Below are 72,089 nucleotides of genomic sequence, written 5' to 3'. Positions count from 1 at the left end.
TCACTAAAAACAATACAGAACAGCGCACCTTATTTGCTTTCAAACATTTACAAAATCACAACGTTTTTTCGTTATTGTAAATGCGCTTAAATAAAAGTTGAGTCTTATAAAGGCATGTAGTCTTATATAGTTTTATTATATAGTTTTTATATAGCACATTAATCAGAGTCCTCATCTGTTACATTTTTGAGGACAATATTTTTTTTTTAGCCTGTCATGGCGTGCGCCCAAATCAATATCGCTCCTCGCTCACTAGTTAGGCGGCCTCCCCTTCAGATATGCGAAGCAGCGGGGCTGCGGAATTAGGCACGAATGGTGAAGAAGAGCTCTCCTTGCTAATGATCCCGGGTTCATCCGCGCTATAAAATACTCGGGGTTTGTTGGTTTACAGTGGATTTTACTACGCGGTGTGAGTGAGATGCGCGCACACAACGCGGAAGTGCGGCATGCAAGCGAGGCAAATGGAACGCGCCCCAGGGACTTCAAAGAAGAGCCAGCGCGAGCGGACGGAGGAAGGAGCTGCTGTCCGCGGCTGGCCGTCGTACTCGTATTTTATAGCGCAGGGTGCAAACCCGGGATCATTGGCATGGGTAGCTCACCAGCATGTCATGTGGGCATTATAAGATTTGTATTGAAAACTTCTAACTAAAAGGTGGCAGCTGGCACGCCTAAAAATAGACGCAGGTTAATTTTTTTATAGTCTAAATTAAAATCCTCTTTTAGTGTCACTGCGTGTGCTTACAATGCCAGACAACATTCAAATGCAAACTATTCACTCTCCCCAAGTGTGAATCAGCTGTTCTCACCTATACATATTAACCTATACGTTCTCACCTAAAGTGTTTAGGTAAAATTCCACCTATACAAGTGTAACAAATATGCAAAGAAAAAAAATAGGAAGGGGCAAATACTTTTTCATGGCACTTCACATGTAGTTAGATTGTTCCACTGGGCTGAAACTGTGGCAGGTGGAGTTATAGCACATTTCAAATCACACTAACTATACACTGATATGAATAACTTTGAATAATGAATGCTACGTTAATATGATCTCGGGCTTGCTCCACATTATATAAGCAAGGGGCGGAGTTAAGTCCGAGATCAGGGAAGTACGTGATGCGGTGGAGAATAAGCAGTGGCGGTTCTACACTGAATTGCTCCCCGGGCGAGACTCCCTCCCGCTCCCCCCCGCCTCCCCCCGTCAGCGACACTTCTAACCAACCAAACCCCCTGTCTGACGTCTGCTTGGTCTTGTTAATTTGTTTTAAAACCCCCAATTCTGCGAATTCCCCCAGCAGCGAAACCGGTTTGATGACTTCACACCTGTTGTAAAGGTGAGATGGGGGATTACAGTAACTGTGGGTGCGCTTCACCTCGGAGCGCGCTGTCGCGTTGTATTCAAAGAATAGACTAAAACTAAATCATGTTTGCTTCAGCATTGGAAACAATATTGTTTTAGGCTAACTTTATTAAAGATTATACACTTTTGTATTCTTTGTCCACACATGTGGGCATCTTAAACATTTTTGATATTGATCCTTTCTCGATGCAGTGAATTTTCTGAGCAAATTAATAATAATTTCCATGAATGAAAAGCAGGAAGAAGGTTACGCGAAAATAAGAAAAAGCTTTAGAGGTAAATGCTGTGAAATGCTTCAAATGAACAGATTCTGCCTATAACAGGTCAGGGACAGTGAGGCTGGATCCAGCAGCCCACCACATCCGACATCATAATACATGCTGATGATGACCAACACGTCTCCCCTGATCTACCAGAGCCAAGTAAAAAGAATGGCAATTAAACAGAATAAAATTAGTAGCAGCATTAACTTGTGCTAGTGATTTTTATGGTGGTCAATATTAATTGAAATAATGTTTCTCAGCATTATTTCGTATTAATATTGACTACCATAATAATTAAAATAAGTAACTAGTTTACTAGCGTGAGCTACTGCTGCTACTGATTTAATTTCAGCTCACCTGTTCAGTTTTATTGCCATTCCTTTTAAAATATTGTCTTTATAGATTTCTATGTTGTTTGTCTTGATGTTCTTTTTTTCGTTTCTTTGTTTTACTAATATGACCCAATATATGTTGAGTGATACTTCAAATAACATGTTTAAATAGCATTGATTTCTGGATTGTGTTATATTTTTATACTAGAAACTGGTGTTAAAAATGTATTTCCACATTAATGAGCCAATGTATTATGGTGTGGGCTGCTGTGGGCCAGGAAGTCCAGGGACACTTTTTGGTCCCAGTCCGCCCCTGTAATAACGAATGGAGAAAGTGCAGTCAAAGCCCGGGGATTCTGCGTTCCGCGGGGGCCAGTCGTGAATAGCTGATACTCAGTGACAGCCAATAAAATTGAAGCATTTTTGCCGCTTTCCACGTGGTGTGGCGTTGCTTAAATAATAGTATAAACACGTCTAGACCCTGGTTGGAATCCCGCTATGGGTGAAAATGTAATAAATGTGAATCCTTTGTTTTACAGTTTTTGCTTATCTTTTGATTATCATTAAATTATAGAAACTGTAAGGTGAGTGCTAATGTGTTTCATAGCTTAAGAAAAAAGTATGAAGCATAACTTGATAATGAAATGGCTATATTGTGGCATTTTAGCGCATAACACAGGCATTTTGAGCACTGGCTGGGAATCGAACCTGGCCACCAGTACCCTTATATATTCGGAGCGCATGTTATAGGCTAACATACGTAAGCGCGGGTGCGTTACAATAATAATAATAAATTCGAAGAACTAATAATAATAATAATAATAATAATTCTGAATAAAAATGAAGAATAAATACATATTAGTTTGAGCTTGACACGTTTATGAGGTCTGTCGCTTGCTGTCAATGGGCGCCTAAGAGACATAACATTTTTCGGCTTCAGTAGACACACAATACTTTAGACTGAAACACGACTGCCCCCTACAGGTATTGAAGGGCATTTTCACAGCTTGCCGCGGCAAGTCGTGGGATCTTCCGAAAACGTGCGTTTTTAAAGGCCAGATCTGTATATATATATATATATATATACACACACATACATACACACACATATATACATACATATATACACATGCACATATACATAGATACACATGTACATATATGTGGCCCCGCGTTGGTATGGTTAAGATAAAGCGGCGATCACACAAGCAATTATTTTTATGTGGGGATATTTTATTCTTGACTGTATCTTGTAAAGAAAATACAGCATTAAATATATTAGCCTCACTGGCTCTTAGCAATGAACACATAAACAAACAAAATAAACAAACAGCAACAATCAATAAAATAAATCAAACACCCATTGGGTGCATACAGCTTAATTTTAAAACCTCCAGGCTTACAGCTAAATTTTTCCAAAAGAATTTAACCCTCTAAAGACAACGGTAGCAGCCTCCTAAATACAGAAAACAACAATTAGGAACTGCTTACACACACACACACACACACACACACACACACACACACACGTCAATTTGCACATCACACCGATTATGTACACATGCAACATATAACTTGAACTCAGTAGATAAAACATTTACATTAACTATGGCATTAAGTACAAATAAAACAAACTTAGAATTATTCTTGTACCGCAGAATTACATCAAACTCTTCCAGAACCTTCTCCCCTCTGCATACAATATCACTTGACATTAGTCTTGGTCATGCTATCTAAATCACATTGCGCATTTTATCGCAATATATTAAATAGACTTACGCGCTCTCCCCTGGATACACAAAGCACTTGCCTATGGAGTTAATTATGTGCCAAAATTTAACAAACAAACACAATCTGCTTTGCAAAGAAAAAAACGACTTTCTCACAAATGCAGCGTTTTGCAAACAAACACAATCCGATTTGCAAAGAAAAAAATTCAACTTTCTCACAAATGCACCCTCCGTATTTTCTGACAAATGCACCCTCCGTATTTTCTGACAAATGGACCCTCCCTATTTTCTCACACATGGACCCTCCCTATTTTCTCACACATGCGCCCAACCTATTTTCTCACAAATGCAATGGAGCAACTTCCTCTTCCAAAACAGCAGATGGCACTCTCGGTCAATTTACTCTATTCTCCCAAGACCTCAAACAACGTGTTTATATGGTTTACCCTTATGTCCCAGAGGAATATCAGTGGGGAACAGTTTTGAGGTGTCCATTATATATCCAGACAGCCAGACGTATTAACAATCCACTATTTTTAGGATAGAGCTCTGTAGGGGAATAATACAGTTATATCAGTATAATAATACTGTAATTGTCTTAAAGGGGCAGCGTCCTATTTTCCATGGATTTCTTAATGCATAAAAAAGGCATTCAATTCACTAACGCAAGCATATATCACAGGGGTTTCCCTTTAGTCTTTTACTTTACTGTCCAAACCACCTGGTTACATATATATATATATATATATATATATATATATATATATATATATATATATATATATACACACACATACACACACATATACACACACGCACATACACTCGTATACATACATACATATTCAATTCAATTCAATTCAATTTTATTTATATAGCGCTTTTAACAATGGTCATTGTCCCAAAGCAGCTTCACAAGAAAAAAAATGAAAGATTTTTTTTTTTTTTTTTTTTTTTTTTTAAGAAAGAAAAGGAAAGAAAATATTTGGAAGTGTGTATGTGTGAGAAAAATGTGTCTAGATAATAATTAAATGAATGAATGATGAATGAAATGTCTCTGATGAGCAAGCCAAGTGTGACGGCGACAGTGGCAAGGAAAAACTCCCTGAGATGGCAATAGGAAGAAACCTTGAGAGGAACCAGACTCAACAGGGAACCCATCCTCATCTGGGTGATAACAGATAGAAATAACATCAAGTGTGTTGTGCAGGTGAAAGTTCAATATATCAGAAGTTGTGTAGATTCAGTTCAGCAGTAGGTGCAGAGGGCAGATGGGGTCAGATCACTGGAAGCACAGGAGCAGGATGTGTAGCTCCAGCCATCATAAAGCAGAATCTAGCTGGAGCAGGTCCTTCTCAAGATGCTTTAGAAACCTCGCAGGGTTGGCCTTTGTCTACTGAAGCTGGCACAATCTCCAGATGTCTCAGGATGGGTAGAAAAATACAGAAAAGATGGAGAGAATTAGCGTAGTTGCCATTCAGGATAAGTGTAATGGAGTATGAGGTTATGGGTTGAGTTACGCGTATGCCAGATTAAAGAGATACGTCTTGAGCCTACTTTTGAATTGGGAAACCGTGTCTGCTCCCCGAACAGTGTCTGGAAGGCTATTCCAAAGCTTTGGAGCCAAATATGAAAATGCCCTGCCCCCTTTGGTAGATTTTAAAATTCTGGGAATTACCAGAAGTCCGGAGTTTTGTGATCTTAAGGGACGTGGTGGATTATAGCGTATCAAAAGACTGGTTAGGTATGAGGGAGCTAAACCATTTAAAGCCTTGTATGTAAGTAGTACTATTTTGTAATTAATTCTAAATTGAACAGGTAGCCAGTGCAGGGATGATAATATAGGTGTTATATGATCATATTTTCTGGATCTAGTGAGAACCCTGGCGGCTGCATTTTGGACTAACTGTAGCTTGTTTATTGAGGATGCAGGAAAACCACCTAGTAGTGCATTACAATAGTCCAGTCTGGAGGTCATGAATGCATGAACTAGCTTTTCTGCATCAGATACGGATAGGATGCTCCTAAGTTTGGCAATATTTCTAAGATGGAAAAAGGCTGTTTTTGTGATATTGGAAATATGATTTTCAGAAGAACCGTCTGGTATAATGCCAGTGAAATATGGGGTCCCACAAGGGTCAGTTTTAGGACGTCTGCTGTTCTCAATATACATGCTTCCCTTGGGTAACATCATTAGAAGACATGGGATTAGTTTCCATTGTTATGCTGATGATACCCAATTATATATCTAAACAAAACCAGACGAAATACCTAACTTGTCTAGATTAACCGAGTGTGTCTGGGACATAAAAGATTGGAAGACCAATAACTTTCTTTTACTAAATTCAGATAAGACAGAGATATTGCTCATCGGCCCAAAAACCAACACACAACAGCTTTCACAATTCAGCCTGCGTTTAGAAGGATGTACTGTTACTACTAGCTCAACAGTAAAAGACCTGGGCGTAATATTAGACAGTAACTTGTCTTTTGAAAATATACATATACGAACAATGTGAACAGTGGAGCAGCAATGAATAAGAACAGCTAGTCTAAGCAGCTACACACGTCTTTAAAGTGAGCTGAGATCCGAGATTAAAAAGCAGACTTAGGAATGAGATTGTCCAGTTTTAACGTTTTTTGCAGGTCATTCCAGTCTCTAGCAGCAGCGTTCTAAAAAGACGACAGGCCAAGTACAGAAGAAGCCTTAGGAACTGTCAACAGAATCAGGTTAGCAGATCAAGTGTTATACCCAGAAGAAAAAGAGTGTAACAATTCTTGTAAGTAAGGAGGGCACAAACCGAGGAGAGTTTTGTAAATGACCAATGGATTTTGCGGCGTGTATACAATGAAGACCAGTTGAAAGAAGAATACAGGGTACAGTGATGAGTTTTGAAAGGAGCGTTTGTTATAAACCGGATGGCAGAGTGGTGTCCCCTCGTGTATTTGTTGTTTTTGGTATTGTTTTGTTTTCTCCCTATCTGTTTCTTTGTCTCCTCTCTCTAAAGTAAACTGCAGGTTCATCACATTGGTTGTCTGGGGTTCGCCAATCCTCCAATGAAACCAGAGCTGTCGTTATAAAAGAGGCGGGGCTCCCTTGACTTGCCGTCATTCGTCCTGCTTTCCGGCCAGCGGGCGGCTGTCCATTTTGTGTTGACTGTGTTTTGGTTTTGTGTTGAATCTAAGCCTTGCCGTGTTTAGTCTGTATTCTGTCTTCGGTGGCTATCAGTTAGCCTGATTTTGCTTTAGCTCGTTTATACCTTCGAACACTCAAGACATATGAAACACCTGCTACTGAATGACGTTTGTAACGAACCTTAAGCACTGCTTTGCCTTGATTAATCCAGCTTCATTGTTATTTAAGTCTGGATAAAATACCCAGGAGAAAGGAGACAGGTAAACTGATAACTTAAAACTTAGTTTTTTGTTAATAGTAGGTAGGGAGTGACCACCACCTTTGTATTTTTGTTTTATTAGTTAGAGTAGTTTAGTTTGGGCGCCGCATGCGCCGAAGCTTTCGGTTTCTTTTCTACATTTTTTTGTTTGGTAGTTAGAGTATTTGGGTTGGGGTTTACTTATCAGAATTTCTTTTGCTTTTGATAATTTCTTTGTTTTGGTGTCACTCAGTTTTCTCCTTTCCCTTTAATTTCTCTTGTTTCACATTTTGAAATTGGTTAAAATAAAACTGCTGTTATCTTTATTCACTTGCCTCGTGAATTTTCTTCATGGTTTACCCCTGTGGCAAAAACATCTCACTTAAATGTTACAGATCATCCCCATCAACATGTAACAGTGGTAAAGAACATCAAGCTTTTGAAGCAGGCCTTTGGATGCTGATCTATAAATAACATCACCATAATCAAACATGGGCAGAATGGTCATTTGCACCAGAGTTTTCCTAGCAGATAATGTAAATGCAGAACGCGTTCTATAAGGAACCCAAGTTTTGATTTGATCTTAGACTTCAAATTATCAATGTGTTTTGAAAAAGACAGAGCGTTATCTAGCCAAATACCCAGATATTTATATTCAGTAGTCTAATCCAATGAGGGCCCATCAAGGGAGCAGATACTTGGGAAGCTTGATGGAACATGACCTTTTTTTCCGAACCACATGACTTTAGTTTTGGAAGTATTTAGCTGAAGATGCAAATTGAAAAAGGTCTGTTGCAATCGATTAAAACTGAGTTGAAGTTGCTGCAAAACTGCAGCAGGAGAAGGACCTGTAGAGTAAAGATTAGTATCATCACAGGGGCGTAGATTTAGGGTGGACGGAGGGGATGTGTCCCCACTAATATCCTCCGACCATTAAAATGTCCCCACCAATAATTTAATCCATTTAAAAAAATCGTGCTGTCAACATTAACCTAGACACGCAGAAAGGAATATATCATGTTCTCTCCTTGAGTCCTCCCGCCCCCAAAACACATATTAACATTTTAATTGGCTGTGCCTTTCCCTGCTATCATGTGAGAGCCTATGGCTGCGTTTAGATACAACCAGCGCCAAATGAAGTGGATTTTTTTTCCCGTGCAAGAGGGTGTGTTGGGTGACATACATGTGAGGATGGCGGCAGCAAAAAAAAAAGAAAAAGAAAAAAAAGCTGGACATAAGGAGCTTTTTTTAAAAGAAAAGTGTAAGTCACTTTAAGTTCGCTAGTGAATTCATCAAAGTCCATCAAAGTAACAACAACAGTTAACGTTAATGCTAGGTTTTTTTGTTTTTTTTTACCGCTTTGACGCACATTCATTATAACAGGACAGGCTCTGTGAATACGGACTTAAAAATAACAGCAGATTAAACAGCTAAATGTAAAAGTATAAATATGATCCCTGTCAGTTCTCCTAATCTAATGACGACTAGTCTTGTGAAAGAAATTGATATGCTACATACTAATCTTCCATGTTAGAATTTTGGAGTCATATGTTCCCACCAATGTCCAGAGCAAATATACGCCCTTGTATCATCGGCGTGAAGATGGATAAATGAGTCTGTAACAAAATTAGCTACAGTAGGTCCATGTAGGTCCAAGTATTGATCCCTGTGGGACGCCATTATTTATTTAAGAAAAATACAGCTAAGATAAAAAGGCAATGTGTGACAAAGTTAGGACACCCTGTGAGTCAATTGCCTGTAGATCCACTTTTAGCAGCAATAACTTGAAGCACTCATTTTCTTTGTGACTTTATCAGTCTCCCACATTGCTCTGGATGAATTTTGGACCACTCTTCTTTTTTACAGGTTGGTCCAGTTTATTCAGGTTTGTGGGCATTTGTTTATGCTCACTGTGTTAAACTGTTAGCCCCTAAAATAAAGTGTAATACATTGGAGGAAATTCAGCCATCAACCTTCCTTTTTTGTTTCTAAGAGCTTCCATTTAAAATTAATTAGAAAGAATACTAGTATGTGTAGGCAAAGGCCCGGGAAACGTTTTAGAAATATGTTTTTCATAGGCATTTTAAGGGTAATAATGTCACATATCTATAAAACGCTGCAGTAAAATAGTTTGAGATAATGTGTGCATATAGTGTGGGAGTCTCGAATAAGAACTGGTGGTTGTTTTTTTCTACTTATTAGAAATGTTTTTTTTTTTTTACCCCTTTAAAATGTAGTCATGTCAAATATCTCATAAATGCTGCAGTAAAATAGTTTCATATGAGGTGTGTATATAGTATGGGACGCCCCCTATGAGAATTGGCCATTATTGTTTTTTTACTTACAGTATTAGAAATTATGTCTGTATAGGCCTATGAAGTGTAATAATGTCATTATTCTTGATATCATCTTTATGATAATTATTGATTTCTGATTCAGACTTTAAAACCTATTGTAAACTTATTTTGCTATTTACTTTCATTGCAGACATTATACCTAATGAATGCACTCAAAATAACAGAAATGATAGAACAGTGACAAATGAATACACAACTGAAGGATTTAAAATGAGTATATAATTTATTTTGTCTTCCATTTGCATATAATTTATCTGTAAACACAACTACATTTACAATGACTGTAGAAGAAGAAATATACAGAAACATTATTCAAAGAAAGACAAGTGTCAAAGACATCGCACCTACAGTAGTTGATCAATTGGAATGGTTATTACCGTCGCGCTCACCGCCGCGTAAAAACGTCAGCGGCCAAAATAAATCAGTTGCATTTCAAAGTCATTCGTAAAATGGCCGCCAGGTGGCGCAAAGTGACATTTTCGCTCGTTGCCGTAAATACAACAGTGACCGTTATACAGCGTATCTCTGTATCGGTTTATTGTTATTTAAGTTCTGGATTATTTCAGGTACTTTAAACACATTGTTGGGTTGCTCATGTTGGCTCATATGAGATGTAGTTTACAAATGAACACCTGGTTGGGTTATTTTGACCCAACAACTGGTTTATTCATTATTCTTTCCTTTCTCCAAATATCAGCCTGCAGAATGTTTGAAATATTACTGTTATTGTGTCACAGGTGTAGTTTTAAGAGTTGTTTAGGCAGGAATGCGTGTGTATACAGCTCAAAACCTCCATCAGTTATAAAAGATAGCGGCTATTTAGAAAACATGCCCAGTGATTTCTGAGCTTCAGGAAATCTCCCGGCGCTCTGCGCATAACACCGGGCCAACTCATGTCGGAAAGAATTTATAAACGGTTTCTAAACGTGGGCTATTGTTTTTTTACTTATAATATTTGTTAATTAATTTAAATGAGGTTTGGGCTCAGGACTTCGACTCGGCATCGTGATTCTCCTCTTTAATTTACTCCATAGTTTTAATCAGCGCTCAGCCGCATGCATGGAGTTTTCCAGAGCGCACCGGCAGAAGTAGACTAATGATTATGAACACGTCGGGAAAACAGCAAGCAGACTGACTCTGACCATTTAAAAAAACGTTTGCGTTCATTTTCTGACGCGCTCAAGTTCACCAAAAACAATACAGAGCAGCGCAGCTTACAACACTTACAAAATCACAACGTTTTTTCGTTATTGTGAGTGCGCTTAAATAAAAGTTGAGTCTTATAAAGGCATGTAGTCTTATATAGTTTTATTATATAGTTTTTGCACATTAATCTGACAGAGTTTTTAGAGCCTGTCACGGCGTGCGCCTAAATCAATATCGCTCCTCGCTCACTAGTTAGGCGGCCTCCCCTTCAGACATGCGAAGCAGCGGGACCGCAGAATTACACATGACTGGTGAGCTATCGTTGCTATCGTTGCCCGGGCTTGCACCCCACGCTATAAAATACTCGGGGTTTGTTGGGCTACAGTGGATTTTACTACGTGCTGTGTATGCAGCGCGCGTGCAACAACGCGGAAGTGCGGCATGCAAGCAGGGCAAATGGAACGCGCCCCGGGGACTTCAAAGGAGCGAGAGGTGGAAGGGGGGCGGTACTGCCATCCGCGGAGAGCAGAGTCAGCGCGAGCAGACGGATGGCCATTGCACTCACACCGCGTAGTAAAATCCACTGTAACCCAACAAACCCCAATCATCACCAGCCGTGCCTTATTCCGTCATGTCATGTGGGCATTATAAGCTTTGTATTGCTTTACAATGCCAGACAACATTCAAATACAAATTATTCACCCTCCCCAGGTGTGAATCGGCTGTTCTCACCTATACATTCAGAGGAACTGAAATGCACTTCTCCCCACTTTAAAAACCTCTTGAATCTGAGGCTGACTTTAAGTTATTTAAATTTGTGTAATTTTAATCTTCTGGATTCTAGATTCTAAAGTTAACAGTGTTGCCTTTTTAATCCTTGGAATTGAAGAACTTGAGATTTTCCTTATAATAGCGTAAATTGTTTTGTTTTTATCAGTCTATACACAATAATATTCTTTGGTATTTATTTATTTATTTATTTTTTAAACGGGTATGGGGGCTATCTTGGTTCATTAATCTCCGTGCCTGGTTTAGGTTTAGTATTCAGTGCGCATCTGTTATATTACAACTATCATAACACTCAAATACCTTTTATTGGGGGTTAAGTGACTGATGTGCCTAACATTTTTCAGCTGAGCCTTTGTTTCACTGAAAACGACCGCGACACCCCCCTCTCTCTCTCTCACACACACACACACACAGAGCCGACCAAATCATTAGCACATCCCTCCCCCAAACAGCACAGACATTTACTTTCTATCCATTTACTTACACCTGAACTGAGTTGTTTGAGTAACATGGGTCGAACCTGTTACAAATCATAACAGTCTACTGCATTTCATTCTTATAATAACGCAAAAACACAAGCGGGGATGAAAGACCGACATCTGCTGACGCAGTAGAACGTCCTAACACTGTTTTAATTTTATGGTAATTGATTTCAGTTAATAAATCTACTATAAATTTAAAGAACACAAGAAATAAGATGACACAAATCCATACACGCTTTTTTTCTAATTACAAGTGATAAAATTAAAAGGCTCACTGTGTTAACATTTATTGTGCTAAAATTTGATCCTAATAAGATTTGATTTAATTTGAATTCTAGAACAGTGGCAGCTGGAACACCTAAAACAAATGCAGGATTATTTTTTTATAATCTAAATAAAAATGCTTTTTTAAACGTGGGCTATTGTTATTTACATGCAATATTTGTTAATTTAATTTAAATGGGGTTTTGTCTCCGGAATGTTGAGCATCAGGATCCTCTTCTTTAGTTTCCTACGTAGAATCAGCGCTTAATCGCACGCATTAAATTTTGTAAATTCGTTTAATGTTTAATAGTAAATAATGACCCCCGTTGCGCTGTACCACCGCTCGGAAAACCTTATGAAATACAAGTTTAGGACAATTATGATGATCTGCCAAGGCGTGCGCGTGTGATGGGTGTACGCCCAAATCTACTATAACTACTCCCTCACTCCGTAGGCTCCCTGAATAGGCGGCAAAGGGACGGGAGCCGCCTATTTGTGCCGGCTGGCGATAATTAACGTTAATATGATCTCGGGCTTGCTCCGCATTATAAAAGCAAGGCGCGGAGATTTGTCTGAGGTCTGGGAAGTACGTGATGTAATGGAGAATATAAATTTAAAAAAAAGCATGTCAGTGGGGAAATGTGACGCGGCCCAGGGACTTTAAACAAGGACACTAGAATTCCGCCCTTTGATCTCCGCGCTGAGGACAGCGCGAGAAAGAGCTGCGCGAGCTCCCGCGGCATCTACACTCCCGCACCGTGCCCGCCCTCGCAGCCCCGCTGCCGAAGAGGAAAAGTGTGGTTAGGTTTTTGCGTCAGCGAGAACTTGCGCCGGCCATTGACAGCGGGAGAAGCGCCGTCACGAGGGAGCGTGCAGGAGCGCCGCCTCCGCGCGCTCAGTTCTGCCACTCGCACCAACCCTCAGCATCAGCTGTGTACCCGCATGCCAGTGTGGCACAGCCCCCGGAACTACACATGCACAAGCTTTATCCCTTTCTTTCCTTTCTCCCTCCCTCCCTCTAAATAAATTACCCTTTTCCCGTAAGACCTCGCCTCTTGTCCGTGCTTTATGGTGCCGCCCGTGCAACATGGGTCGAACCCGTTTACAGATCATAACAGTCTACTGCATTTCATTCTTATAATAACGCACAAACACAAGCGGGGCTGAATGACCAACATCAGCTGACGCAGTAGAACGTCCTGACAATGTTATAATTTTTATGGTCATTTATTTTAGTTAATAAATCTACTATAAATTTAAAGAACACAAGATATAGGACGACACAAAACCCTACACGCGTCTTTTCTAATTACACGTGATAAAATTTAAAGGCTCACTGTGTTAACATTTATTTTGTTTAAATTTGATCCTAATAAGATTTAATTTAATTTAAATTCTACATTTGTATCGTCATTTTAGTTCTGTGATTATAAATTTGTTTAACTACAATGTTTTACTTGATTTTATCCGCTACTACGTGCAGTTCTAAAACTCTGTGTCTCATTAATCCAGCAGAGAATGAACTAAGGCATGAGGCGTCAGCCTGTAGTTATATACTGTAGCGCCACTCAGCGGTAAAAGCCAGCAAACGCACAAAGCCAAACGGTACCGCCGAGCGCGGCGAAGGTAGGACCTACATTCTGATTGATTAACCACTGTATAAACAATAAGGAAAACAAAAAATGCAAAACACTTTCGAAACATAACACCTTTTCATATCACATCACAATCGCGCTGGGCTTTTCAAGAAAATCCCTCTGAAAGCGCATTCTCTCTGTGGTGTTCCTGGAACTACCGTAATCACTGTAATATGCGGGCACACTAAAATCAATCACGGCTGGCTTGCCCGTGTTTTTCTGAACCGGGGCTGGCTTTACCGCAGTCGTTTATTATCAGAGTCACACAGTCTTCTTCTGAGGTAAAGGTAAACTCCGCCCACTGTCCTTAACATTCTGTAGCGCGCGCCATCTTCCAAACGTGCAGAAAAACTCACTGAATCTGTGTGTAAACTCTGTGTTTTCAAGCCTGTCTGTGTGTGTGTGCTTTCATGCCGTTGCCCGGGGGGCGTGGCCTTGTATGTAAAGTACCCGGACTGTGTTCCGTGTGATTGACGTGTGGGCGTGTCCTGCCTCGGGTCATTAGCAGATAATGAAGTGCGACAGAAAGTCTGTGTCTCTCCTTGGTTTCACATGGATTACATAAACTGAGGATATTTATTATTATTTAAACTGCTTTATTTAAAAGTAGACACTTTAAGCTTCCTTTAGATACATTTCTCATGTGTGTCTGTGCAGTATTCGTGGAGTTTCAGTTCATTTTAGTGACGTGTTTCAAAAACATTTTCCCGGAGACTGAGACGGCTGAAAGCGCACCCTGTTTATTTTCTTTATTTTACAAAAGCACAATGTTTTGTGGATATTGTGAGTATACATAAATAAAACCAGACCCTTTACAGATTCAAATGATGTACTACACTAATGTGTATGATCAAACATGACGGAGCATTTTAATCTCTTTAAATGGTTACCAGAAAAAGAAAAAAAAAAATTTTTTCTGCCGGTGGGTCCGCAGACTCTTAAAGGTAACAGTCCTACTCACCATGTGCTTTAGCCGCGAGCCTTTTATAGTGAGCCGTCGACTGTGGGAGAGGAGATAATAATGAATGACCAGCCGTTGTGACTCTTGTCGCCCCGCCCCTGAGTAGCTGTCCATGGTGCTGTCTCCCTTTGTAGCGAAAAACGATAGCGTCGTATAGAGTGCTGGCTTTAAGCCCACCGTCACAACACACAGGATTCACACACACATACACACACACGCACACATATATACACACTGGAATGGAAAACTCAATCTATCGACAGACTGTTGGAAGAAGGTCAAAGTGATTGACGCCTGAAGGTTTGATGCTGCACCAAGACACATTAACTGCAGCACAAGTGAACTATAAGCTTTTAATAAATAAAAATCTGATTTTACACACATTAAACTAAATAATGGAATACACACTTACCCTGCAAGAAAAAGCATCCAATATGCCGAAGATTACAATGTTGTAGTTTTATAAACACACACAAAGAGAAAACACGTTACTGACAGAACTTTACATAGACTGCAAAACACATTTAACATACATGAAAAAGAACATTTTAAAACATAAAACTGAAGTGAAGCAGAAGAACTATCTGGATTAGTTTATGATTGGTGTCTATGTGTAATAATGACCGCGGGCCAGGTACTGAATAGGTACATCGAACATCAAACCCTAACTGGTTCTTTTGATCAATAATACCTCACATTGCAGGGTTTTAATCTCCAGATCACTTTTTTCTTTTTCTAACTGAAATAGCCTCTGTAGCTCAGTAAGGGGAATCTAAGATGACTGGAGGAACAGAAACATTGTAAGATATTATTACCATACTTAACATACTGTAACTATATTTTTAAATGTAGATATTGTAACAATATATAACAGTATATAACAGTATGATATATGGAGACTGGTTTACTGGGAGCAGCTCTGATTGTACGATGTAAGATGAAATAAAGTAAAAAAATTTAAACAAATAGCTAAAATTATATCAAATCTTGTATTTCACAAATTCATATTTGTTCCAATTCAATATAGATTATATGCTTTCATCCTTCAGTTTGTGAATATGACTCACACTCATAGTGTGTGTGTATGTGTGTGTGCCCTGTGATGGATTGGTGCCCTGTCCAGGGTGTATCCTACCTCGTACCTTAAGTCTCCTGGGATAGGCTCCAGGTCCCTGCGACCCTGAATTCAGGATAAAGCAGTGTAGAAGATGAGTTAGCGAGAGTGAGTGATTGAGTGAGTGAGAGTGAGTCCTTCCAAGCTAGGCCTGAAGCTGAAACAGCTTGGCATCAGCACTCCACTGGACCTTACGAACAGACCACAGTCTAAATAACCTCACCTCCTCCAGTCTCACCCTCCACACTCAGGGATGTGTATTGTCCCCTCCCCTACACTCCCTTTTTACCTATGACTGCCTCTGCCTCCAACAGCATTATCAAGTTCACAGATGACTCCACAGTGGGGGGCCTGATCAGAGGTAATGACGAGACGGCTTACATGGAGAAGATCAGGCATCTGGTATCATGGTGTGAAGACAACAATCTGGAACTAAACACTAAGAAGACGAAAGAGATCTTTGTGGATTTCCGACGAGCTGGCAATCACACTTCTGCTCCCACTGACATCAAGGAGCTGCTGTCGAGTGTGTAACCAGATTCAAGTTCCTTGGAGTCTATATCTCTAAACACCTGGCCTGGTCTCTGAACTCTACTTTCCTGATCAGCAAGACACAACAGCATCTTCAAAGTCCCATCTGTGATCCTGAACACTGAAGAACTTTTACCGCTGTGCCACTGAGAGCATTCTTACAAACTGCATCTCAGTGTGGTACAGCAGTTGCACTGCTCAGGACCGTAAAGCTCTTCAGAGGGGCGAAAACCGTCCAACAAATCATTGGCACCCAGCTACCCAAACTGGAAAACATTTACGCTGTCTCAAAAGGGCGAGAGGCATTATCAAAGATTCCTCTCACCCAAATCATGGACTGTTCACTCTGCTACCAACAGGCGGCGCTACAGGTGCATCAGAGTCCGCAATAACAGACTGAAAAATAGCTTTTCTCCTGTTTACTGCACAATGTCCCACACTTGTACATTACTACGTACTGTATATCACTATATATATACCATAACTCTATTACCAAATTCATCTTCTGTTTGTATAACACATTGTATTTATTTATTGTAAATAGGCCACTTAAGCACTTCTGGTTAGATACTAACTGCATGTCATTGGCTCTGTACATGTACTCTGTACACTGACAATAAAGTCGAATCTAATCTAATCTTAGTAGCTCGGGGAGGTTATCTACCTTCATAATAAATATATACAGTGGTGGCAAAAAGTATCTGAAACAAGAGTGAAATGTGTTTTCCTGACATCCCAGATAGCACAGGTACGTCGCGGAGACGTCTCCTAAAGAGCGTATCATCTGGTAAACATTGCATTCGTTTTTTTATAGTCGTATTTTAATCGTCTGTAGATCGCCTGTTTCAGCTGTTAAATGACACATCGTCTTTACATCTATATGACGTCTATGTAACGTACCTTTATCATCCGAAATTTGCTGGTATGTGGACGAAAAATATATATATATAAATAATCTGGAAATAGAGTGGAGAAACACCAAAGGAGAATCAACCAGAAGGTGGCAATAGTGCAACACTTACGGCCGCCGTTAAACTCCAAAGAAGAAGAAGAAGAGAACAGTTTGTTGCGGAGACAAATGTTTGGCGCGCGTGTGGAAAAGGTAAGCAGGAATTAATTCCCATCTTTCTAAATAGAAACGAAATACTGAACATAAATGTCACCTTCTGTTTAGCGATGTTTAGTCACGTTATTTTGGTTTAAGCTATTTCTTGTTTTTTTTTATCTCACTTAAAATACCGACGGGTATATGTGCGTGCTTAATCTGCGGTTCGGTTCTGGTTTCGGTCTGTTTTCATGAGTTGTGAAGCGAGAGAAACAAAGTATAAATACTGTTCATTTGCTAAATTAAGTATCATGAATTTTAATTGAATCTATCTCTGTATTTTTTCACAGCAGTTTGTGACTGAAAAGTGTCCTGTCTGCATCTGACTTCAGGAGTTTCCTGACCAACCGTCTCTAACGGTCATATTTAAGTCATAACGGACAGTTATAAAGTACAAAACATTTCTGTTGATGTTTAATTTTTTTTCTATGATTAATACTTATTTGTGGTGTTTTATGTTTTGTACATGTTTTTAAATTGAGACTCATTTGTAAGTTGCTGCTGGTGTAAAACAGGGTTTTTATTAAATATAAAATAAAAGTCTCTGTTTTATCCCATTTGTCTTATGCTTCCTTCCTTCACAGAACTCTGTTGACCAGGGTTAATTATAATTAACCAAGGGTATTTAATTAAAATAATGGGAGGGGGGTGTTGTAATAAAACGACGTCTATCCGACATGAATCAGATATTTGGCAGATGCATGAACATCTGATTAATATCGTCTAAAGATAAAAAAGAAGACGATGCATAGACGTCTCTGCGACGTGTGTGTGCTATCTGGGATTCTCAAACTTTTTAATAATAATAAAGAAAATAGGAATGACTGGTTATTTTATTTAACTAAACTGCTCTATAATTATCAGTATTTGGGATTAAGTCCTTTATTCTTCTAGACCTGCTGTATCAGGAATCTAAATAAAGTCTCAGTCCTCATTCTCTCAGTCCATGTCTGCCTGATTACTTCCTAAAGATCATCTACAGGAATTTGCCACAGAAGTTCACATTTCACTTGAGAATTCTCTAATTTTAGGTTTTAGACACCCTGTCTCCAAAAAGTCAAAGTTCTGCCACATATTTGCTCCATCAATTAAATAAAGCAGCTGATTTTAATTAACACAACTCTTCACCCAGTTAGACTCAAACTAATTAGTGACGTCACATGTTTTGTACTAATACATACCACATGATGTCTTACTTCTTAATAATTTGGGCCACCGCTGTCTTTCTCACACACACACACGTGAGAGAGAGAGAGAGAGAGAGAGATCTTTATGTGTGTGGCTGAGCGCTGATTAGACTACGTAGGAAAATAAAGAGGAGGATCACGATGATCAACATCTCAAACTTTATTTAAATTAAATTTATAAATATTATAAGTAAACAACAATAGCCCACGTTTAGAAAACGTTTATAAACTTTTTCCGAGACGAGGCTGCGTTGGGCCGGTGTTATGTGCAAAACGCCGGGAGATTTCCTGAAGCTCAAATCTCTGAAATCTTTAGGATTTTTTTCTAAATAGACGCTATCTTTAATAACCGATGGAGGTTTTGAGCTGTACACACACACACACATTCTCACCTAAACAATTCTTAAAACTACACTTGTGACACAATAACAGTAATATTTCCAACATTTTGCAGGCTGTCGTTTTGGAGAAACCAGAGAATAAAGAATAAACCAGTTGTTGGGTCAAAATAACCCAACCAGGTGTTCATTTGTAAATGACTCACTACATCTCATTTGACCCAACATGAGCAACACAACAATGTGTTTAAAGTCCCCGAAATAACCCAGAATTTTGACCAGAATAAACAACACAACAATGTGTTTACAGAAACAACAGCATTTTTAGAGTCTTTTTTGAGTTTTTTTAATGTTTTATTCTGAAAGTTTATTTTTCCAGTTATTTCGATATTTTAAGTTTGATGTCTTTGAATGTATTTATTTTTAAATAACAATAAACAGATATAAACAGATATAGGCTCTATAACAGTTCATTCTTTGTACAAATAAAATTATCAGCTAGTGAACTTGATCGTCTGTCTAAACAACATTTAACCAATGTTTATTATTATTATTATTATTATTATTATTGTTATTATTGACTCATTATTGTTCAGTAAATATCAACAGCTCTGGTTCAGATTTTTCCTGTTTGTTGTATAAAGTACTCAGATGTGGAAATTACCATCACTGTAGTATTTCTTCAATACAACATATTATGACTTTTTTATGACTTGATTCTATTTTTAAATGTCACTTTGCGCCACCTGGCGGTCGTTTAACGAAGGACTTTGAATTGCGAGTGATTTCTTTAGTCCGCTGTGATTTGGCCGCGGCGGTGAGCCCGGCGGTAATAGACATTCTCATTGACTACCTACTGTAACATTACTGTCCGAGCGCTTTTATATCACATCTACAACTCGGTCAGCTGAGAGATAAAGACACAGGACATTTATTCTAATCACTGGAACATGTCTAGTCATGACACCACGTGATCACTGTGTGACACAATGCTAAGAAATGCTAACTGAAACGAGTTATAACTTCAGCTTGTACAAAAGATGTGTAACTAATTTTTTCAATAAACAGACTCCCAATACGTCTACATTTAATTATAATATAATTAATTAATTTGCGCATGCGCGCCCAGTAGAAAGTGAACGAATCACTCTCCGAGTCTATTCATTCATCTGAGTCACGTTAAAGATTCATAAAAAAAAACAAAAACGAATTGTTCATGAACGACCATCACACACACACACACACAGATTCAGTGAGTTTTCTGCGCGTGTGTAAGATGTCACTGTACGGGGTTCTGGAGCTCTAGAGAATGTTCTAGACAGTGGGAGGTACGACGGAGTGTTAGAGCCAAGATGGGATAAAAATAATAATAATAATAATAATAATAATAATAATAATAAGAGACTGGGAAGGGGAGGAGCAGGGAATGTCCGAGTTTAAAACTTCGAAAGTTTTAAGAAAAATAACAAAAGAATTTCGTGAGAGAAAAAAAAAACACTAAACTCAAGCCTTTTCTATCTGAAGGATACCCCTCACACACACACACACACACACACACACACACCAGAGTGCAGGGGAACCATGGCTGCATCAGGTAAGTTTACACAGTAAAATAAATGAAATTGGTAGGTAACCTCGGAAGTGCAGCACTAGTTAGATATATAACCTCATGGTAAAGTATATTGATCACCTGCAAGGTAAAGTTAGTGAAACGCCTGAATGTTAACAACCCTGTAAACTTGTTCGGTTGTCAGTAGCTTTCAGTCTCAGTCAGTATGACTGATACAGTGGTATATTGGTTCTGTAACCCAGGCTAAAGAACAGGTGACTTTTGGGTTCACTTCTTTCATAGCTAAAGTGTGTATTTGTGCATGTGTTGTGCATGTATTCTGCCTGGTAGTGGCCATGCTTGTGTGTTTGTAACCCTTGTTTAAGTTTTATGTGGCCTGTTTGTGTTCTCTATTGATTTGGAGTGATGAATCGATTATTTTGATTGGTCTGATTATCTTTGTTTCTTACATTGTTTAAACATTGTCCATCGTGCTTCAGGTACTGTTTGATCCCTAATTTTTTCCTCTCAGACTGACCCACTTGATCAGCACCCATTCTGTGCTCTGGGATCTTCTTCCTTGGACTTAATGTGACATGCCAAAAGTGCACCTCAAGTTATTTTCCAAATCAGGAATCTCACTGTATAATCATGTATATTCATATGTACTAATGAGGATGTCGTTGCAAACTGTACATGGTATTAAATATCAAGGAGATTTATAGATTTGTGTTATTTTAATGCAAGCAGAACTGGTTTATGAAACTAATTTAAACCTATGATATGATGAAGGCTTTGTAAAGATTTCTTCATAGGAGAGGATGAAAGCAGATCTGTTTTATACAATTTACTGCAAGCTTTTTTTTCTTTTTCTAAAAGGACATTCATCATTACTGTAACGCAGTGCAAAGCTTCTCAATAAAAAAAGCCATGGCCTCTAGTAGCTCTCCATATCCTGCCAGATAATGTTTACATAGGACCAGTAATGATTTTATAAGAACAAACCAAGCCATATTTAATCATTGGCATATATTATATTGTGCTAACTTTACAAAAGCAACTCTTTCAGATGTTGGATATTGATTACTGTATTTGTTCTTCACAGCACTGCCAATGTATAGAGTCATCACGGTCTCTGATTTTTTACATCAACACAATGTCACTGAAGATGTAATCAGCTGTCTGGAGGAGGAAAAGGTACTAATATGTGAAATAAATGTTTGGTTTATCAGGATGGACTCATCATATAGCACTTTGCAGTACAAATAACATTACAAAGATTAACTCTGAGCTTAGTGTAGCTTAGAGACGTTAGTGCATGTCAGGAATGTACTGTCAGTTTTAGGACTCTATGATTTGATTAAAAGAAAAATCACATTGCAATTATTTGACACATTATAATTGCAATTAAACTGCAATATTTAACTATTAAATCCAATTTTACAATCAAATAAATTTATCTAGGCTAACAGAAAATCATTTGACAAACTATATCATTAAGAGGATGTTTGCTAATATTTATTTATCACCTCAAAAGTATGAAAAAAATTAAACAAAAGTTAAAGTTATTGACAAACTCAACATAAATTCTTAACCATGTGGATGTAACCTGTAATGAATTGCAGCTGTTTGCAATTACATAATTGCCCAGGTCCATATTTTAATTTAATTCAATTATTTTATTTATTTTTGTGATTAATTGTGCAGCACTAGTTATTCTGAGTATATCATGCATATGTTAATCATACACAAGGTAAAATATCAACACACCAAATTTTTCTCTTTACTTCAACACACAAAAACTAAACTAGTAAGATAAGAGATAAGATATCCCTTTGTTCGTCCCACAGCGGAGACATTTCTTACAGGTAAGGGAAATTAAGGGTTTAGATAAAGTTTTGATCTATGCCACACATAATATTTTCCATTTTTACCCCTTGTTTCAGTGAGTTATTCATGTTAAATTTTAAGGAACAAAAACTATTTATTAATATTGTTTAATTCATTTAACAGATTGACAAAGATGTCATCCCTCTTATGGAAGACAGGGATCTGGCTAAATACATTTCCTCATATGGAGATCGGCTGGCATTGATAAACTTCTGCAAAAATCAAACACCACTTCAGAAAAAAAAAGATGGGTCTTTTCGAAAAGCTCAGGACAAAGTTCCAGATGAGAGAGGAAGCTGATGCAAATAAAAGTAATAATTAAGTGCAAAACATTGAATCTTCAGGTCCTGCAATAAAGAAAGGGAAAGCTACTCATCGCAAAATTGAAATAGGGTGGCTGCACAGTGAGAATGGACAATTAAAGCAAGTGAAAGTAAAACAAGGAGGAGGCACAAGAACAATAGTGATTGGAGTAAAATGTGGCATAGATACTGTCTTACAAAAAGGAAGGAATCTCTTCTTCCCAAATAGAATGTCAATTAAAGGGCATGAAACAGATTTTAACTTTAAAGTGTGGAATTATAATTAAAATCGAGTCAATGAGGATGTAACTATTGGATTAATTTATGATACTCTCTGCATGACCAGGCTACGTTTCTATATTGCTACTTTTCCCAAGGAGCAGTTACAAAGTGATAGTGACACAGATGAAACAGAAGACAATGATGAGGTAGAAAAGTTAAACGATGATGACGATCAAGATAATCTGCAGCTGGATGCTGATGATATGGAGAAAGAGGATGATGTTGGTCAACAGAGTGGTGATGATTTTCAGGAACAGCATAACCTCCTGCTGTATGAGAAGAATGATGAATCCTCAAATATTGTTATGGAAGGTGGGAAACTGGACAGCCCCTTATTATTAGTCACTGACTCTCATGGTATCACAGGTCCTCAATACATCACTGATCACTTCTACAGTGTAACAGATAAAATGCAGCTCATTATTCCAAACATTGACCTCACATCTGATCTGTCTGACCAGGAAGTTACATTCGGTCCAGGTGATACTGGAAATACAAGTGACAACAATGACACAGAACCATATAATTTTGATGTCATGCTGCGACAACAGCCACCCTCCATGTCACATGTGTCTGGTGAAGGACTTCCACAACAGACCCCCCCCCCCCCATGTCACATGTTTCCAGTGAAGCACGTCCACAACAGCCACTCTCCACATCTAAACTGCTGAAGATAGTAACCATACTGTACATCATGGCAACTGCCTAAATGAAATGATAAAGGATTTTTTTGATTCAGCAGTGCTTAAACAACCCTTGATTATAAAAAGATTACTTCCTGATAATACAGAGGAAAATGGTGCTGGTTCAGGTGCTGTTAGAGATGTGTATTGTTCTTTTTGGCAGGAATTTTATGATCGCTTTTCATTAGGCATGACTTCAGTTATAAAATCTGGAAGACCATTGGCAGAATTCTGGTGAAAGGTTACCAAACATGTCAATACCTACCAATCAAGCTAGCTTTACCCCTTATGGAAGAGCTTGTATGGATCAGTGTGCAGTAACTTAGCACACTGCCTTGTTAGTAGAGGGCTTAGAGGGCTCTCAAAGATTTTTCCACTGTTGATACTGATAAGCTACTAGAGGTCTTAGACAACTATGAATTCAGAAAAAGAGTTGCAGCTGAGACGCTCAAAGACATCCTGATGGAGATTGCACACAAAGAGCTTGTGCAAAAGCCAATGTATGTGATAGACTGCTGGAAGGAGGTGATGCAGCCAAATATCACCTTTAACCACGATGAGCTTTAGAAGATGTATGACAACCTTAAACCATCTCCTAAGAAAGTACTGAGACTCCTTCAGTTCCCTGTGATGGCGCCAAAGCAAAGAGAGGTTCAGAACCACCTTAAAAGGTACATCAGGGAGGTAGATGAGGAGAAACTTGGCAAGTTTCTAAGGTTCACCACAGAAAGTGATGTGGTCACTTCTGACAGAATTGAGGTCATGTTTACAAACATGTCCGAATTCACACGAATTGGACGCACATGTGGAGGGGTTCTAGACAGCTATGACAGCTTTCCAGCCTTCCGGTCTGAATTCAATTCAATGTTGGAAAGCAACATATGGATTATGGACATTGTGTAGCTCATGTTCAGCTCTTGTGCCCTCTTATTTGCCCTTGTTTGTTTTAGAGATAATTTTACAGGCAGTTACATTTAGTTTGACCTTTTTATCTGTGTTATTTATTTTGGTGTTGTTTATATACAGCACATATTTTTCTTTTAAACAAACTAAAAGTTGAAACTGCCACAAAAATGTTTTGTTATACTGTAAAAATAATTGACCAACTTATTTCTAAGTTTTACTTCTTGAAATATTTAGTTTTTGTAGTTTCTTAATGTACTTATGTACTGCACTGTTTTCTCTTGCAGAACTGTTAGGTATTCATGTAAATAGGTTTATGTATTGTTTACAGTACATGTGCAATTCAGCCTGAACAATTCTCACTTACCCAGACTGCTGTATATATGCTTTTATTAGCATAAAAAAGGCACAATTACAATCAATAAATTTTTATTGGAAAGAAGCTGCAGTAAAATATGTTTTGTTAAATGAAAACTATTTTATATAATGCAGGTCACTTAAAACAACAATATACATAAACTCATAGTTATACCTGATCTGACAAAGAGTGAAGGGTAGGTGTGTTAAATTTTGTGACAAGGCTGGGCAATACCTCACTAATACTTGCGGATGTTTTAATAACAGTTTTTGTGGTGGAATTAGACTACACTAATTGAGCTTTGAAAGTGTCTCTGCTATATAATCAAAATTTTGCAATAATTTTATAACCATTGTTAGGTCTACTTTATTATTTATAACTGTATCAGGAGAAAGAAAACTGATATTCCAGTTTGAATTATTATTATACATTAAGACACCAGTAACACCATGTAATAATGAGTACACAGCAGAGCAACTGATAAATGGGGACAACTACAGCCTATTTTTAGATATTTTTAAGTATCAGTGTTCTTAGTGAGTTGTATAGCTCTGCAGCTTCAAACAAGTAGGGATAACTGCAGGCTGGAGCAATAAGGCGTGCCGAAAGGTCGGGGCGTGCCGAAGGGTAGAGGGCATGTTAAAAGAAACTGGTGGGTGAATGGAGCTTTTGCGTTGGCCAATCAACGTGCCGAAAGGTGGGGGGGCGTGTCAAAAGGTTTCTCATTGGTGAAAGGAGCTTCTGCGTTGGCCAATCAGCGTGCCGAAAGGTAGGGGCGTGTAGAAAGCTTTCTTATTGGTGAAAGGAGCTTCTGCGTTGGCCAATCAGCGGTAATCCTATTTATATGTAAGTACCTTTATTTTAGCGTGGAAGAACATGGCGGCGGTAAGGCTTGGTGTGGTTAGTCAATATAAATAATTATTTTCTTTATTTTCGTCAATTAATTGTTTGTTTAATTGTTGTCGACAGACACATATTACTGTGAGACGAAACACGGACAGGTTTTCCTTCGAAGTAAGGGTTGGCAGTGTGTATCGGTGTCTGTTTTGCGCTACAGATGTTTTTAGGCCTCGTTAATGTTTTAGGTCTCGTCATTTTATTCTGACCGAGAGTTTAAAGGATTCTGTTTCATGGACTGCTACTACAGCATAAATAAATGAATGAATGAGCAGATTGAGTGTACAGGTTGGGTGGAGTACACTCTTAAACGGAGCAGCTCTGCCTCTAAATAAAATGTTTTATTGGCTAAAATTGTCTGTTTACTGTTTACTGAATAAGTGCCACTTCAAAGGTTACTAAACTGTACCCATCCTCCTCTTTATTGTGGTGTTTTATGAACTATTACATTATACATTTTTCATTATGCTCATATCTATTTGTAAATTCCTGTCTACAGTTAATAACAACTTGTATATATTGACCACCCACTGTAAATTTATAATTATAGTTACTTGCAATATGTATACTATGCTTACATAATATCCTGCACATAAGTATAGTTACCAGCCATACCAGTTACCATAATATCCTTCTGTAATAGTTACCCATAGCTTCTCCCTGCACATATCCCTCTTAAGTGTACAGTACTTAGACTTTATACCTTTATCCTGCACTTTCTGCTAATTGCACTTCTGGTTAGACCTAAAATGCATTTTGTTGCCTTGTACTTGTACATGTGTAATGACAAGAAAGTTTTAATCTAATCTGATCTAATATTTGTCCTTATCAGGCAATGTCAAAGTCAACGTTATTGTCAATTCTGCTACATGTACAGTGCATACATATAGAGAATTGAAATTACATTTCTCTCACATTTCCTTGTTACAAATAACACTGAAAAAAATTAAATAAACCTAAAAAAAAAAAAACTTAAATAACACTGGAGAACTTGGAGAACAACAGAGGTAAGATAATTGAGTTACTGTTCTGCAAAAAGGGACAGTTTACAACACAGAAGGCTGATATGGTGAAAAATGGAACAGTGCAATAAGAATAGTGCAAATGTACTTATTTTAGTTAAGTGACATTTTAAAGAGCAATATAAAACAGTATAAACAAGAATTTTTATACTTTTTAACGTAGTTGCACTTCTAGTAAAACTACAGAAAACAACTGTCAGTTTAAAATATTCTGAATGACTAATTCTGTACCTTTTTTGGTCTTGTTTAACCAATACAAAGTTAATATTATTCCAAAAATATAAAAATTACATTAAAAATTTTAACAGCTTGTGGTACTATATTCTTTAAATAATTGTAATTTGATTTTAATTATGGGTTTAATACAGTTAAGGCTAGAAGGAATACAGCTCGAGCTCTATTGGGCATGCGCACATCAATCTAACGTTTTTTTTTTTCTCTCACTGTACAACAATAAAACTTTTTGTATTACAGAAAAATGATCCAATAGGTATAACAATTCATTTCATTGTTAGTTTCGGTGTTATGCGCTAAAATGCCCCCCCATACATAATCGCTATCAAATATTATAGTAGAACATAAATTCATAGGTTTATTATTATCAAATATGATATTAATGTTATAATAAACCCTAGTTAAGTCAAGACCATGAATGCAAATTCTTGTATAATGTTTATTTTGTGGCACATTTATTTTTAAGGGCTTTTTCATGAATATACAAATAAGCATTTATATACAATAAAAATTAATATTGTTTATGATGAAAAATTAGAGTAAACTATTTTTTATTATAAAATAAACAATCCAAAAGTATACATGTTGTACAGTAGGCTGTATGAAAATCTATTTTTATTTATTTTCATATTGCTTATTTTATTTTATTGTCTCATGTAATTTGTAATTTGTAAACCATTAACCTATGAATATATATATATATATATATATATATATATATATATATATATATATATTTCAAAACAATATTTGATAGCGATTATGTAGGGGGGGGGGGGGGCAAACCATGGCAGGGGGGCATTTTTGCACATAACACCCCGGTCAGAGCTATATATCCCTTTTAGCCACGACCATGGCTTAACCGCGAGAGGATGACGTCAGTAACCCGTGGCAAAGCAGTAGAATGTTTAGAAAGGAATATTTGTAATATTGATATTTTACAGGAAAAGAATGGAATTTTAATATGAAGGATTATGTTGGCTGCATTACTTAAACGCATTAGAAAGAACAATAGCGTTTAATATTAGCCTGTTATGATTCCGATAGAGGTCGTAACATAGCCTTTAAACAGGCAACTTGTGCAACCAATCATGAAGAGCTTTCGGCACGCCCCCTACCTTTCGACACGCCCCAACCTTTCGACACGCCCATTACTCCGAGCTGCAGCTACCCCTGTCTCGCTTCAAAAGCATCTGTCGGATCATCGCATCCATTCTCCTGCATTAGTAAGACACAGACATCGAAAACTGTCTCATCACAAGGGAGCTGACTCTTGGGTGTGCACTCTCCCTTACACACATCCACCTTCTCAAGGTCCACTGTTCTGACACACGATAAGTCTCTGTCTGCACCTGTGACTGGGGACAACCAGCACATGGACTGACTATTTTTTTTAACTTTGCAAATACATTTAGTCTGGATTTTATCATAATAATCACAAATATTTAGTTTACAAATTAATAATCATTTCTTAAAGCAATTTCCCTCTGGGATTAATAAAGTTATTTGAATCTTGAATCTTGAATCTTAAAATAATGATGTGGATTTTAATAGCATATTTCATCCACTAGATGGCAGTAAATCACCTCAGTTTAGGGAAACTTTTTGTTGCAGTTGACCTGCTGAGGGCGCTGTAATTAGGCAGCTGATTAATAATAAGAAGCAGAATTATTGTTATTATTAATAATAAAATAGCAAATACTATAATGTTAGAGTTATTACTGATTATGAAAGAAAAAATGCCATGATATATGAACCCATGAATAATAGTGTTTATATCTGGAGTTATGATGTGTGTAATGTTGGTGTTAATGTAAGTCCTCATCATGTGTTTAATTCTGATTTATTTTAAAATAATGTAAATGTTTTTATTATGTCAGTTTGTGTATTTATTTGTGTGTTTCTAAGAATAGAATAGAATCTTTATTGTTATTGTACAAGAACAGTGACATTTGATTTGTAATTCCAAAAAAGTCCTAAAATAAACACAATAAAAACATAAACATGCTGCAGTAGAGCAGTATACACTTGTGTGATATTAATTTTTCCCTGCGTGTGATTTACTCAACTCAAACACAGATCATCACAATATACAAAAATAATAAACATTAAAACACTTTCATTTCATTAATTGTATAAAAATAGATGATTGTTACACAATAGGAGAAAAAGCGAATAAAACTCTGCATAATGCAAAATATTGAATTGTTCTCATTCTGCGAGGCTAAAAAGTCACCTTTACTTGTATATTGTTTATTAAGATGTAACATTAAAATTAACGAGCTGTCACTCATTAAAAAGTGAGAATATTGAATAAAACCTGAGATCACAAAACAAACATCTGAGAATATTAAAGAAATATTAGATTATTAAACAAAATCCTGAGAATAAGGAACTAAATTGGAGAGTTTGAAGGAAACCTGAGAATTTCACATGATAATCTGAGAATCCGTAATGAAACTTCCAACATACACAGCTCCCTAATAGAGACTGCAACAAAACATTCATTTCAATGATATGTTTTATAGTTAAACACACAGCATGAAACCTAGACGTATATATTGCTTGCATATTGTTTACAAAGACAAGATATTCAGATGAATTGTCAGAAATGTGTTGTAAAAGGAAAGCTGGAAACATTTGGTTCAGTAATAATGGAGCTGATTTAACTCTCCCTAATCTATTTGCTAATAACAAGGTGAGAAAATGAACATGGTTCAGAATGCATGAAATTATTGGAAGTAGAATCAAATCATTGTTTGTGTTTATAAAAGTTGAAATGTAATTTCCTGAGAAAAGGCCTTTGGGGGCGTGTCTCAGTCACATGGTCCCTGTCTTTCTGAGATTTCTCCTCCACCTCATCATATTCTGTAAAATAAACACATTTACCTCTTTAATATCTCCTTTGTATTGGATTAATAGTCATTGTTTTGTAAAACCTTCAAATACAGTAAATGATGCACTATGTAGGATTTCTTTGATCTTTAAACAATAAATGAAGAGAATAGAGGACATTTATCAGATGAGTTTTCTTAATATTAACACAGGCCATGTGTATAAGATGTGATAGAGATGTCCATCAAATTTCACATCATTTTACAAACTGATTCAACTGTAGAAATGCTACAAAACAATAATAAATTTTATATAGTATTACATTTCTATTTTCCTGTTAAATGTTTGGAATAAATAGATTCCAGTCCTTACAAGATTGTGTTTATAAAAATGTGGAAGTAAAAGAGCCATAAATATACAGGTCTTATCTAAAGTGTGTAATAAATCTGGCTGCACTTGTTAAATGACAGAACAGAGATTTGTTCTAAAAACAGTCAGCTGATGTTTATATTATATATCACAGGTAATATTTACAGTAGGTCTTATCTAAACTCTTTAATAAATGCACTTGTTAAATGACAGAACAGAGAGAACATTTGTTCTAAAAACTCTTCTGAAAGTTGATATTTATTATATACTGTAATGATTTTGAATGAACACACACTCGTCTTAACAGAGCTCAGGAAACACTCTACTTACATTCGGCCATGAGCACATGTGTACAGAACAGCTAGTCATGTCTCTGCCTTACTAACCACCTACGTTATGATGTAATGACGTTTTCTTAAAGGTGTACACTCATTACATCTCCCCTTTTCAGTTTTTTTTTTTTTTTAACAGTACGGAGTTAAACATTAACATTTCTGGCTCCTAATAACTTATAAATTATCAACACCTTCCAACAAGACCTTATTTCCAGTTTTTTCACTGCTTACTCTATACCCATAAAAGAACATTGTTACTTAAATCTATTAACCCTTAAGACCAATATATTGCCCTTCACCTTTCACCATTTTTTTTTTTTTTTTACAAATTTAATTTGTCCACTGGTCTGCTCAATCTGCCAGATCTAGTCACGAATAGTCCTTTGTGGGTTTTTTGGGCCTGGGACAAAGTTGTCCCCATATGCACTGTCGATGTAGGCAGCTGTTCATATATTTGTTCTGGTTGAACCGGAATTTGTTCTCCCTCTGCTGGGGAAGGGCAGAGCTGCAAGTGACGACGGTTGCATCGCAACGTTGCTCCTTGATTTGTGTCTATAACAAAAGATCGAGGAGTTGTACTTTCGCCTCTGACCACAGCAGCTGTTCCCCAGGTCTTTTGATGATCCAACTTTGTGAGCACCGCATCACCTGACCTTAGCGATGGCAAAGGTCTAGCCCCATTGTGACGATTAAAGTAGAAAGCTTGCTTTTGCTTTTCCATGGAATCTTTTCTCCTCACATCTTCAAAATTTGGCCACTGAGGCTGAAGATGTGTCTCAAGCAATGGAAGTGTTGTTTTAATCTTTCTGCCCATAAGAAGTTCAGCCGGGCTTACACCCGTTGTGATGCAAGGTGTGGCCCTATAACTCATCAGAGCCAAAAGAGGGTCTTTTTGTTGCAGAATTTTCTTCGCTATCTGCACCCCTCTCTCTGCATGTCCATTTCCTTGAGTGTGGTGTGGACTGGATGTGATGTGCAAAAAGTCAAATTCCTTTGCAAATTCCTGGAACTCAGCACTCACAAACTGGGGACCATTGTCCGAAACTATTTCATCAGGGCAGCCAAACCTGGCAAATAAGGCCTTCAGTTTTAACACTATTTCTGAGGTAGTGGTTGCTGGCATGTGAAGAATCTCAAGAAATCGAGAGAAATAGTCTGACACAACAAGATAAGTGTGCTTATTATACTCACACAAGTCCATAGCTAGCCTTTTCCAAGGTCTGTCTGGAGGGGGCGTTGAGATGAGAGGCTCCTTTTGCTGTGTCATCATCTCAAGGCATATTCGACAGGACTGGACCTTTTGTTTTATTTCTAACGAGATGCCTGGCCACCACACCGATATTCTGGCCCGCTCCCTACACTTTGTCAGGCCTTGATGTCCATCATGTATCCTGTTTAGAATATCTGCTCTCAAGAGGTTTGGAATTAGCATACGGCTTCCTCTTGTCAGTATTCCATTGTGCTCAGACAGCTCGTTCTTGAAATGGAAAAACTGTCGAACTGCCACTGGAACGTTGTCTATATGTTTTGGCCATCCTGACCTGATATACTTCAGTACGAGTTGCAGGTTATTGTCAGCCTTTGTAGCAGCCCTAATGGCTTCGAGTTTGGGTGGGCTTGCAGGCATGCATTCAGCAACAGCAGCAATGTAACACTCCACGTCGGTGTGTGTGTTGAGATCTTTTTTCTTGTAGGCTAGTGGGCTTCAGGATAGTGTATCAGCCACCACCAAAGTGTTTCCTGGAGAATATTCTGCGATCAGTTTAAATCTCATTAGCCTCATGAGTAGTCTCTGACATCTCAACGGAACACTGTCCAAGTCCTTTCAAGGCCTATTAGGTACTTTTCGAATTTTTCACAAGCCCACACACTCGCCAGACATTCTTTCTCAATCTGGGCATATCTGGATTCTGCCTCAGACAAACTGCGTGAGCAGTATGCTACCATTTCCAGTCTTTCTCATGCAGTTGCAATAGTACGCCACCTATGCCGTAACTGCTGGCATCAGCTGATACAGCAGTAGGTAGAGTCACATCATAGAACTTCAAAACTGGAGAAGTAGAAAGGATGTCTTTAATGCGCTGAAATGCTGTCTCCTGGGGACTGGCCCAGGTCCACGTAGCTGTTGACCTTAACAAGTCATACAGTGGTTTACCTTCTGTTGACAAATTAGGAATGTACTTGCCTAGGTAATTAAACATCCCCAGTACCCGTTTTAACTCCTGAACATTGTGTGGAGGAGACAGCTCACGGACTGCTCTGACCTTCTCAGGATCGGGTCTCACACCTGATTTGTCGATCAAGTGACCAAGGAAGTGAAGCTGATGTTGTCTCAGCAGACACTTTTCACGGTTCAACTTTAACCCAGCAGACTCAATTCTCTCTAACACATTGGTAAGCCGTTTATCATGCTGTTCCATGGCGTCTCCATGCACCAATATATCATCCATGTACACCAGTACTCCTTCAAGCCCTTGTAGAGTTTCCATCATCTTCCGCTGAAATATTTCTGGGGCACTGGTGATGCCGAAAGGAAGACGTTTAAAGGAGTACCTTCCAAATGGTGTTATGAAAGTGGTTAGTTTACTGCTTTCTGGGTGTAATGGTATCTGCCAAAAACCTGAGGCAGCATCCAAAGATGAGAAGACTGTTGCACCACTTAGTTTTGCCATTATCTCCTCTGCAGTTGGAAGAACATATCTTTCCCTTTTTACAGCTTCATTCAGCTTTATCAGATCTACACAGATGCGAACTCTCCCGTTCTGTTTAAGCACTGGCACCATAGGTGCGCACCAGTCCGTAGGGTCTGTCACTGGCTCAATGGCCCCATTTACTTCCATGCGCTGAAGCTCCTCTTTTACTTTTTGTATAAGAGGCAGTGGAACTATGCGTGCTATGTGTACCGCATATGGCTGAGCATTGTCCTTAAGCTGGATTTTAACAGGTTCTGTTTTCAAAGTTCCATGCTCCCCAAATGCATTGTGAATTTCCTCAATGCGTTTCACCACTCCCATTGAGGATACAGTGGATCGGCTTAACAAATTGTTCACGTTTTGTCCATGGATAACATACACTGGGAATGTGTACACACTTTCTTTATATGTGGTACTAACTTGAAATTTCCCCAAGCACTTGAGGCGTCCTTCAGGACTACACAGTGTAACACTAGACCGCTCCAGCGTTCTCCTGGGATTAAGTGTGCAGAATGTTTCTTCACACATGATGTTTGCGTCTGCACCAGTATCAATCTTGAATGTAACTGGTGTCTTTCCAATGGGAAGTTGCACAGTCCACTGTTCATCATTATTTTGTGAATTTGTAACAGCTCCCAGGAAATATGGTGTCTGTGCAACAGTTTCTATCACTTCTCTCACTGATTTACTGTGGCACATTCTTTCCCAATGACCCATTTTTTTACATTTGTTGCATGCTGATTTTATTGTTGGGCATTTTTCCTGATACCTGTGTTTAATCTTCCCACATCTTCCACATTTTGGTTCTCCTTGCTCTTTGTCAAATTTTCTTTTAGGTTTCCATTTCTGGTTTCCTTTGTCTGCTGCTTTCCCTTGTGCTATCTCTTGTACTGCAGCGTTCGCCTCCCCCTGCTGGTGAACTTGGAGCGCTACTTCTTCACATTGGCGCACGCTTTGAATGGTTTGAGCTAACGTGAGGTCGGACATTAACTGCAGTCTGCGCGACAGCTCTTTATCAAGAATGCCCACGACTATCCGATCCCGAATGTGTTCATCTCTGTATTCTCCGAAGTCACAATGTTCCGATAACTCATACAGAATTCTAAGTTTCTGCCTTTTCACCCGGGCGCTGTACTCTTTGATAGAAACAGGCTCGCTTGTAAATCACATTGCGTTTAGGGAAGAAGTACTCGTCGTATTTTCTTAACACAACGTCGAATCTCTTCTTGTCACCTTCCTCATCAAAGGCGAACGATTTAAATATGTGTTCGGCTTCGTTACCCATGGCGTAGATTAATGAACTGACCTGGACTTCACCGTCTTCTTTATCCAGTTTGGTAGCACTCCTAAAGCGCTGAAAACATAACTTCCAGTCAGCCCATTCATTCGGACGATCAAATGAAAAACACTCCGGAGGATTGAACTTCGCCATATTTTCGGGGCAATGCGCTCGTTTAGCACTTCTGACACCATGTAATGATTTTGAATGAACACACACTCGTCTTAACAGAGCTCAGGAAACACTTTACTTACATTCGGCCATGAGCACATGTGTACAGAACAGCTAGTCATGTCTCTGCCTTACTAACCACCTACGTTATGACGTAATGACGTTTTCTTAAAGGTGTACACTCATTACATATACCATATATAATCTAATCATATATAATCTAATCTTTGACTTTGCTGCCTGTGCACTTATGTACATTACAGAATAAACAAGAAGTCACTCACCTTCTGTCTCTCCTCCATCCTGTTCCTCAGTGATGACATCATCATAATCTTCTGGATTGTCTAATCAACAAATAAATGAAGAAGTAATAAACCAGTGTGTGTGTTGATCTTATAGTAAAATACTGAGTTACTGAGTAGAACACGACGTTTATATGGAAAATAAAGATAACCGAAATAATTTAAATATATAAACTGTTACATATTAACTTGATTATACTGATTTTATATTAACACTAACTTGTGAAATTAAAATAGGATTCCATGCAAGTGAGGAGCGAAAATTAACTATTTAAATATATACACTATTAAATTATAAGAGTTTAATGATGTTTTATTGTCTACCAGCTGCTGTAGTGAGAAAAAGGATTAACCAATAGGAACGGTGCATTTTCCCATTAGTGTGTGAAAGCTACTAGCCAGAGACTCCACTATAACCACTGAGATATGGAGGTGAGAGCTGATGAAGTCGCCTGCTGGAGCTTTACTGCAGTAAGAGGAGAAGAAATTATATCACTCTTTATAAGATGGAATTTTAGCCCTTATCTACATGATTATTTATTAATTGATAAATTCATGTTTGTATTTATTTTTTTTAGTATAAATATTATGAATATTGTAAATGTATTTTAAGGCAACATTCTTAATTTGTTAAGTTGTAGATTGTGATGTTAAAAACAGCCAATATTTATTTTTTATGTCCTCATCACATTCAGATTAATTTGGAAAACTAATGCATTAAAGATTTCAATTAATTTAAAATGTATATATAAATTAAAAGTTTCTCTTTCGTGTGACCGCTAGGTGCTATTCACATTAAATTAATAAATGCATAAATGCATTAATTATTTAGGTTTAATGAAGTACATTTTATATAAAATTGTTTTATTATATTACACCTTTTTAAATTACATTATTTTTTATATTTAAATACTTTTCAATTAATAATTAAAATATTCACTATTAAAATTTTTATTACTATTAATACTTAATATTAATATTACATGAGTGTACAGTGGTTAATCAATCGGAACGTAGGTCCTACCGTCGCCGCGCTCGGCGGTACCGTTTGGCTTTGTGCGTTTGCTGGCTTTTACCGTTAAGTGGCGCTATATAACTACAGACTGACGCCTCATGCCTTAGTTCATTCTCTGCTGGATTAATGAGACACAGAGTTTTAGAACTGCACGTAGTAGCGGATAAAATCAAGTAAAACATTGTAGTTAAACAAATTTATAATCACAGAACTAAAATGACGATACAAATGTAGAATTTAAATTAAATTAAATCTTATTAGGATCAAATTTAAACAAAATAAATGTTAATACAGTGAGCCTTTGGATTTTATCACGTGTAATTAGAAAAGACGCGTGTAGGGTTTTGTGTCATCTTATATCTTGTGTTCTTTAAATTTATAGTAGATTTATTAACTAAAATAAATGACCATAAAAATTATAACATTGTCAGGACGTTCTACTGCGTCAGCTGATGTTGGTCATTCAGCCCCGCTTGTGTTTGTGCGTTATTATAAGAATGAAATGCAGTAGACTGTTATGATCTGTAACGGATTCGACCCATGTTGCACGGGCGGCACCATAAAGCACGGGCGGCACCATAAAGCACGGACAGAGGCGAGGTCTTACAGGAAAAGGGTAATTTATTTAGGTAAAATGGGGAAGGAAAGTGTTGAAGGAGGGAGAATGGAAAGAATGGGATAAAGATTGTGCATGTGCAGTTCCGGGGGCTGTGCCACACTGGCATGTGGGCACACAGCTGACGATAAGTGTTGGTGCGAGTGGCAGAACTGAGCACGCGGAGGCAGCGCTCCTGCACGCTCCCTCGTGACGGCGCTTCTCCCGCTGTCGATGGCCGGCGCGAGTTCTCGCTGACGCAAAAACCTAACCACACTTTTCCTCTTCGGCAGCGGGGCTGCGAGGGCGGGCACGGTGCGGGAGTGAAGATGCCGCGGGAGCTCGCGCAGCTCTTTCTCGCGCTGTCCTCAGCGCGGAGATCAAAGGGCGGAATTCTAGTGTCCTTGTTTAAAGCGCCTGGGCCGCGAAACATCTCCCCACTGACATGCTTTTTTTTTTTTATATATATTCTCCATTACATCACGTACTTCCCAGACCTCAGACAAACCTCCGCGCCTTGCTTTTATAATGCGGAGCAAGCCCGAGATCATATTAACGTTAATTATCGCCAGCCGGCACAAATAGGTCGGCCCCGTTCCTTTTGCCGCCTATTTAGGGAGCCTACGGAGTGAGGGAGTAGTTATAGTAGATTTGGGCGTACACCCATCACACGCGCACGCCGTGGCAGATCATCATGATTGTCCTAAACTTGTATTTCATAAGGTTTTCCGAGCGGTGGTACAGCGCAACGGGGGTCATTATTTACTATTAAACATTAAACGAATTTACAAAACTTTATGCGTGCGATTAAGCGCTGATTCTACGTAGGAAAGTAAAGAAGAGGATCCTGATGCTCAACATTCCGGAGACCAAACCCCATTTAAATTAAATTAACAAATATTGCATGTAAATAACAATAGCCCACGTTTAAAAAAGCATTTTTATTTAGATTATAAAAATATAATCCTGCATCTGTTTTAGGTGTTCCAGCTGCCACTGTTCTAAAATTCAAATTAAATCAAATCTTATTAGGATCAAATTTAAGCACAATAAATGTTAACGCAGTGAGCCTTTTGATTTTATCACTTGTAATTAGAAAAAAAGCGTGTATGGATTTGTGTCATCTTATTTCTTGTGTTCTTTAAATTTATAGTAGATTTATTAACTGAAATAAATGACCATAAAATTAAAACAGTGTTAGGACGTTCTACTGCGTCAGCAGATGTCGGTCTTTCAGCCCCGCTTGTGTTTTTGCGTTATTATAAGAATGAAATGCAGTAGACTGTTATGATTTGTAACGGGTTCGACCCATGTTACTCAAACAACTCAGTTCAGGTGTAGGTAAATGGATAGAAAGTAAATGTCTGTGCTGTTTGGGGGGGGGGGGGGGGGGGGACGTGCTAATGATTTAGTCGGCTCTGTGTGTGTGTGTGTGTGTGTGTGTGTGTGAGTGAGAGAGAGAGGGGTGTCGCGGTCGTTTTCAGTGAAACAAAGGCTCAGCTGAAAAATGTTAGGCACATCAGTCACTTAACCCCCAATAAAAGGTATTTGAGTGTTATGATAGTTGTAATATAACAGATGCGCACTAACTACTAAACCTAAACCAGGCACGGAGATTAATGAACCAAGATAGCCCCCATACCCGTTTAAAAAAAATAAAAATACCAAAGAATATTATTGTGTATAGACTGATTAAAAACAATGCAATTTATGCTATCATAAGGAAAATAAGTTCTTCCATTCCAATGATTAAAAAGGGTAACAATGTCACCTTTAGAATCTAGAATCCGGGAGATTAAAATTACACAAATTTAAATCACTGAAAGTCTCCAGAAGAGCCTCAGATTCAAGAGGTTTTTAAAGTGGGGAGAAGTGCATTTCAGTTCCTCTGAATGTATAGGTGAGAACAGCCGATTCACACCTGGGGAGGGTGAATAATTTGTATTTGAATGTTGTCTGGCATTGTAAAGCACTATAGTGACACTAAAAGAACAACCCAGGATTAATAGGAATTCTTATACTGCATAAACATTATTTAGCACAAAAAAATTCCTCGCGCTCGGGAAAACTATGCGTGCGGTTGAGCGCTGGTTAGACTATAGGAAATTAAATCGGAGGGTTTTTATTTAGACTATTAAAAAAATAACCTGCGTCTATTTTTAGGCGTGCCAGCTGCCACTTTTTAGTTAGAAGTTTTCAATACAAAGCTTATAATGCCCACATGACATGACGGAATAAGGCACGGCTGGTGATGATTGGGGTTTGTTGGGTTACAGTGGATTTTACTACGCGGTGTGAGTGCAATGGCCATCCGTCTGCTCGCGCTGACTCTGCTCTCCGCGGATGGCCGGACCGCCCCCCTCCCACCTCTCGCTCCTTTGAAGTCCCGGGGCGCGTTCCATTTGCCCTGCTTGCATGCCGCACTTCCGCGTTGTTGCACGCGCGCTGCATACACAGAGCGTAGTAAAATCCACTGTAGCCCAACAAACCCTGAGTATTTTATAGCGCGGGGTGCAAGCCCGGGCAACGATAGCAACGATAGCTCACCAGTCATGTGTAATTCTGCGGTCCCGCTGCTTCGCATGTCTGAAGGGGGGGCCGCCTAACTAGTGAGCGAGGAGTGATATTGATTTGGGCGCACGCCGTGACAGGCTGAAAAAACTGTGTCAGATTAATGTGCAAAAACTATATAATAAAACTATATAAGACTACATGCCTTTATAAGACTCAACTTTTATTTACGCGCACTCACAATAACGAAAAAACGTTGTGATTTTGTAAGTGTTGTGAAGTGTTGTAAGCTGCGCTGTTCTGTATTGTTTTTGGTGAACTTGAGCGCGTCAGAAAATGAACTCAAACGTTTTTTTAAATGGTCAGAGTCAGTCTGCTTGCTGTTTTCCCAAACGCGTTTATAATCATTAGTCTACTTCTGCCGGTGCGCTCTGGAAAACCTCATGCATGTGGCTGAGCGCTGATTAAAACTATGGAGTAAATTAAAGAGGAGAATCACGATGCCGAGTCCTGAGCCCAAACCTCATTTAAATTAAAATAACAAATATTATAAGTAAAAAACAATAGCCCACGTTTAGAAACCGTTTATAAATTCTTTCCGACATGAGTTGGCCCGGTGTTATGCGCAGAGCGCCGGGAGATTTCCTGAAGCTCCGAAATCACTGGGCATGTTTTCTAAATAGCCGCTATCTTTAATAACTAATGGAGGTTTTGAGCTGTATACACACGCCTTCCTGCCTAAACAACTCTTAAAACTACACTTGTGACACAATAAACAGTAATATTTCAAACATTCTGCAGGCTGATATTTGGAGAAAGGAAAGAATAATGAATAAACCAGTTGTTGGGTCAAAATAACCCAACCAGGTGTTCATTTGTAAACTACATCTCATATGAGCCAACATGAGCAACCCAACAATGTGTTTAAAGTACCTGAAATAATCCAGAACTTAAATAACAATAAACCGATACAGAGATACGCTGTATAACGGTCACTGTTGTATTTACGGCAACAAGCGAAAATGTCACTTTGCGCCACCTGGCGGCCATTTTACGAATGACTTTGAAATGCAACTGATTTATTTTGGCCGCTGATGTTTTTACGCGGCGGTGAGCGCGACGGTAATAACCATTCCAATTGATCAACTACTGTAAGTGCTATATGTACATATATGGAGCTCATGTGTATTTCCCTTCCTCTGTTGCAGTACCACTCTGGGCCAGTAGGTGGTACTGCCACGCTTTTCATGTCAATCTCATTTAAGGGCTTAAAATTATAACTTGTTGCTTCTTTTCATCAGCATTTTTAAATTTAGTTTGCATTTGCTCAAGTGATACTTTTGTAGAAATTAATAATTATATGTTACAGAGAATAGATTAAATAAAAAGCCATTCAATATTATTTAATTAATTATTGTTCAGTGATATTAATGTAGATTTTTAAGTTAAAAATATTATTAAATTGCTTAATTCATTATGTAAAATACATTTTCCTGAATTGTTTTAGATGTGGGTGTGGCTTATATTAAATGCAGCTGTAACCCAGTGTTCATAATTAGCCATAAGAAAATTATAGACTGGTTACTAAAATGATGTAAAATAATAATTATATTAAAGTAATATTAAAGAATCCAAACTAATAAAGGTTTTGATTATAACAGTGAAAGATGGAAGTAGACAAATAGACAGACTCTGAAATCCCCCCGTGCAAGCATGTGGTTTGTCCTGAAATCAGTTGTTTCTAAAGATCCCCCCTGTGGTTATTTACTAAATGGTTTGTCCCAGCTGGTTGTCTGTCCCTATTGGGTGAAAGGTCAAAAGAACTTTCTAGACTTGAAGAAGCGAATGGATTTGTGTTTTTTCCCTCACGATTAGGAGCAAATCATAGCAAATTGTTCCTGGAGTTAAATGTGATGACATTTATCTGATGAGTGCAACAGTGAGGGTCTAACATGTTAACAGTCTACTGGTTTGTATTGCTCTAGCGTGGACAGCAGCCTGGAGACTTGCTAGTTGCTAAGCTAATTGTCCGATACTAAGCCACGTGTTTAATGTCACCGGTGTTAATGATAACATGTGGCATCTATTTTTCTGAGTGATGTACATCTACGTCACATTGTATTACTGTTGTGAATGATTTATATTATTATTATTTAACCTAAGCTTTATGATATTTTATGTTTTTTATTGCATTTTACTTTGTTGTCAGTAGTTCAACCAGTGCCATAAGCCATTGTAATATTTAATTGGTGAATTGATTTTGGGGATTCTGACCATATCTATAGGTCAGGTTTTTAGTCGAGACTGGACCCAGAACCTTTTCGAATTGATTCCTTGGATTACTTTTCCCTGTCATGGATGACGAGCCCATAAGATACTATCAAGTTGATTGATCTTCAAGTGCGGTAGGAAGGATTGTGTCCACACACAATAACGAACCGAATGGAAATTCGTGTGATGATCCAAAGTGGAGCACTAAGACTCTAGTAGACCCGGGCCGGTTTTATTTTCTTTATGTGCGCACTCTTTTATTGATTATTTATTTTAGTTACATATTGAATGCATCACTAGAGTTCTCTTTAAAAACATTGTGGTGTAAATTGCATTCCCTTTGTAATGTTTGTTAACCATACACACCCTTAATTAGTAAATATAAATAGTTAAATTTTACTACTGTGTCCTGGGTTTCTGACTCAGTGCATCACTTAACTCTTGGCTCTTGCCAAACCTAGAACCTTCTGAAGCTGGTCTACTCTATAGAACGTGATGGTGCCACTTGTGGGCTACACAGCAGATGGGGCTATATAAAAAAATAAAGCTTAATTAAACTTTGTTAAAAAGAAAGTCATGTGTTTATTATTTGAAATTAAATGCATGAATTAATTCCCCACATTATGAATTGTTGAGTTCTTTTAGATGCGAGTGTGACTTCTGTCAAATGATGCAGACGAGATATTGATGTTAATCAGCATTTAGCGTCTCAGCACTGTGAGCTCTTGGAGCTACACTTTACTACACTTATAGCAAGACTTTTTTGTTGTGTGTATGTTTTTCATCAGTTAATGTGGAGCGTCTGCTGTACACGTCCCTGTGGATGAGCTGTTACTATAGAAACCATAATGTAGTGGAACGAGTGCATTAATATAAACCTGTGATTTACAGCTGCAGTATGTCAGAGCTGCTGTTATAGAAAATTAATCAACATCAATCAGAATGCAGAATTCAGCAGCACATTATTTAAAGTTTATTATAGAAATGTTTAAGGAAATTTTTTTTTAATAACAGAGAAACTCCCTGACCTGTGGTGATGTTTGTGTTTGTTTCAGCCGTAACTGCATCATCATAGTTCTCGGACACGTCCTCTGTCAGAATGTAGAGATAAAAGCTATTAAATCCACATGAATGTCATTAATGATCATTTGGATGCTTGTGGATGCAACACTGTCACATTATTATCATACCTGTCAGTACAACTGACTTCTGATCAGCTGTAATGGCCTCATCATAATTCTCAGCTTCATCCTCTACACCAAAACACAGAGATTTAAAGAGATTTAAAGTTTACTGAAGTGGCAGTTTGTACACTGTGGATTTGTGTGTGTGTGTGTGCTCTCTAAAACAAATCCCAAAACAGAAGCACACCCTCCACGTTATCAGCGATGGGTCCAGCAGTGACGGCATCATCGTAGTCCTCTGGTGGCTCAACTCTTCCTGTATCACCTAAATGAAATAAAAGCAGAGGCTCTGTACAAACAGCTCCATCACATTCTGACCTCATGGTTTAATGTCAAGTCACTCAATTTATCTGATCAGTTAACAACTGCACCCACTTATGAAGTCACTGGTGTCGATGACATCATCATAATACTCAGCCTTTTCTCCAATCCCAGACTTTACTGGAAAAAGAAGAGTTTGTGTGTTTGGGCTTTTAAACACATTTATACTCAATAAAATCCTCATCCAAAGAAGCTTTGATAAATGTGATAAGAGGGATTTCAGAAGCTTAAAGTAAGATAAGGTTGATTGTGAGATCTCATGTGTCAGCATTAAAACACTGGAGTTACTGTAATTCTTCTATACAATACATCATAATCACGTCTCAGAAAGGACACATTTAGTCATTTCTCATCTTTAATTGCAATTCGAATATCTTTCAGTTAATGGAGTCAGACAAACTCACACTCTGGCCTTTTTTACCTGAGAGAAGCTCATCATCCACATGCTCATACCCAGAATGCTGTTCTTCAGAGAGGAGACTTCCTGTTAGAGGAGAGCAGGACAGGAATGAGACACACACACACACACAGACTCATGAACTCTGATTCAGGAAAACACACATTATAAAGTGTTTGAACATATGTCAAATAAGGTACATGTCACATACAAACACACACACACACACACACAAAGAGACTCATGAACTCTATTTCAGGAAACACACATTTCGTATGATCTGTCAAATAAGGTATACGTCACATAAACACACACACACACACACACCGGGTGTAAGTCAGGGAGAGGCGGGGGGGATGCACCTGCACAGGAAAGCCTGCACGACTGCATGCACACTCAAACACACACACACACACACACACACACACACACACACACACAGAGGCCTTTTTCAGACGTATGATATTTAACATTTGGAGTTTTATCAGTTCATAACAGACAGTCTTTCTGTCCAGTGGCCACATTGGCAGATATTTATCTCTTCCTTTCTTCCTTTCTTTCTTTCTGGCGGTGCTGAATGTGAGTTCCCCCAGGACACCATACACACTAGAACCTCCAGGTCTAACAAAATTCATCTAAAACTATCCATACAACCAGCCGGGGTCGGAAATATTCTGAAGCAAAAATCCAACAATCAAAACGGCACTATGGGGGAACTAGAGTGTGTTTCTCTGGGATTTTACATTTATACTGTAACTGGAGAGAGAGAGTGTGTGTGTGTGTGTGTCTAAATAGAGTAAAACTAATGCTGTTTATCTCATGTTTTATCCTCTTGGGATGTAAATGTGCCCATATGATGACATTTAATAATCACCAGAGTTTATGGGGACTTAAACTTTATACCTTTATCTGGCCAATAAAATACACATCACATAGACACACACACGGAGTAAAGCAGAGAGAAGGGGGAGGCACCTGCACAGGAAAACTAGCACGTACACACACACACACACAGGGTGGATTAAGTGACAGCTACCCGGGGTGACATCCTGCCAGCGGCGGCACTGATCTGAATGCTCAGGATGGTGATAACATTTGCATGATCAGTTTTCTATCACTCTTTTGCATGCCACATATTTTCATGTCACCGTGTGGGACATTAATCTCCAGCCCTGATTCTAGTTTGTGAACGAGGCAGGGGACTGACTGAAGCTCTCCCACTCAGTTGTACGAGATGGGGAGGGAGCGGATGAGATGGACATCACCTCAGGTCTCCTGCAGGAACCCCGGGGCACGTGCCCCAGTACTGATCTGCTGAGCCCCAGTAACATCTCACATTCAACTTTTAACAAGATCCTAGATTTGGATTCAGTGGATTCATTTAGACTGATAATAATGTAAAGGATCTTTTTATCCACAATGTCAAAGCAACACGGTTTAACTCACAATACAAGCTGAGACGCACCATGTGATCAGGTCGTTACACCACGGCGTGTGTGTGTGTGTGTGTGTGTGTGTGTTCACTTAATCATATATCTGTGCTTTAAACAAGTATTGATTCATCACACGACAACGGGAGTAAAGTAAGTTTTATAATAATAATAATAATAATAATAATAATGCAGCTGTCATCACTTTATGAGTGTAATATCATGTATGTAATAAAATAGACTTTAATCACACTTGTGTTTATTAACTTGTGTTATTATACTGCTTGACTACATGAAATTGCATTTTATATATAAAGGTTATTATAATTATTTTGTTTTTTTCCAATTGATTGAAAAAGTTAAAAAAGTTTTAAGGCAAGAGTGTTTTTATTTATTAATTATTTTTTGTCAGCGTTCTGAAGGGGAGATTTGCCACACACACTAGATCCGGCACTGAGACAGAATTCTGCTGATAAACATCTATTAACAGTTCTGATTTAGTGCAAGTGTGTGTGTGTGTTTGTGTGTTTGTGAGTGTGTGTGTGTGTGAGTGAGAGTTTTCCTGTGCAGGTGCATCCCCCTCTACCTGCCTTACACACTTTTTTTTTGTGTGTGTGTGTGTGAGAGAGAGAGAGAGAGAGAGAGAAACTATACACTACAGTAAATACTCACAGTATTATGAATGATCTGGGGTTTATGCCGTAACATTTTGCAGTGTGTGTTTATTTTCCTGACAACCCCTGAGGTGATGTCCTGAGTGAATGAGATTAATTGACCCACAATGTGACATGAAAAGTCTGATGTGCAAATGAGTGACAGAAAACTGTTTGTGTAAATGTTATCATTCCTCTACATTTTTATTTTCTTTTTTCACCACACACTCTGTCCTGCCCCCCTGTAAGACACCCCCCTGCCCATGACTGCCCATGTCACCAATATCTTAATCCTCCACTGACCACATGTACTCTAACTGCACATTTCCTCTCACACTCATTTTACTTATTTGTATTAATATTTTTGTAAATAAATGAATCAGACTGGATTTGGGGTAAAATCCTGCTTTAATCACTGAGTTTGCATTGAGGGGTGTATTTAGTATTGAGTGATTTGATCATTTGCATCCAGTGAATTTCAGCTCCAAGTTTAAATGGAATACAATAAGTGTGATGTAGAACAGTCCACATATCACTCACCTCTTTGAGTGGAGCTCGTGATTCTTCTAGTGATGTATCTGTGGTTGATCTCCTCATAGACTGCCTCAGGCTGAGTCTTACGCCTCGTCTTAGAGACAACTGGGAGTGCATAATAATAATAATAATAATAATAATAATAATAACTGGTATTGTAGAGAAAATAAACTGTGTGAATGTGTGGTACCTCTCCTGAGCACTCTGTTCTGGTAAAACAGTACCACCAGAAGCACTAAGGCCAGGAAGAGCAGCGTTCCCAACACAAAGAGAACCAGTGGAGGGGTGGGTGGGGTATTTGGAGCGCCTCTTCCTGAAGTCCAAAACACAGAAGAGGATCTTGATAAGAAAAAAATAGTGAACAGTAACAAATATTGTATTGTAACAAATACACATACCTGATGTGGTGGTGGTGGTTGTAGTGGTGGTGGTGGTGGTAGGTGTAGTAGTGGACACTGTGGATATGTCTGTATTTGCAGACAAAAAAACTAATGCATTAAAAATACACTCTCACTAGATCAGGTTTCTGACTTGCTGAGCTTTCAAGCTAACATCAAGCTAACATCTAAGATTATAAATAAAAGTTATCAAGTCTTAACCCTGTGAGAAAAGTGTAGTAAGTGGAGAGAGAAAGCTGAAAAGTTATCACACCCCTCTGACCTGCACAGGTGACTTCAGCATGAGAGCAGTCAGTGTGTTTCTTCAGGGAATGATGACAGTCCCACAGGTGAATCTCATCCCCTCGACACTTCACTCTGTTCAGCCAGATAGTCCCTTCACCAGGACCAAAGCTAACATTCCTATCAGCACTCAGCGCCGAGCCACAGCCCAGCTGTCTGCACACCACCTGAGCGTTACTGATGTTCCACTGATCATCACAAACGGAGCCCCACGTAGCGTTATGATACACCTCCAACCTCCCAGAGCAGCTTCCCTTTCCTCCACTCAGCCTGAGAGACCAGTGCTCTACATCACACACATCACACATGGGGCAAGTTTAACAAAAACTGGTTGTATAAAGATTTTTAAACCACCAAATTACAAACATCCTGAAAATATAAACTGTTAAAAATTCATTAATTGGTCACTGAATAAAATGATTTAAAGCAGGAAGATGAGCTTTAGGTTCTGTTTACTGCTTTTATCTCTGTGGCTTTGATTTTTATGAAATGTGAGGAAGAATAATGACCTCAGGATGATTCAATAAAGTTCTCAGCAAATGATTTCATGGATACAGGAGGAAATCCATTCTTACAATGAGTAATGAAATTGAATGTAAATGAAGAACAGCACTAAAAGCTTTTCCTTATGTTTCCTTACTTGAGCAGTGTTTCTGAGAGGGAAGTGAAGAGCACTTTTCTTGTGTATGTAGAGGAGTTTTATCATCTGCAGTAATAAAATACACACATTAATGAAATGTTACACAGCAGGTTTATCTCTCAGAGCAGACTTTTATCAGACTTTTACCTTCATATCTCAGTAACATTAGTTAAACACTATTCACAATGAAACACTGCAGTTTATATCAATGTACAGAACCAGAGAAGTCTGACTCCACCCACCTGTGCAGGTAATATGAGCCACTTCTTCACTATTATCACATGTGTTCTGTCCCCAGGGTGAAGATGGACACTGCCACAGATTAGAGTCCTGTTTCCTACACTTCAGATAATCCAGCCAGTTAGGAGCAGATTTGACTCTTGCTTCAGTGTTTGACACACTGCCACGCCTTCCACAGTTCAGCTCTTGACACACCATGTTTACTGTTTCATCATCCATCTGGTTGTAACACACATTACCCCAGGTTCCATTGTAGAACACTTCCAGATTCCCCTTACAGCCCTCTGTGAGTCGGATCTCTTTAAACTCTGGGAGAAACAAAACAACTTATTAACTTGTCCATATTTAACGTGTAACAGGTTGAATCTCAGTCATCACACTGTACCTGAACACACGACTCCTACGTCCTCCTCGTGTCCACATTCCCCCTCTTCACACAGCTGAGATCTGCAGTTCCACAGGGACGTCTCGTTCCCCTCACACTCCACCTCATTCAGCCATATGGACCCAGTTCCAGGACCAAACCAGGCTGGTATGTGGTGACTGAGGGCAACTCCACACTGCAGCTGTCTGCACACCACCTGTGCATCCTCAATATCCCACGAGTCATCACACACTGTCCCCCATGAGCCGCTGTGGAAAACCTCCAGTCTTCCTGCACAGTCTCCCCCAGAACCAACCAGTCTGATGGAGCTGATGGCATGGTTCAAGATACCTGTGGTATGACCCAAAATATTGAAGTCAAAATAATTTTGCTATTTCAGCAATCTTATATTATTACTCCATATTTAATAGGAAATGAAGAAATACCTGCTTACCTGAGCAGGTGATGTACAGCTGTTCCCCAGAGCTACAGTTGACAGATTGTGCACTGCTGCAGTTCCCCAGATGAGCTTTACTCCCAGAGCAGCTGAATCCCGTTACACACATGTGTTTGTGTTCAGTGGTAGATGGAGAGGAGCGGTAGTTCAGCACAGAGCCACAGCCCAGCTGTCTGCAGAGCACAGACGCCTCAGACAGACTCCACGAGTCCAGGAGAACTCTCTTCCAGTCCTGCCTGAAATACATCTCCACTTCCCCCTGACACTCGCTCCCTGCAGACAACCGCGCTCGTCCCTCATGAAACGCCATGGATGATCCTGAAGCAGAAAAACATCATTTAAATATTCTAATGAACACTGAGTTCATTCACTAATGTGGTGTAGGTGAGGTTAATATCTCACCATTACAGATGACTCCAGCATCGTGTTTATGAGAGCATGCAGCTCGACTCCATGATAAGGTGCCACATTGTGATAGGTGTGTCTCATTCCCCTGACAATCAAACACATCAGCCCAGATGTGGCCACTCCCCTCCCCAAACCAGTCCACCCCCACCACAGCCACAGCACTCCCACAATGCAGCTGTGCACAGAGAACATCTGCAGCTCTCATATCCCAGGTTACAGCACAAACTGTGCCCCAGTCACTGAGGTACTGGAGCTCCACTCGACCAGAACAGGAGTCAGAACCGTTCACCAGCCGCGCCTCTGTGTGACCTGAACAAACAGCCGAGAGCTCAGTGAAAGAGGAACATTAACAAAGACACCTTAAAGTTTGATTGACAGGTATGTGGTATCTATTTAAACAGATGTTAAATCATGATACTTAACCAGAACATATTAATCCCACATCGTTGTCATGGGAGCAGTTTGAGTGTTTTGGTGAAGATATTGTTGGACAGAAGGTAATATCAGATTCATTTCCTCTACACCGAAGCTCCTCTGTCCACACCTGACCCTCCCCTCGGCCAAAAGCAGCTGATCCCAGTACCTTCACAGGAATCCCACAGCCCAGCTCTCGACACACAACCTCTGCATCCTCCTGGTTAAAGTCAGCATCACACACTGTGGACCAGGAACGTCCATGATGCACCTCCACTCTCCCAGAGCACTGGTGAGGACCAGCACTGAGTCTCGACATTCTGTGACCTGTGTTTCATTTCATTGTGTAAATATTGTGCATGTTTCAGCAGAAAAATGTTTAAAAAAAAAGTGTGCTGTAAAATTAAACTCTCATAGCTGAGTTTAATTGCAGTCATGGTCGTATAATTACAGTAAAATTTTAATCATGTAACAAATATATTTAGTTTAATGTAGTTTATATATCTTATGTGTGGGTGGTTTCAGATTTTATGTCCTTCATCCGTTTTTGTGAATTAAACTTTCCCACAAACAGAGTGGACCAGGAGCCCTAGATGAGGATTTTAGGGCTGTTGATTATGTGAATGATCAAATCTCATGTACGCGCTGCTTTTCATGAACAGGTGGCACTAATCAGTCTGAAACCAGGGATTTACCACAAGTGTGTGTAGTTTAATGAATCTGATGTGAAACACTCATATAAACACCATTTACAGAGAAAAGTGAGAGAAATTTAATACAAGAACAAGAAAATGTTCCTGCATGAGGCCCCATGTGTTTTTGTCTGTGTTTTTCTCTCTAGTTATTAGTGAAGTTTAGGAGGGAAATTAATAAGTTATATTATAAATTAATAAAGGTAACTAAATAAAATAAAAACTAAACCTAAAAGAAATTCAAGCTACTTTTTGTTACATTTTGTCATATATCTGGTTCCAATGTGGTCTAAACAATAATGTTCAAATGACATTTTTGATTAATTAAATGACTGCAGATTAATTTTGCACACATTAGTTAATTTCCTAGCTGTTATTTGTAAAATTCTTGTTGAGTTTTGTGTGAAACATTTCAATTGTAGTTACTTTAAATTAATCTCTTAGAAAATCCCTATTACTAACAAAATATGATATTAACTAAAAAGGGTTTATTGATGATTTTAACAAAAATGTTTATGTTAATTATAAAGGAGTCCTCACTGTATATTTGTAAACATATTTAACAGTCACAGTTACCTGCATATGCAAATGATCATTTAGACCCAAATTAGTGAGTATTTGTTCTCCTCCACTTTACCATACAGATAAAAACCTGAACCTAGGCCTCAGTCTCTGTGCCACCCCAAAGTGAGTGCTGGGCCCAGCCTGGCCACCCCTATGAAAAAAGTCTGGCTCTGCCACTGCCTGTCATAATGAACCTCCTGCAAATGGACCCTTACTCAGGCTCAGTCAGCTCTTTGGTAGAGTCGCACCAGGCTTTACATTTAAATAAAGACAAAATGGAATTCAAATAATGTCTGGATAGAATTACAGTTAAATCATGCTGATAATCTAACTCATTGTTTTTATTCCCGAAATTCAGTAGTTTACCTGAGCAGATGACTCCAGCATCTTCATCATGACTACAGTCACTCACTCCCCAGCCTCGTGACCCACAGTCCTTCAGTGTCGACTCTGATCCACTACAGCCCACATCATCCATCCAGATTGGTCCTGATCCTGGTCCAAACTTCTGCACATCTACAGCCTCCCCACAGTGCAGCTCTCTACACACCACTGCAGCATCAGTCATATCCCAGTCATCATCACACACTGTTCCCCACTGACCCTGATGAACCTCCACTCTCCCAGCACAGCGACTTCCACCATTCCCCAACCTCACACTGTCTGAGAGAGAGAGAGAGAGAGACAGAGAGAGGGAGGGTTTATTACACACACACACACACACACACACACACACACAAATACACACACGCACACAGTTTTTCTCTCACACACTCACAAAAAGACACACGCAACAGACACTTTCTATGGCTTTTTCTCTCACACAAACAACACACACTATTTTTTTTAATCTTACACAAATATGCATGCAAATATACTCAATTCTCTCTTTCACACACACACACACACACACACGCACACTTTTGGTCTCTCACTCACTTACAAATTACTCTTACACACACACTTACAAAACCTTTTTTTATATATATTCTATTATTTTATTTTATTGAAATAATCAATTTGTAATTTAATTCTCATGAACAGTCGTATAATCACCAATCAATCAATTTTAGGAGGAGTGATCCTTTTCAAATTCACTGAATATATTATTTATTATTTTTGTCTATGTTTTTTTGACATGGTGTTAAATCTCTCACTTGGAAGTTGCACTGAGTAAATACAGCTGGATGAAACAACCAGGCTACAAAGCAACATGATTAAACACATTTTAATATAATGCAGTTTTTAAATTATTTTATTTATTGAAGGAAAAAAGCCGTCCTAACCTTCCTGGCCCTGTGTGAAAAAGTAATTGCCCCTAATCCTAATAACTGGTTGCTCCACTCTTGCCAACAACAACTGCAACCAAGTGTTTGTGATAACTAGCAATGAGTCTTTCACATCACTGTGGAGGAATTCTGAGCCGCTCTTTTATGCAGAATTGTTTTATTTCAGCCACACTGGAGGGTTTACGAGCATGAACGTCCTGTTTAAGGTCATGTCACAGGATTTAAGTCCGGACTGTGACTAGGCCTCTCCAAAAACATTCATGTCATTTATTTTAGATCCATTCAGAGGTGGACTTGCTGGTGTGTTTCAGTTTATTGTCCTGCTGCAGAACACAAGTACACTTGAGCTTGAGGTCACGACCTGATGATCAGACGTTCTCCTTCAGGATTTTCTGGTAGAGCCCAGAATTCATGGTTCCATCAATTATGGCGAGTCGTCCAGGTCCTGAAGCTGCAAAGCCCCAGACCATCACACTACCACCACCATGTGTGACTGTTGGTATGATGTTCTTTTTATAAAACACTGGGTTAGTTTTACACCAGATGTAACGGGACACACACCTTCCAAAAAGTTTAACTTTTGTCTCATCAGTCCACAGAATATTTACTACCAGGTTTTCTCCATTTGTGAGTGATGGTTCACTGGAGTCCCAACGCCTTAGAAATGTCTTTGTAACCCTCATACACGTCAATTACGTTATTTCTCATCTGATGAATTCATCATTTAAAAACTGCATTTTGTCTTTACTCGGGTTATCTTTGTGTTGATGATTTCAATCATTTGTGTGATAAATATAAAAAAAAAATTAAAAAAGAAGGGGAAATATATTTTTCTGATATATATACATTATAATCCCAGTTGATGTAGTGAGAAGTGTGTGATGTGTTAGTGTGAATAATGAGTGTGTACTTACCAGCTGCTGTGAGTGTGAGTGTGGATGAGAGAAGAATAAAAGTCAGACAGATTTCCATCTCCCTCCTCACTGTACACGATGTGTTCACCTCCACTCACCCAGAGAGACAGAGAGAAGTGTGTCCCCTCACTCAGCCCCCTACAGAGAGAGAGAGAGAGAGAGAGAGACCAATCACACTCAACATTACCTTATTAGAAAAAACATCATACAGACTAAATAACAAATCAGAGGCGGCATCTTTCACTTTCTCCATATATATCAATATAACATCAGCGCTGATGAACAGAGCTCCGCCTCCTGTCTCTGAGGGGTGTGACTGATGAACAGAGCTCCGCCTCCTGTCTCTGAGGGGTGTGACTAATGAACAGAGCTCCGCCTCCTGTCTCTGAGGGGTGTGACTGATGAACAGAGCTCCGCCTCCTGTCTCTGAGGTGTGTGAGTGATGAGAGTCGACCACATCACACACTGATTTCAGAGAGAGGAAGCACTCGGCTGTCATACAGCATTAATGCCTGACACCTGCACAGAGCAGATACACACACTGATACACCACTGCAGCACACACACACACACATTGTCATTTCATCCATATACAGTTCAGTAGACGATTAAATGAAACAACGTTCCTCCAGGTCCAAGGTGCTACATACAACATAAACTAACACTAACTAACTAACTAACTAACTAACTAAGAAACCTAATTATCTGACTAGCTGAGGCAAAACAGATTAACATTATAAATTAACAGAAACTATCTAAGTTCTATAGAGAAAAGACAACATAAAGTAAAGGACCCTGGACACCCTGGACACGGTCCCAGTCCATCACAGGACACAAGCACACACACAGTCTCTCTCACACTATTATTTTATAAACATTATTAAAAGTATTTGATACATTTGACTATAAAATTATTTATAAAATATATAGTAAACACATAAACCTTAAAATTGTTATTAACAATAATAAATTATTAGTGTATTCACTTTAAAAAAATGTTTCTGTGGCCTTGTAAATTTCACGGTTATAAAAAGGTTATGTTACCTTGATAAAATCTCTAAAAGTCACATACATGATTGTTTGAGTTAAACAAATCAAAATAAATGCTTAAAAAAAAACAACTATTAATTTTGTCTTAAATTTACACTATATTTTAAGTTTACTTCACTAGTAAAAATCAGTATTTGACTAACTGAATTATATTTTTAACATGCACTTAATATTTTTGATACATTTCAATCAAAATATCTGTTAATGGAGTAATTGTACTGATTAGTTTTACGAACTACAATTATCACTCATTCCAACTCAATATTCTTTATGTTTAACAACAAAAACTGAAATAATTGAGTAAATTGCCCTGTGCAAGTGCTCATGGGAAGTCTGGTGTAACATCAGAGACAAGAAGGCTGTGAGGATGTGAGAATGGACATGAAGCCCCTGGAACATTCTGGAACATTCCTTACAAATCCTGGTGAGTAAACAGCTAACACAAGTTACTGTAATAATGACTCTGTCTGCCTGCACACACAACTTTATAGTGTGTGAGTTACTGTTCTGAATCCTGTCACAGCCGAGCTCCAGAGCTAACGATAGCTAGCAACAGGCCAGTCCTGGGGTTCAGTGTGATTTTACTTGTTTGTTCCAACCACCAAACTGCTCAGCTAAAGCGCGTTTAATACAGACACTTAAACTCTGGTGTAAAAGGAGAGATTTAACACCGAGCAGCAGCGCGTGCTTGTCCGGGTTTCCTCCGGGTTTCTCGGTGTAAACGGCGGCGGTTGTGCCGCAATATTTGAATTTCTCCCGCCAAATGCGGTGATTTTGCGCAGCCAACCGCCACTGTGGCGAGGATATAAAACTAACATGTTCAAATACAGTAATTAACGCATTTGTAACGGTCCACCTCACACACTGAACCGCGAGTCTGCTCAGTCACTCCGACACTTTAAGGAAGAAACGCAGAACAAATCCGGTTTAAACAGCAGAAATGACGTGCAGTGTCCGGGCCCTGGCAGTGTTTTATCTGTTACTGTATATGAGTATTTTTAACATGATTAAACACTGAGCACGCAGCGGCAGATGTTATAAAATAAATGTGCTAAGTACTGTACTAGTAACTAAAGCTATGAAATATAAAGATTTAGTGAAATTACAACATTTCTCTCAGAATAAGAATTGGGAGAAAGTAATATGAAATTTAAATATTTATATTTACAATGTTATGTATGTTCTGATATGTAAGTAAAAAAAACTAAAACTGATTGATTTTGTGTGAAACATGTTATATATTTTCTATATCTCTTTCACAGCACCAACACCACTAATGAAGTGAAGTTGAATGGAGATAAAACAGGAGGTAAATGTCAACTTTTTTAAATGTTACAGAAGTATTAAATCTGTAACCATTGAATCAAAGATAGAAATTAAAACAAGGCTTGAAATATTTCACTTTACCTATAATAAGTCTAGACTATACAAGTTTTCCACTCGAGTATACTAGATTTTCCATTAACCAAAGTAAAAAATTTATATAGTTGATACCCAACTTTATTTTTGCATGACTATCATTTTTATACAAGGAACAAAAACATGTACAAGGGACATTCAAGTCAAAGCGGGACCATTGATTGTGCAGAATAACAGAACACTCCCTTTATTTCTCTCTATATTTAGAGAATTGTCATCACAAGTCCTGCTTTGACTTAAACACCACTCGTAGATCAGTGTGATGATGTATATTAGTCCAAAAAGTATGTATTTGAACAGAAGTACTATTTTACCAGTCTGGTAGACTTTATAGTAACAGTCACACTTGTACTTACTTGTACACTATTGTTCCTTTTTTAGGTGCCAGCATTATGGGATGGCGGTGTAAACTGTGTGCATTTGTCGCAACATCAAAAGGAATTTCGATCATCATCGAGTGAAGCATGGTACTGTTGGTCATGGATATTTTGTGTCCTGTGTTCATTTAGACTGTCATTGTTTCTTTAAGACTCGAGAAGGTCTGCACACACATTTGTATGGATCCCACAGTTTGCAGGAAACTGAAGTGTGAAGGTGTACAATCTTTCAGATGTAAAATGTGACTCATTAGATTCTAATAAAAAAGTCTACTTTCCACATGTTAACTGTATAATACTTGTGGCAGAAGTATTGTTTCTCAAACTGTTTACTAATAAGATAAATCCAGCTCTCTGTTTATGATCTTGTTACATGTCATTTGCAAAGTAAACCAGGTTGAGTTTAGACTTCATGTCTTGTCAAATTTCGCAAATAAATGTTTAATTAAAATGGTAATGTGTGTATTGTTTTTCGTTCAGTTAAAATATTTAGTAAATGTAGCACATTTGTTTGTTAAATAATAGTATAATTTTCAGTATCTTCTACCTTCCATTTCAATTATATCTACTCAATTATTTTACTCCTTTTCACTTTGCATTAACTTCTGATTTTCATTACATTTACATAATTTTGTACATCATTGTACTAAATATAGCTATTCAGGTCTACTTAATTTTTTTACTGACTTGTACTCAACTCATTAAGTATATTTTACATGATTTTTATATTTTTTTATATTTACTCAATATTTTTAAGTGTAAAAATGTTTCACCAAATAAATTGAGTACAGCACAGTTTTATTTTTTAGAGTGTTGTTTATAACAGTCCACAAGATGGCAGTAAAGTACTTCTAACCTGACACTTCTGTTGGGTAAAATATGTTTTTCTGATGATTTTTTAAAACCTATTATTAAAAAAAAATTATAGTACAATGAACAAGATACAATAATAATAATAATAATAAATAAATCCTATGAGTTCGTGGATGTAAAATTTGCAAGAAATACTTTAAAATGCCACAAAATTCATATGGTCCATCTACATCAACAAGGAATATGGAAGCAAATTAGAATCATAATTATTGGAATTAAATCAGCACATTTTTGACATTTTTGTCACATTTTTAAATTTAATCACTGTTAAATCATTAGTTAATTCAAATTAAAATAGTTAAAATATAAATATAGTTAAAATATAAATACTACTGAATTTATCAAACTGAAATATTTGACTTTAAAAAGCTTCATCTGTAAATTTATGTCCTTTTTATTTATGTCCTCATTTATTCATATAATGAATATCATTGATCAACATGACCATGCTTCACTCGATAATGATCGAAATTCCTTTTGATGATGCGACAAATGCACAGAGCTTACACCGCCGTCCCATAAGCTGGCACCTAAAAAAGGAACAATAGTGTACAAGTAAGTACAAGTGTGACTGTTACTGTAAAGCCCACCAGTCTTGTAATAGTATTTCCATTCAAATACATACTTCTTATACTAATATACATCATCACACTGATCTAAAAGAAACTAAAACTGATTTTCAATTGTTTTGTTTTTTTGTGAAACATATTGAAATATATAACATCTCCTTTACAGCACCAACACCACTTGTATACCTTGTATAAAAATGATACCCAACTTTATTTAGGCATTAATATCAACTATATCAATTTTTTACTTTAGTTAATGGAAAATCCAGTTTATTCTAGATTTATTACAGGTAAAGTGAAATATTTCAAGCCTTGTTTTAATTTCTATCTTGATTCAATGGTTACACGTTTAATACTTCTGTAACATTAAAATGGTTGACATTTACCTCCATTCTAACTTCTCTTCTTTAGTGGTGTTGGTGCTGTGAAAGAGATGTTATATATTTCAATATGTTTCACACACAAAAAAAAAAACAATAACAATTGAAAATCAGTTTTAGTTTCTTTTGCAGCGTTATACTGCTAATCAAACTGCCTCCTCTAGTGCTGTAAATCATGACTGGAGTTATACTGGACTCAGAGTTATACTGGACTCAGAGCTGCTGTTTAAACCTCCTTTGTTCTGCGTTTCCTGCTTAAAGTGTCGGAGTGACCGAGCAGACTCGCGGTTCAGTGTGTGAGGTGGACCGGTACACATGCGGTAATTATTTAAACACACTAGTTTTATATCCTCTCCACAGTGGCGGTTGGCTGCGCAAAATCACCGCATTTGGCGGGAAAAATTCAAATATTGCGGCACAACCGCCGCCGTTTACACCAAGAAACCCGGACATGCACGCGCTGCTGCTCGGTGTTAAATCTCTCCTTTTACACCAGATTTTAAGTGTTTGTATTAACGCCGCTTTAGCTGAGCAGTTCGGTGGTTGGAACAAACAAGCTAAATCACACTGAACCCCAGGACTGGCCTGTTGCTGGCTATCGTTAGCTCTGGAGCTCGGCTGTGACAGGATTCAGAACAGTAACTCACACCCTATAAAGTTGTGTGTGCAGGCAGACAGAGTCATTATTACAGTAACTTGTGTTAGCTGTTTACTCACCAGGATTTGTAAGGAATGTTCCAGAATGTTCCAGGTGCTTCATGTCCATTCTCACATCCTCACAGCCTTCTTGTCTCTGATGTTACACCAGACTTCCCATGAGCACTTGCACAGGGCAATTTACTCAATTATTTAAGTTTTCGTTGTTAAACATTAAAATACTGAGTTGGAATAATTTATAATTGTAGTTCTTGAAACTAATCAGTACAATTACTTCATTACCAGTTATTTTGATTAAAATGTATCAAAAAATATGAAGTGCATGTTAAAAATATAATTCAGTTAGTTAAATGCTAATTTCTACTAGTGAAGTAAACTTAAAATATAGTGTACATTTAAGACAAAATTAATAGTTTTTTTTGGCATTTATACTGAAACAATCATGTATGTGATTTTTAGAGATTTTATTAAGGTAACATAACCTTTTTATTACTATGAAATTTACAAGGCCACAGACATGTATTGCAGGAAACGGCATTTTCCACGGAAAGGGACAAAACGTTCATCTACTGTTACCTCCAGCCCTGGGTTGAACATCAGTAGAAGGAGCTGCACCCACCTTTCCCAGACATCCCTGATGGGAGCAAGCTTGTCAGATTTTTCTCTAGTTTCTCTGTTGTGAAATATTAGGACTCTTGATATCATTTGAAATGACTGAAGTGACATTGTTGCTCGGAAAATATTTCTGCCTGTCGACGCATCCCAGAGACTATCAGTGGCCTCATTGCTGGATTTGTAAACACCAGCAAGATGAAGAACATCAATATAAGCATCCAGGTATTCCTCATCAATGTCATTCCACATGTCGCCATGAACCTTTTTTCCTTCAAGGTTTGTCATAGCAATCATGACTTTCTTTAGTGACAATGGCATAAACAGATCAAAACATGTCTTGATGTCACTTACTCTCGTCACAGCAAACCTTGTGATTCCAGGGGTCATTTTGATGACATTTGCAGCAGCTGCCCTGCCATGTTAGTCAGGAGATACTGAGCTCCAACAGATGTTACCACTTTTGGATTTGAACGTTTCAGCAGGAGTGAGTGCAGCTTCAGGATCGGTGACCTCCTCATCAGACTCATCAGATGTGTCTGTGCCTTCTGGTAGATACTCTACAATGTCTTCCTCCTCGGAAACCTGCTCATCTGTATCACTATGCTGTTCTGTGTCCTCTGCCTCATTTTCAGAAAAGATATGATCCAGAGCCTGGCTTACTGTAAATCTTCTTCTCATTTTTGACTGCTGCAAACAGGAGATGTGACTCTGCAAGTCACCAACGCTAAACTAAATTTCTCTTATGCAAGCCTTACATGTCTGAACATGTCTGTCTTTGTTTGTTTGTTTGTTTGTTTGTTTTGTTAGTTCAGGTAAGGAGACACAGGCAAAGAGAGAAGCCCCTTAAAGTGTGTTTAGGATTTTTGTTTTGACCCTAACTATTGTTTTATAACCTTAAATTATAACTGGGTCAAAACTGACCCTACCAACACAAAGGTAATAATTTTCACCAGAGCATTTTATAATTTAGTACAATTTTTTAAATTAAATACAGATTCCTGACAAAGTCAAAAAGCCTTGATGCAATAAACAAAATTAGATAGTAGTTTAATGCATTTAAAAAGTAAAACGGGTCGTGCTGACCTTAACACAAGAGGACGTTAACAAGATTAGAAAGTGAGAGGATGCATGATGAGTGGGGAAGTATTAAAGAACAAGGGAGATGCAGAGCTGCAGCAACTACAGAGGCATAAAGCTGATGAGCCCCACCATGAAGTTATGAGAGAGAGCAGTGGAAGCTACAGTAGGTTAACCCTTAGGAGTCTGACTTGCCGCCGGCGGGTACACGTGCGTTTTTTTATGGTAACCGTGAAAAGAGTTTAAAATACTCCGTCATGTTTGATCATACACATAAGTGTAGTACATCATTTAAATCTGTAAAGGGTCTACTTTTATTTATGTATACTCACAATATCCACAAAACATTGTGCTTTTGTAAAATAAAGAAAATCTTTTTGAAACACGTCAATAAACTGAACTGAAACTCCGCGAATACACACACACTGACATGATAAATATATCTATAGAACGATTAAAGTGTCTACTTTTAAATAAAGCAGTTTAAATAATAATAAATATCCTCAGTTTATGTAATCCATGTGAAACCAAGGAGAGACACAGACTTTCTGTCGCACTTCATTATCTGCTAACGACCCGAGGCAGGACACGCCCACATGTCAATCACACGGAAAACAGTCTGGGTACTTTACATACAAGGCCACGCCCCCCGGGCAACGGCATGAAAACATACACACGCTACAGAATGTTCTGGACAGTGGGCGGAGTTTACCTTTACCTCAGAAGAAGACTGTGTGACTCTGACGCATTTTGAAGAGAGAACAGGGGGGTATTCCAGAAAGCAGGTTATGTGACATACCCGGATAAGTTTGAGGGTAAGTTAGTGGATAACCTCAACTTTCGGTTCCAAAAACGGAGGTAACTTTCTGGGTATGTATGTAACCATAGCAACTCACTCTCTGAAGATAACCTGCGCGCTAGCAGGTTATGTTCCAGGGTAAGTTTGTTTCAGAAGGTTATTCAGCATGGCGCGCACTTTTAATGATGATCCTGTGGACGTGGAGGCACAAATTATACCACGGTTTTTTTCGCCGAGAGAGAGTTATGAGACCGCATATTGATGTTTTTTTTTATTTCCTAGAGATTATTTGAAAGAGCGTTATTGGTTTTCAATGGAATCGTTAATTTACTTAACACATGTCTTGATACATTTTTTGTACAACATGGGCGATGCAGAGCATATGGGAAAGGCAACTGTATGTCTGGCACTTAAACACTTCTTACACACACGTGTACAGTGTGCATGTTATTAGAGGAATTCCACAGAGTGGCAGGTTTGTTCTTTATAGTAAAATCGATGATGCATATTTATTATGTAGTCATACTATTTATATCTACTGTATACATGTATTCATCCTGCACACACACACACTTAATCCTTCCATATATGACTTTCTATTTCAGGGTTTCCAAATGTAATTGGGTGCATTGATGGCAAACACATTCCTATTAAAGCTCCTTCAATAAATGAGGGAGACGATGTTACTAGAAAATTTATTCATAGTAGCAATGTTCAGGTAACAACCTAATTTTGTGTGCTTAATTTTTTGCCTTAAAATCATTTAACTCATTACTTTTTTAATATGTGAGGCAACTCACATCATTACTAATGATGATGCAAAATGGCCAGGATCTGTGCATGATGCCAGAATTTTCCACAAGTCATCATTATGCCAGACATTTCAGCAGGGTATGTTTTGCTCTATTCAATGTTTTTTTATTTTTTTTATATATATATATATATATATATTAGTATTGTACACTTGAATCATTACAGGACAGTACAATGGTTACTTGCTGGGGGACAGAGGATACCCTTGTCTGCCCTATTTAATGAACCCCTACCCTGAACCTGATCCTGGACCACAGACGTGCTTTAACCTGGCTCACAGCCAAACCCGGGCCAAGATGGAGATGACCATAGGGATCCTCAAGTCTAGGTTTCAGTGTCTGCGTGGGCTCCGGGTCAGTCCAGAGAGGGCATGCAACATCATAGTGGCTTGTGTTGTTCACAACATTGCCACTATAAGAGGAGAGAGCCACCTTCCTTGTATTGAAGAAGAGGCCCAGAGGAACCTCTACAGATTTTTGCACACAACATGGAAGTGATGGAAGACAGGATTTGTCAAAATTACTTTTATTAAATAGTTTGCACTGGTCTGCTGCTCAGTTCATTTCTTTATTTCCTGAAAAACAATGAAAGTAAAATGAAATAAAATGTGTGTTTTTTAATGACATTGCATTATATACACAACACTTTTAACATACAACAGATTAATATACCCACAAATTGTTACCTTAAGGCGACGCTCCAGTAATTCAATTTCTAGTGTTGCTTTTTTTAATGAATAGCCTTTTCTCTTCCATTTAAGGTCCATCTCCATGTCACTTTTTCGTATTTGTTTTTGAAGATGGACCTTATACAGCTCCTTTACTGCCAACTAGGAAGGAAACTTCCTAGGAAAATAATTAAATAAATAAAATTCTGTCAGACAATAAAATTAAAATATGGACAACTGCACATAAATTCTTACATTGATTAGATTGTGCATTGGGGTTAAAGGACCTTCATCCGTGGGTAAATCCCCAGGTATGTACTGTGAAAGCACAATGACAGTTTGTTACTCTAATGTAAAAAGGTTAGATGGGCTTCAGCCTTCTTTCTATTATCTACATGACAGAAAGAATATACTAAATCATGTTAAATAAATAGTTCAGTGATCGTGTAATCAAATATTACCTTTTTGCAGAATGTTTTTGTGTTTCATTTTCACTTGGCTTCTGCCTCCAGACTGATTACACCTTATTAAATAAGAAACCATAAATTCCTAGTCAGTATACATTGGTATTTTTTGAAACACGTCAATAAACTGAACTGAAACTCCACAAATACTGCACATACAGACATGATAAATATATCTATAGAACGATTAAAGTGTCTACTTTTAAATAAAGCAGTTTAAATAATAATAAATATTCTCAGTTTATGTAATCCATGTGAAACCAAGGAGAGACACAGACTTTCTGTCGCACTTCATTATCTGCTAATGACCCGAGGCAGGACACGCCCACACGTCAATCACACGGAACACAGTCCGGGTACTTTACATACAAGGCCACGCCCCCCGGGCAACGGCATGAAAACACACACACACACACACACACACACAGACCGGCTTGAAAACACAGAGTTTACACACAGATTCAGTGAGTTTTTAGTGAGTGAGCCATACATGAAACAGAGACAAAGGCGACTGTGAAACAGGCGAGAAAGACGGAGAAAGAGAAAGAAAAAGACGAGTGAGGTGGAGAAAAAGAGAAACAAACGAGTGAGACGGAGAAATAGAGAAACAGGCGAGTGAGACGGAGAAAGAGAAAAACAGAGAAACAGACAGTTTATACAATTCCAGGGTGGCCTTTTATTGTGGGCAGTATAAGGTACACCTGTGCACTACTCATGATGTCAGATCAGCATCTTGATGTGGCACACCTGTGAGGTGGGATGGATTATCTCAGCAAAGCAGAAGTGCTCACTATCACACATTTAGACTGATTTGTGAACAATGTTTGAGAGAAATGGTAATATTGTGTATCTGGAATGAATTTTAGATCTTTAAGTCCATCTCATGAAAAATCGGAGCAGAAACAAAGGTGTTGCGTTTATATTTTTGTTGAGTGTGTGTATATATATATACATATATATTTCCATTTAAACTAGAACAGGCTGATTATTCATATAAATTGAAACAACAAACAAACTGCTTCAGCCAGGATAAAGAAACAAAAATAAAATAAATAAAGAGTGAGCAACAACAAAAACACATTGCTCTGGCCGGAACATTGTTGAGTGTTGATGACACCCTATGACAGGCTCTAGAGGTTTCTAGAAAGGGGCAAATACTTTTCCATGGCACTGCACATGTAGTCAGATTGTTCCACTGGGGTGAAACTGTGCCAGGTGGAGTTACAGCACTTTCACAATCATACTAACTTTACACTGATCTGAATAACTTTGAATAATGAACTTATTGTTCTTTCCTTTGTTTTTTTGTTTTACAAATACGACCCAATATATGTTTTTTATTTATGTTTTTGTTTGTGTTATATTTTTATACTAGTATGTGGTTTTAAAAATGAATCTCCACTTTAATAATCCAGTGTATTATGATGTGGGATGTGGTGAGCTGCTGGATCCAGACTCGCTGTCCCTGACCGTAATGTTAAAGCCGTCAGAGCGGAACTGGAACTTTCCTTCACACCAAAAGCAGAATCTGTTCATTTGAAGCATTTCACAGCATTTACCTCTAAAGCTTTTTCTTATTTTCGTGTAACTTTTATCTCCACCTTTTCTTCTTCCTTCTTTTCATTCATTGAAATTATTATTAATTTGCTCAAAGAAATTCGCTGCATCGAGAAAAGATCAATATCTCTCCCTCCGTAAATTAAAAGTGAAGGTGTCTAATTTATATTGAGGAAGGGCAAAACATCCGCATGCGCGGTAACATAAACACACTGTTAGCTTCTCCGCTTTATTTGTATTGTTGCTCGCGGCAGCGTAACAGCCCGTTAATTCATGTACTGATGAGATGGACAAACTGCTCGATGCCCGTTCTTTTATTTGCTGCATTGTCGGGTTATAGTACAAACTTTCGGGTGGATCAAACAAAACTCAGGCTCTATATCCCAGCTTACATCTCGCACTCGCGTTTACACATACCGGACCTCATTACCCACAATGCATCTCCCGCACTGGACTACACTTCCATAAACAGCTATTGTAAATTAACCTCTCTCTCCCGCAACAACACGCTCTCTGTCGCTGGCACCCGTGCGATCGACGCACTCATCCATACGAGTAGGAAAGAGATGCAATATTATGGTTTCTGTCATTTTTTATATATTTGCGTACTGACTGGGCCGGACCACCGGATAAACTCCCGGTACTCCAGATGGCCAGTCCGCCACTGTATATATATATTCAAATGTATTTCGGAAATGTGTTTAAAAATCATATCACCATTATTGAAAAAAATTATATCGCGATATATATTGATATCGAATTATTGTCCAGCCCTAATATTTATGTTTGTGTAATTTGTATACTTGAATCTGTTATTGTGTATGTGTGTGTGTGTGTGTGTGTGTGTGTGTTGTGTGACACTGATGGTTCTTGTAAGGAATCTGATGACTGATTCTGATAAAATTCGATCACCTTGTCCTTTTCTCTTTCTTTACAGATTTTATTTCTGATCTGATCTGAGTCTCACACACAGAGGATGATGAGGATAAACTCTTACAGTCCAAAGCTTTTGAAGAACAGCTGTGAGAGCTGAAACTGATGTCTTCCTTTTCTCATTCAGTGATAATCAGAAGGTCTACAACATGTCAGGACTTCCCTACTTCTCTAGCTGTTTGTAAAAATGCACCAGCTAAGAGTGGCTTATATCAAAATGCACAGCTTATATCATTTCTTGAGCAGTGTGCACCAATCAGCCAGAACATTATAATACAAAACATTATGTCCAGTGGAGCTGCACCATTAATTGAGTTGGGGTCGTACGCTGTTATCTTCATGCCTAAAACTTTTTTCCATTCTGATTTTATGTTTGTTGGTGTAGGTGATTGTAAGGAAAGATTGGTTATCGTTGATTGTGTTGGTCCTCTGCCAAAAACGTGCTCTGGAAATAGTGTGTTTTTGGCTCGCTTGTTAAATTCAGATGGGTTGCATCAACTACCTGAAAGGTTAGCAAACCTGCCCAAGGCATCTCAAGATGATCTCATGGCTTTAATTCAGAGTTTTCCCAACCTCTTTACTGATGTTCCCTCTCAGACATCTGTTCTTGAGCATGATATTGATGTAGGTGAAAATGCTCCCATTAAGCAACACCCCTATCGTATAAACCCAGCAAAGCAGGCAGTTATGAAAAAAGAGACAGAGTACCTTATTGAGAATGGACTAGCTGTCCCTAGTACAAGTCCATGGAGTTCCCCTTGTGTTCTAGTACCCAAGTCAGATGCCTCATTTCGTTTTTGTACTGATTACCGGAAGGTCAATGCAGTAACCAAGCCTGATGCGTTTCCTCTTCCTAGAATGGAAGATTGTGTTAATTGTGTTGGTGCAGCCAAATTCACTAGTAAGCTGGATCTTTTAAAAGGATATTGGCAGGTCCCTCTTACACCTTGTGCATCCATAGTTTCAGCCTTTGCTACACCTGATAACTTTTTGCAGTATACAGTTATGCCCTTTGGACTCTGAAATGCTCCTGCTACTTTTCAGCGGCTCATGAACCTTGTCTTGGGTGATGTTTCCAATTGTGCTGTCTACCTGGACGATGTCATTGTCTATTCCGATACTTGGGAACAACACCTACAGACACTAGAATGGGTGTTTAGACGACTTTCAGAAGCTTCATTAGTTCTTAACTTGGATAAATGTGAATTTGGTAAAGGTGTGGTAACCTACCTTGGTAAGGTAGTTGGGCAGGGTGTAGTGAAACCTGTGGATACTAAGGTCCAATCCATTAAACAATTTCCCATTCCAATGACGCGTCGTGAGTTGCAACGGTTCTTGGGTATGGCTGGATATTATCGTTGTTTCTGTAAAAATTTCTCTAATGTGGTCGTGCCTCTCACTAACCTACTCCGCAAGGATGTCATTTTTCAGTGGTCTCCAGAGTGTCAGTGTGCCTTTGACTCAGTTAAGCTCCTGCTATCCAGCTCTCCCGTGCTTGCTGCTCCTAATGTGAGTAAACCTTTCAAACTAGAAGTGGATGCTAGTGGTACTGGGGCTGGAGCAGTGTTACTGCAGGAGGATGATCATGGAATCGATCACCCCATTTGTTATTTCTCCAAGAAGTTTTTAAAGCATCAGCTAAACTATAGCACAATCGAAAAAGAAGCACTAGCATTATTAATGGCTATACAGCACTTTGAAGTTTACATTGGTGATAGTTCAGCTCCTGTACAAGTTTTTACAGATCACAACCCCTTAGTTTTCCTCCACCGTATGTGTAACACCAACCAACGACTGATGCGTTGGTCTCTTATCGTTCAAGGATTCAATCTGGTGATTTCTCATAAAAAGGGAACCCTAAACATACTTGCAGATACCTGGTCTCGTTGTTAGGATTTTTTTTTTTTTTTGTGGTTTTGAACAGAAGTTAGGTGAACTTAGAAGTTCACATTTGTGTGGGGGGGAATGTTACAACCCGCGACATGTTGATCGCGCTGTGTATGTTTATGCTTCTGTGCTTTGTAGCGTGTGTGTAAATTGTGCCCAGGTCGCGCTCCGCCCCTGATTCCACTCCAGGTTTTCCGACTGCCACTACAGCGTGTCCAGGTTCGGCTCCGCTCCCATTCCACTCCAGGTTTTTCGACTGCCACTACACCAGCGGCTGGCTGACCTTCCACGCGTGCACTTCCGCCCTGAGTGTACCTGACATTTGTGTATTTTTCAGTTACTTATAAACATATAAATGTCTAAAGACTGATATCATTTTATTCAGCATAAACTGGGCAACAATAATATATGAGCAGCATGTATGTACAAGTTTGTATATTGGAGAAAAAAACAGTTATGCATGATTTTTGAAAACAGCAAAAAAAAAAAAAAAATCACTGAAATAAGACCACAAAACACATTCATGACATTTGTGCACAAGACTTTTGTGACCTGGATCTTATAATGTAGAGGTTTTACTTTAAATGATGTGACAATTACCTCCCTCACTCATTTACAGAAAACAATACATTTATTTATGGATATGGATATTAGCATATGGATGCTAATTAACTTCCTTCTGCTAAATCCGGATAAGACAGAAGTTCTAGTCATAGGACCGCATACAGCTAGAAGTAAAATTTTAGATCACACCGTAACTTTAGATGGCCTTTCTGTTCCATCAAATGCAACAGTGAAAGACCTTGGTGTGATTATTGATTTCAGCCTTTCATTTGAAGCACATGTAGATAATATTACCAGGATAGCATTCTTTCACCTCAGAAATATTGCCAGAATAAGAAATTTATTGTCGCCAAACGATTCAATTCAATTTTTTTTTATAGCGCTTTTAGCAATTTTCATTGCCGCAAAGCAGCTTTACACAATCAAAAGAATTATTAAAGTTTGTATGAAATGTGAATTTGTATGAATCAAAATGGTCAGTTTGTCCCTGGTGAGCAAGCCGAGGGCGACAGTGGCAAGGAAAAACTCCCTGAGGTGGTAATAGGAAGAAACCTTGAGAGGAACCAGACTCAACAGGGAACCCATCCTCATTTGGGTGAAACAGAAAGCAGTAAATGATCTGCATTTATACAGTGTGTAGGGTGGCAGACGGGGCATCCATGTGACGAGATCTTCAACCAGAAGCGGGGCACCAGGATTTGTCAGACAGGTTTGGAGGGCAGAGGGAGTCTGGATCACTGGCAGCTCAGGAACGACATGTGTAGCTCGCCAGAGAGAGAGAAAGAGTGAAAGGGGGAGACAGGAGGAGAGAGTAAAGAGAAAGAGGGGGGGAAGAGAAGAAGAGGAGAGATGGCAGTTAGGTATGGTCACAGTCACACAATGTATAATGTAAATGTATATTAACTGTAGAGTGCAAGCAGAGACTCCGGAAGGACTAACTATGACAGCATAACTAAAAGGGAGAGCCAGAAGTAAACACAAACATGAGGGCTTCCTGACATGTAAAGCAAACAATCACCTCACCGTCAGCAAACCTGAGTGATCAATGAGAGTGAGGAAGACAGCATCCAAACATACCAGTTCACCATAATACTCTACGTCCATGAGTCCCCCAGATCTGCTCCTTTACCTATGGCAAATCTATTTATAAAAATAGCTTTATTTATTTATAATAGCTTAATTATTTATAATAAATAATATTTTAGCCTGGACTTAAACTGTGTCTGAGTCCCGAATACTATTTGGAAGACTATTCCATAATTTTGGGGCTTGGTAAGAAAAAGCTCTGCCCCCAGTTGTATTTTTCATAATACGTGGTACTGACAAGCAGCTTGCATCCTTTGATCGAAGTAGGCGTAGCGGTTCATAAGACATTAGCAGTTCGCTCAGGTACTGCGGCGCGAGACCATTTAATGCTTTATATGTCAAGAGTAGTATTTTAAAATCAATGCGAAATTTCACAGGGAGCCAATGCAGTGAAGATAAGATAGGGGTGATGTGCTCATATCTTCTGGTTCTAGTGAGACTCTCGCTGCTGCATTCTGGACTAGCTGAAGCTTATTTATGCATCTAGCTGAACAACCAGACAGTAAGGCATTACAATAGTCCAACCTAGAGGTGATAAAAGCATGAACTAGTTTTTCTGCATCGTGTAGCGACATAAATTTCTTATCCTGGCAATATTTCTGAGGTGAAAGAATGCTGTCCTGGTAATATTATCTACATGAGCTTCAAATGAAAGGCTGGAATCCAATTAGCATCCAATTTCTTATGTCCTGCACACATTGCTCAATTTAAGTAAGCTGTTTTTCCTCATCAGGTTTTGCTGAGACATATAACTGTGTATCGTCAGCATAATAATGAAAACTAACACCATGCTTACGGATTTCATTGCCCAGAGGAAGCATGTAAAGGGAAAAAAGCCGTGGACCTAAAACTGAACCCTGCGGAACGCCAAACTCCACTAGAGAACATGCAGAATAATCACCATTTACGTCTACATACTGATAACGATGGGTCAGATAGGATCTGAGCCAGGAGAGGGCTGTACCCTTAATTCCTACTACATTTTCTAATCTGTGAAGAAGAATAGCGTGATCAATGTTGTCAAAAGCTGCACTGAGGTCGAGTAATACAAGCATAGTTACACAACCCTGATCAGAGGCCAATAGGATGTCATTTACGACTTTAACGAGTGCTGTCCCTGTGCTGTGATGAGGCCTAAATCCTGACTGATACAGTTCATGTATGCCATTTCTATGTAGATATGAGCATAGCTGCTCCGCTACGACCTTTTCCTGAATCTTAGAGATAAAGAGGAGGTTTGATATCGGCCTGTAACTGGACAGCTGACAGGGGTCGAGGTCAGGTTTCTTAATTATTGGTTTGATAACTGCTAATTTAAAAGATTTTGGAACATAACCAATGCTGAGTGAAGAATTAATTATTCTCAACAGGGGTTCTGTTATTGCTGGTACTATCTGTTTAAGAAAATGTGTCGTTACAGGATCTAATATACAGGTTGATGAAGTTGCAGAAGAGATGAGTGAAATTAGTTCATTCTCTTCAAGGGGAGTAAAGTATTCTAGGTTCTGATCTGACATGGCTAGATTAACATCTGCATTAATTACATTGTTCGGTTTCAAAACCTCAATTTTATGCCTAATATTTACAATTTTATTATTAAAAAAGTTTATGAAGTCCTCACTATTGTATGATGTTGTTGTGGAGATTTCTGCAGTGGTCTTATTTCTGGTTAATTTGGATACAGCATTAAATAAAAATCTAGGATTATATTTGTTATTTTCTATAAGAGTGGAGAGATATGTTGATCTAGCTACACTAAGAGCTTTTCTTTTTCTAGTTATTCTGAGTATATCGTGCATATGTTAATCATTCACAAGGTAAAATATCAACACCAAATTTTTCTCTTTACTTCAACACACAAAAACTAAACTAGTAAGATAAGAGATAAGATATCCCTTTGTTCGTCCCACAGCGGGGACATTTCTTACAGGTAAAGGAAAATTAAGGGTTTAGATAAAGTTTTGATCTATGCCACACATAATGTTTTTACCCCTTATTTCAGTGGGTTATTCATATTACATTTTAAGGAACAAAAACTATTTATTAATATTGTTTAATTCATTTAACAGATTGACTAAGATGTCATCCCTCTTATGGAAGACAGGGATCTGGCTAAATACATTTCCTCATATGGAGATCGGCTGGCATTACTAAACTTTTGCAAAAATCAAACACCACTTCAGAAAAAGAAAGATGGGTCTTTTTCGAAAAGCTCAGGACAAAGTTCCAGATAAAATAGGAAGCTGATGCAAATAAAACTAACGATTAAGTGCAAAACACTGAATCTTCAGGTCCTGCAATAAAGAAAGGGAAAGCTACTTTTTGCAAAATTGAAATAGGGTGGCTGCACAGTAAGAATGGACAATTTAAGCAAGTGAAAGTAAAACAAGGAGGAGGCACAAGAACAATAGTGATCAGAGTAAAATGTGGCATGGATACTGTCTTACAAAAAGGAAAGAATCTCTTCTTCCCAAATGGAATGTCAACCAAAGGGCATGAAACAGATTTCAACTTTGAAGTGTGGAATCATAAACAAAATCGAGTCACTGAGGATGTAACCATTGGATTAAGCCAGGCTACGTTTCTATATTGCTACTTTTCCCAAGGAGCAGTTACAAAGTGATAGTGACACAGATGAAACAGAAGACAATGATGAGGTAGAAAAGTTAAACAATGATGATGATCAAGATAATCTGCAGCTGGATGCTGATAATATGGAGAAAGAGGATGATGTTGGTCAACAGAGTGGTGATGATTTTCAGGAACAGCATAACCTCCTGCTATATGTGCAGAATGACGAATCCTCAAATATTGTCATGGAAGGTGGGAAACTGGACAGCCTCTTATTATTAGTCACTGAATCTCAGGGTATCACAGGTCCTCAATACATCACTGATCCCTTCTACAGTGTAACAGATAAAATGCAGCTCATTATTCCAAACATTGACCTCACATCTGATCTGTCTGACCAGAAAGTTACATTCGGTCCAGGTGATACTGGAAATACAAGTTAGGGATGCACCGAAATGAAAATTCTGGCCCGAAAACGAAACCGAAATTTTTGGATGCACTTGGCCGAAAACCGATACCGAAACCGAAAATGGCTTCATTAAAAAACATGTTTAAAATATATATATATTTTTTTGTATTAAAAAAATGTTGCATATTGCAACTTTGCTGTCCTCCTCTGAAACTTTGAAGTGCTTCCAAACCGCCGACATACTCCGTGTTTGATGCGTAATTACAGCGCGAACGAGACGGGAAGATGGGAGAGGCGTGGCGACAATTTCGGCTTTTATTTTCGGCGCTTTCTTACGTTTCGGCCGAAACCGATAATGCTATTTCGGCCGAAAATTTTCGCCGGCCGAAATTTCGGTGCATCCCTAATACAAGTGACAACAATGACACAGAACCATATGATTTTGATGTCATGCTGCGACAACAGCCACCCTCCATGTCACATGTTTCCAGTGAAGCACTTCCACAACATCTACTCTGCACATCTAGACTGCTGAAGATAGTAACCATACTGTACATCATGACAACTGCCTAAATGAAATGATAAAGAAATTCTTTGATCCAGCAGTGCTTAAACAACCCTTGATTTATAAAAAGATTCCTTTGTGATAATACAGAGGAAAATGGTGTTGGTTCA

The 72,089-nt window shown here is 38.4% G+C and overlaps 1 protein-coding gene across 1 annotated transcript; it reads right to left on the bottom strand.

The window, feature by feature from the left end:
* Positions 1-29,536: 29,536 nt before the first annotated feature.
* LOC128533923 (scavenger receptor cysteine-rich type 1 protein M130-like) lies at positions 29,537-52,740 on the bottom strand. Its single transcript, XM_053508158.1, has 19 exons — positions 52,648-52,740; positions 50,811-51,107; positions 49,198-49,515; positions 48,769-49,083; positions 48,364-48,684; positions 47,931-48,260; positions 47,548-47,853; positions 47,306-47,371; positions 46,646-46,951; positions 46,372-46,452; positions 46,176-46,292; positions 45,992-46,090; positions 43,393-43,455; positions 43,026-43,091; positions 42,838-42,915; positions 42,657-42,719; positions 42,495-42,557; positions 35,057-35,116; positions 29,537-29,958 (listed from the first exon to the last, which is right to left on the bottom strand). Exons 1-19 carry the CDS (start codon positions 52,703-52,705, stop codon positions 29,843-29,845), a joined length of 3,123 nt encoding a protein of 1,040 aa, XP_053364133.1. The 5' UTR covers positions 52,706-52,740; the 3' UTR covers positions 29,537-29,842.
* Between the last annotated feature and the right edge of the window lie 19,349 nt (positions 52,741-72,089).

The sequence above is a fragment of the Clarias gariepinus genome, chromosome 12 (genome assembly GCF_024256425.1).
Source record: "Clarias gariepinus isolate MV-2021 ecotype Netherlands chromosome 12, CGAR_prim_01v2, whole genome shotgun sequence".
NCBI classification, from domain to species: domain Eukaryota; kingdom Metazoa; phylum Chordata; class Actinopteri; order Siluriformes; family Clariidae; genus Clarias; species Clarias gariepinus.
Note: the sequence above shows the minus strand (reverse complement) of the source record. Positions and strands in the feature narration are given on the sequence as shown.

Bases quoted from the DNA above. Each gene is read 5' to 3' on its own strand.
- LOC128533923 (XM_053508158.1), bottom strand. From the start codon at position 52,705: ATGGAAATCTGTCTGACTTTTATTCTTCTCTCATCCACACTCACACTC. The intron at 35,117-42,494 runs GTCAGGGAGTTT...TTTGTTGATTAG, and splicing joins AAACACAAACATCACCACAG to ACAATCCAGAAGATTATGAT. The intron at 29,959-35,056 runs GTGAGTGACTTC...TTTATTTTACAG, and splicing joins GGATGGAGGAGAGACAGAAG to AATATGATGAGGTGGAGGAG.